General features: G+C 33.3%; 6 protein-coding genes and 1 long non-coding RNA gene across 9 annotated transcripts in view; 2 read left to right on the top strand and 5 right to left on the bottom strand.

Moving 5' to 3' along the window:
* LOC122605681 (enoyl-CoA hydratase 2, peroxisomal) overlaps window positions 1-4,608 on the top strand; it is an 8,835-nt gene extending 4,227 nt beyond the window's left edge. For both annotated transcript variants that reach the window (XM_043778634.1, XM_043778635.1), the window contains 3 exons: window positions 502-572; window positions 2,365-2,538; window positions 4,324-4,608. In XM_043778634.1, coding sequence (XP_043634569.1) covers window positions 502-572; window positions 2,365-2,538; window positions 4,324-4,414 — 336 coding nt within the window. In that variant the 3' untranslated portion in view covers window positions 4,415-4,608. The remainder of the gene's footprint in view (window positions 1-501; window positions 573-2,364; window positions 2,539-4,323) is intronic.
* Window positions 4,609-6,596: 1,988 nt separating this feature from the next.
* On the bottom strand, window positions 6,597-9,760 carry LOC122602874 (golgin subfamily A member 6-like protein 22). Its single transcript, XM_043775482.1, has 2 exons — window positions 9,480-9,760; window positions 6,597-8,869 (listed from the first exon to the last, which is right to left on the bottom strand). The coding sequence occupies exons 1-2, from the start codon at window positions 9,582-9,584 to the stop codon at window positions 6,833-6,835; spliced, it is 2,142 nt and encodes a 713-aa protein (XP_043631417.1). The 5' UTR covers window positions 9,585-9,760; the 3' UTR covers window positions 6,597-6,832.
* A 19,694-nt stretch (window positions 9,761-29,454) lies between these two features.
* On the bottom strand, window positions 29,455-30,273 carry LOC122603085 (ATP-dependent DNA helicase PIF2-like). Its single transcript, XM_043775699.1, has one exon. The coding sequence runs from the start codon at window positions 30,271-30,273 to the stop codon at window positions 29,455-29,457; it is 819 nt and encodes a 272-aa protein (XP_043631634.1).
* Window positions 30,274-34,635: 4,362 nt separating this feature from the next.
* LOC122603879 (serine/threonine-protein kinase BSK1-like) lies at window positions 34,636-42,699 on the top strand. The gene is made up of 9 exons (XM_043776720.1): window positions 34,636-34,995; window positions 36,150-36,285; window positions 37,378-37,511; window positions 37,655-37,760; window positions 38,155-38,240; window positions 38,748-38,936; window positions 40,124-40,288; window positions 40,373-40,486; window positions 42,235-42,699. The coding sequence occupies exons 1-9, from the start codon at window positions 34,651-34,653 to the stop codon at window positions 42,475-42,477; spliced, it is 1,518 nt and encodes a 505-aa protein (XP_043632655.1). The 5' UTR covers window positions 34,636-34,650; the 3' UTR covers window positions 42,478-42,699.
* Window positions 42,700-44,436: 1,737 nt separating this feature from the next.
* LOC122603084 (F-box protein At5g07610-like) lies at window positions 44,437-45,672 on the bottom strand. The gene has a single exon (XM_043775697.1). The coding sequence runs from the start codon at window positions 45,670-45,672 to the stop codon at window positions 44,437-44,439; it is 1,236 nt and encodes a 411-aa protein (XP_043631632.1).
* A 1,273-nt stretch (window positions 45,673-46,945) lies between these two features.
* Window positions 46,946-48,329, bottom strand: LOC122605736 (F-box protein At5g07610-like). Its single transcript, XM_043778693.1, has one exon. The coding sequence runs from the start codon at window positions 48,316-48,318 to the stop codon at window positions 47,095-47,097; it is 1,224 nt and encodes a 407-aa protein (XP_043634628.1). The 5' UTR covers window positions 48,319-48,329; the 3' UTR covers window positions 46,946-47,094.
* A 9,839-nt stretch (window positions 48,330-58,168) lies between these two features.
* On the bottom strand, window positions 58,169-60,312 carry LOC122606321. Of its 2 annotated transcripts, XR_006324857.1 has the most exons (6): window positions 60,144-60,312; window positions 59,907-59,962; window positions 59,633-59,795; window positions 58,873-58,935; window positions 58,379-58,478; window positions 58,169-58,247 (listed from the first exon to the last, which is right to left on the bottom strand). It is a non-coding gene; the product is annotated as an uncharacterized LOC122606321 (long non-coding RNA). The 2 variants fall into 2 exon arrangements; XR_006324856.1 differs by lacking the exon at window positions 58,169-58,247 and having other exon boundaries at window positions 58,282-58,478.
* Between the last annotated feature and the right edge of the window lie 11,777 nt (window positions 60,313-72,089).

The raw sequence follows: 72,089 nt of genomic DNA, 5'->3' as shown, positions 1-72,089 counted from the left end.
AATTTTTGAAGATAGAAGTCTAAAACGTTGTTTAAGGTTTAGAAATGAAGAACACTAGTTTGATTCATTTCAGTTCTCTTTTTGAATCAGACACTCAATATAGTTACATAGCATATCAGCATGTACCCCAAAGATAATTAGTTTGGCGCTGTCTCAATTTGACTATCGTGTTTGTCCGTCCAGACCAAGTTTTGCACAACTTTAAACTTCCCTGTTTCTCCAAATCTGACTTATATGGTCATAACTAATATAAAATAAGAATAAGAATCAGGTCTTGCCAAACACTCTTGATTTTGCAACTTCAAACAACCAAAAGCACTTCATACACACATCGAAGCGTCCCTCTGAATTATCTGTCGAGCAAAGTGTCTTTTCTTTCTATATGAGTACTGGCACATGTATTTAGGGATTGGCTAACAATCCTTATCTGCTTATCATGGTTGATGCCAAGTCTTTTATTGGGTGTAAGTTTCATGACACCTAAGTTCTTTTGTTATGCAGGCACTGCTATACAGGCTTTCTGGTGATTACAACCCTTTGCATTCAGATCCTAAGATTGCAGAAGTTGCAGGGTATGTGCTTAGCTTCATAGATGTTGCCAGTTGCATTATTTTGTTTATTTTAGAGGTGAAAAGAATGGGCGGGTTGGATAAGGCAAGGGGTTGAAATGGGTCATATGAAAAGTGGCCAGGTTACCGCTTACTTTCCGATCCTATCTGTAGATTACTCTAAATAGTTAATGTGTTAAATGTTGTTGAAAGTATTAGGATCAATAATATCACATTTTCAAGTAAAACATTTTTAGGTGGGGGTTTTTGTAAGTATTCAAATTCACTTTGCATGACTTTAGACTCATTTAAATTCTGATAGCCGTTACTATTTTAGCTAATTTTATTTACTCATTTGGCCACATAGATGGATTCTAGAACCTCAAACTTTCCGTAAATGTGTCAATACTGTGATATGAACAAACAAGCTAAACAGCAAAACACGATTGAATAACACAAACAAAGCCAACGGAAGTCGGCTGTAACAATCAAATGATAGTCTGGATAGGCTCCAGTAGCCTGCTGTCTGGATTAATGTCCCAGCGGCCCTAAGTTCCTAAGAACAATTAATTAAAAGACTCCACGACCTAAACAATTGGCTATCAACCTTATTTAAAGAACCACCAGACAAAGCCCTAACTTGTCCACCAAGACATTACTATAATTAATTAACTAATTATAAAACTGACACTTAACCCCTGACTTTCTTTCTATTGTAACTTCAGATCTATATCATACCGCTGGCTGTATTTTTATATTACTATAACTTTTTGTTAGTGAACTCATGTGTTTATTATCCTTAAGGTCTTTGTGCTATAAACTTGAACTCTTTGGGGTATAAAAGAATACCCATATAGATGATCAGTTTCTTAGCATGTTTTTTATTCCAAGCAGGGGTAAAATGGTCAACAATAGTCGTAGGAACATATAGTTGAACATCTTTTTTCATCAAAAGGTGGATGAAAGATATATCCATTTACTAATCTTCATACCTTAAAAAGTCCAGACTTCATTCTAATTAAGTGACCTCTTCGGCTCTTCACCAATTGACCACTTAAATAAAATATCGATAGCCTTAATTGGCAGGCTGTTTAGCATGTCAAATCGAGTTCGTGTTAAGGCAATCTCTTTAGTAGGGCAAAACAGGACTGGTCGGGTTGACATGCCTACAATTTTTATTTTTATTTTGAACAGCAGAGACATGCCTACAATTTTATATCCAGTTATTTGGAATTTGTGGATAGTTGGTCTCTTAGTTATGATTACACGAAGGTACTATTTAAAAAGTACTATACTGTTTTAGATAAAGAAATTTAGGAGGTTGTAAGCATTTGAGTACACTTTTGGTGACTTTTGACTTGTTAGATTTCTTTGACTTTCTCATTTTCAGCTAGGTATCTTAATTTTATGCATTTAATGTACTGAATTTAAAGTTAACCCATTTTTAGGTAAATGGATCAAAATTGTCTCGTTTAGTTATCACTCATAAGATACTTGTTTTGTTGAGGATATTATATATATGAATAGTATGCAAACAATTCTTCTGAACTATATGTTTAGTCAAATGTTCCATTTGTATGGGATGGGGGGAGTGCTAATTTTTCAACTTCGATGACTGCACATTATACGGAGCCAGCACATTCTTGAAGTGGGTTCATAATTTACAAATCGATTGTTATTTACAGTTACAATTGTTTCGTTAGAATCCATCATCACTTATGGTTTTTCATCTTGTTATACTTATTGAGCATCTGTTGTAACTTATGCAAGTTTATGCTATTTCTTGCACCTATTATTTACTTGACTACTCGTGAAGGTTTTCACGTCCGATACTTCACGGGCTGTGCACCCTAGGCTTTGCTGTTAGGGCTATCGTCAAAACTATCTGCAATGGAGATGCAAATCTTGTTAAAGCCATTTCGGGCAGATTTCTGTTGCATGTTTATCCTGGTGAAACATTAGTCACTGAAATGTGGCTTGAAGGCTCCAGGTATTGTATTCTTTAATTTATTAGAGCGGCAAAATGGGTATGTGGGGCTGGTTGGGTAATGGTCAATCCTTTCACATTTTTGTCCATTTTATGTTCTTGGTAAATGGAAACTGTATTATTAAAATAACTAGATTATTTTCATCTCTAGAAGTATTTAGACGAAAACCTGAGTTTCAATTCTGTGGCTATTATATCTCGTAGTCTCATCATCTTTTATCCACTGGCTATGTTAAACTTTGAGTAAAATAAGTACATAGTTTTTTCAGACGAAATGACTATTTCTGAAAATAGAAGAAATTGCAAAGTTCGGTGGTTTTAGTGCATATTTCTAAGTATAGTTGTTTTGCATCACAAATACAATGATTGAAAACATACATACTTAATGCGATAAGCTTGACGTAGATAGGAAAAATTAGGTGTCAAGAGAGGTGGGTTTGATAACGGCTTAAAACAGGTTTGGGAAATAATAAGAAACTTTGTATGTCAACTTCCATTGACCCACTAACACCATTTTGTATAAATTTCGGAGGTTGTAAGCATTTACATATGTTAGATTATAAGCATATAATCATACATATAATCACGAGTAAGCGCAACGGAAGAATCGAAACATATATGCAATCAAATTAATTAACAAAGAATAGAATTGAGATGTGTACCTTATGCAAAGCTCCAATAAATATTATTATTATTATTATTATTATTATTATTATTATTATTATTATGATTTAGGGTTTAAAGCAAAACCCCTTTACGATCGCACATTAGACACCTCTCATACCGTATGCTAATACCCCGATCACAAACCGAACAACCCTTTGTTACTATCCCTATAAGTCGAACCGAAGCAAAACACGAATTGAGATGCGTACCTTATGCAAAGCTCCAATAAATATTATTATTATTATTATTATTATTATTATTATTATTATTATTATTATTATTATTATTATTATTATTATTATTATGATTTAGGGTTTAAAGCAAAACCCCTTTACGATCGCACATTAGACACCTCTCATACCGTATGCTAATACCCCGATCACAAACCGAACAACCCTTTGTTACTATCCCTATAAGTCGAACCGAAGCAAAACACGAAACCCTTTTCTTTGCTACCTACGGCCGAACCAAGAAGAGAGGGAGAAAGAGGAGAGAATTAATGTGTGAATGAATGAGAAAAACCCTTGAATTAAGCCCTCTATATATAGGGAATAATTAGGGTTTAATGACTTGGTGACCAAGTTAATCAAGGCCCCAAAAAAGCCCCTCAAAACCGCCCCCCCCCCCCCCCCCCCCCATTAGGTAATTAGGGTCCAACACTAATTTCCTAATTTCACATTTAATCCTCCTCTTTAATTAATTAAATACAATTAACCCTTTAATTTAGTTTAATTAATCATTTCGTGATCAAACTAATTAATGTATTACTTTAATATACTAATTAATAATATAGAGTTACCGTGTCATTTCGTGTGACCCCGTAGGCTTAAATTATTTCCGGACATGCGATAATAATATGATCACACTCCAACAACATGTACTCCAGAAACTATACTATCAAGAGAGAAACTCTTTCTCCAGTAATGTGATTCAGGGGGTTGTAACTTTTAAGCATTTACATGTACTTAACACAAATGTCTATCTCTTTGATCTCTTTTTGAGATTGCTAATCTTTTTAATTTTACTGATTTGACCCATTAGAGATAAGTATAACCTAAATTGACCCATTTTTAGGTATATGGGTAGAAATATTTCTGTCTAACTGAGAATCGAATTTTGCAGAGTTTTATTTCAGACAAAGGTTAAAGAAAGAAATAGAGCAGTGCTTGCTGGATTTGTGGACCTCAATCGTTCAAGATTATCATCTCTGTGAGTTCTTGCGAAGAAAGTACTTCCATTAGCTGCTTTTAAAACATACAAAGTATAGATGTTTGACAATCTTGTATTATGCGGTGCATGTGTTGTTATTATGTAGACAATTGGTTGTGTACAAACATAATAATGAATCTTTAGTGATCTGTGATCATTGAGGATGTAAAAGTTATATAAGATATGATTCTGTGGACACTTGTTAGTGGCATTATGCTTTATCGTTATTACAAGGAGGGTTGATCAGTTGGAAAACCCTTGTCTTTGGAAACGGAGGTCAAGGGTTCGATCCTCACTCCCTGCAAAATGGCCCTAGGTCTTTTGGAACAGTCTCTTTACCTTTGGATATGGGTAAGACTGTTTATATCTCACCTTCTCATACCTCGTGAAGACGGAATTCGGTAACCACTGATTTGTTTTAATATGTGTATTGGCTCAAAACAGGACTGAGAAGTAACAGCAAGTACTTTAGGATTCACTTTTGGATTCAGGAGTCAAGAAGCATCTACATCTTTGGAAACTTGACATATATACATATCTGATTAGCTGATATATGATTTAAGTTAGTTTAGGAGACGAGGGACTTCTTTAGGTGATGATTAGTGAGATACCTGTTAAGAGTGTTGGGGGCTAAAGCTTATGACATTCCAGGTGTTGTATGCTATCTGACTGACTTGGCCATACGACAAATATGTTTTTTTGTTATTTTCACGGCGAAGGATATTTGCCCGATATGTTTTGGTATTTTTTTCTTCGGTATCTAATGATCAAGCCGTGTCAAATGACTATCTGATGATGAAATTAAACCCCGTCATGTACACACTTCTTTCAACCTTATATCAGAAAATCTACTCCAATTTTGCATGTCTCGTTTTTTCTTCCAGCCATATGAACTTTCCCCCTACATTTATCCATTCCTTATGCACGATTAGAGGTGAACAAAAACCGGTTTCTACCCAACCCGACTTGAAACCGAACCCGAACCGTTTTTTCGGTCAATGGAACCAAAACTGGGTTTGACCCAACCCGATCCGGTTTGAAACCGGTTTGGGGTCAAACTTTGACCAGTTATTGATCGGGTTTGACTCGGTTTTTTTGACCAAAAACCGAACCTGATCCGAACTCAACCCGGTTTCTAACCGAAAATAAAACCCGAAAACCCAAACCGGTTTGTAACCGCCGGGTTGGGTCAAACCCGAACCGGTTTGGGTCAAACCCGGTTGTTGACCAGTTTCGGGTTCGGTTTCGTTTTCGGGTTCGGGTTCCAACCCAGTTTTTTTGTACACCGCTATGCATGATGCTTGCCTCAAAGGCTCAAACTTGAACGTTATGGTAATTTAATCATGGTACCTTAAAAACAAACAACCGAGGCACAACATTTTCGTTACTCCTGTATAAGAAATTTCTGAGAAGATATTTGAAAATTTCATGCGAGTTAAATATGTTAGAGCTATACTACTGGCGAACAATTAATGATAATGTCATTGCTAAATTAAAAGGTAAATTTTTTTTTTCTTTTTAATTTTGATGGACATTTTTTTGATGGATCGTTCTATTCAAGCCCTTTACTAATGTGTATGTTAGATTTTATAGAAAATAATGAAAGATTCCTCATCATTGTTTTGTAAAGTTTATTATATTAAACAAATAAAAGATATGGTTTTTTATTATATAAATATATGTTTAAAGGACAAAAATACATTAGAAAAACATGTTACAAGAAGAAGGAATCATATGGAGGGCACCAAAATTGAGAAACATAATGATGGATCGAATAGCAAACTAGAGATCAATTGTATCTTTTCTGCAATTAATAAATTACTTTTTAAAGTTTTTTTTATATATATTTTACAATCAAGTGGTCAGTAGGCAATAATATCAAGTACCTGCGGAGTGACTTTATACCCATATGATTCAATGAATAGATTTGGAATCAATCAATTATTTTCTTTTAATACAATTATAAGGGTGACAATTATATATATCACAAATTTGCTATTAGTATGTAGTAATTTATAAGTAGTTATTTTTAAAAGCTATCAAGAACTTTAGCCTTGTATCAATGCATACGTTCCTTTCAACCGGATGTTTTTTGAAGTTCTTTTAGAATTAAGTGTGTATTTGTAAGTCAAAACCAACAATAAATGAATTTGAAATGAAACTCTAAACTAATGCAAATTTAGAGATAAAAAAAAAGAGCAAAATTTATTCAGTGTACAAACTTAACAGACTTTACACAATAATACAATTATGCGAACTTGACATAAAACACAAACAATACTCTTCATGAATCATGCACAAATATTATATCTAAGTACATAAAAATTTACTAGAATCAAAATGCAAAATAACAAACACAATAAAATTGAAAAATAATCATCAACACCAAACCAAACAAATAAATTAGGAAATTTTTATTCTTTCAGTAATGCGCCTTTTCTTTCTTTTCTTCACTCTTTGAATGATGATGTCCATGTAGCTTATCCTTAATCTTTTCAAAGATACCCTTCTTCTCCTTATGTTCGACTTCGACGGTGGCATATTCTTTATGTGACACTACCGGATGTGGTGGTGGTGCGACAACACAATCCTCATCGACGACCTCTTCGATGTATACCTTCTTCTCTTGTTCACAAGTTTCTTTCTCATGCTTTTTTATCTTCTCGAACTCTTTCTCTTCTTTCTCCTCTGCTTTTTTCTCTTTGTGCTCCTCAACTTTCTTTTCAATCTTCACCTTGTCTTCAGCAATTTTGCCCTTAAGTTCTTCTGTTTTATATTCAACATGTTCCTTCAAATCTTCTATCTTTTCTTTGATTTTCTCTTTATCTTCTTCCACTTTACAATCAATTGTTTCTTTGAGTTCTTCTATTTTGTACTTGGCCTCCTCTATATCATCCTTAAGTTTTTCCTTAAGTTCCTCCTTTTTGTATTCCTCTTTATATTCTCTTTCTTTGATTTTCTCCTTGACCTCTTCTTCTTTACACTCTACTTCTTTTTTGAGTTCTTCTACTTTCTCCTCAACTTTCTCCTTAATCTCGTCCACTTTACATTCGACTTTCTCTTTAAGTTCTTCTACTTCGTACTTAGCCTCCTCAATTTTTTCATGAAGTTTTTCCTTGTGCTCTTCATGTTTATATTTGGCTTCGTATTCTTTTTCTTTTATATCTTCTTTAGCTTCTTCCAACTCACACTCGATCTTTTCCTTAAGTTCTTCATTTTTGTACTTTCGCTCCTCTACTTTATACTCCATTTTTTCTTCCAATTCTTCTATTTTCTCATCAACTTTCTCTTTCTCGACTTCTACTTTACACTCGACCTTCTCCTTGAGTTCTTCTAGTTTGAGTTTAGCCTCATCCACTTCATCCTTGATATTTTCTTTGTGCTCTTCAATTTTGTGCTTAACCTCATACTCAAAATCCTTGATTTTTTCTTTCACTTCTTCTACTTCACATTCAACTTTTTCTTTCAACTCCTCTTCTTTGTACTTACCCTCATCCACTTTTTCTTCAAATTTTTCTTTGATTTCTTCGATTTTTTCCACTAGCTTCTCTTTATCTTCTTCCACTTTACACTCGACATTTTCTTTGAAGTCCTCTAATTTGTACTTGATCTCTTCTACTTCTTCCTTGATTTTTTCCTTATGCTCTTCGTTTTTGTATTTGACCTCGTATTCCTTTTCCTTGATTTCTTCTTTGGCTTCTTCTACTTCACACTCAATCTTTTCCTTGAGTTCTTCTATTTTCTCATCGACTTTTTCTTTAACCTGTTCAGTTTTACACTCAACGTTCTCCTTGAACTCTTCTATATTGTACTTCACTTCCTCTGCTTCTTCTTTAAGTTTTTCTTTGTGCTCTTCGTGTTTGTATTTGTTCTCATATTCCTTTTCTTTGATTTCCTCCTTGGCCTCTTCCACTTCACACTCAATCTTTTCCTCGAGTTTCTCCTTTTTGTACTTGACCTCATCTACTTTATACTCTATTTTTTCTTCAAGCTCTTCGATTTTCTCTTTTATCTTTTCTTTATCCTCCTCTACTTCACATTCGACCTCCTTTTTAAGTTCTTCAATTTTGTGTTTGGCCTCGTGTAGTTCTTCCTTGAGTTTTTCCTTGTGCTCTTCATGTTTGTAGTTGGCCTCATATTCTTTTTCTTTGATTTCCTCTTTTGCCTCTTCTACTTCACACTCAATCTCTTTCTTGAGTTCTTCTTTCTTGTACTTGGCCTCTTCCATCTTTTCTTCAATTTTCTCTTTAAGTTCTTCTATCTTTTCCTCGATTTTCACTTTATCCTCTTCCACCTTGCGTTCGACATGCTCCTCAAGCTTGTCTATTTTGTGCTTAGCCTCATGTACCTTTTCTGCAACTTTCTCCTTCTCCTCTTCGATCTTATCATCTAACTTTTCCTTCTCCTCTTCAATCTTTTCCTTCAACTCATGTTTCTTCTCTTCATGAGCATACTCTGACTGCAAAATATATCCCAAAAAAGTATGGTTTGTTTTAGATTAAAACTTGAGATGAAAGAATAAGACAAATTAACATATATACGACATAATATAAATCATATAATGTTAAAATAAATCATATATAAGCAAATTCATATAAACTAGCTAGTTTAGTTATATATAAGCAAATTCATAAAAAAAAAAAAATAGATTCTACCGTTTAAGCTAGCCAGCAAGCATGGATTGGCTTATAATTAGCTAAATTTAAAAGATTGATTTAATTATATATGTAGTGTATCTATTTTTATAAGTATATATTAAATTGTATTATGTATTTATATTAACTTGCAGTTTGTATAATTACATAATCCTAGAAGAAACTAGCTAGCTAGAGTATAATGAATAATTAACATGGAGTAATAACCAATAATGCAACTTATTTACGGATGCATATATGAGATCATGGTAATTACTAATTAAACTTGTGTCATTATAGTACTATGCATACGTACTTACATGCATATATGCACATATATATATATACACATAGACACATATATACGTACTTGCATAGTTGCATGCATATGTGTGTTCTTAGCTAGCTATATATTTGCTCGAAATGAAAACTTACGTTTTTGCAATCGTTTTCGGGCAAGATCACCACCTCGACGACTTTGACGGTTTCACAGTACTCTTCGGTCTTAGGTGCTTGATGGTAAACTGAACTGTCAGCCATGAGATCTCACAAGAACTAAACACACCAAATATATATGGGAGAAATTAAGAACAATAGCAAATTAACCACACAGTAACTATATGTCGTACGTACGTACGTGACAAATTCGTTTTTTTTTTTTTTTTTTGTAATGAATAAAATGAGAGAGCTAAGACTTAATTTGAAATTATGAATATGAATTAATTAATGGTTGTGTAAATTGAGGGAAGAAGCAATGAGTGTTTATATAGGAGAATTTCACGCGTAAATGATGCGACTAGGATTGAAAGTAGTATATAAAATACATTGTAAATAAAATAAAGAAATGAAGGGTGGGGTTGGCATGTATTGGTGGAAAAAAGCCAAACTGTAAAGTTGTAAAGCAATTGGCGGTGTTTTCTTTTGAAATTCCTTAATTTAAACTTAACTTGCAGCTCAATCCACGCGCCTAGTATTATGTTTAATTACTACGTGAGTATATAAATGTACAATCTTATCCACCATTCCATCCTGATTACATTACATATATGATTATGTAGAACGTACTTTGGCTTATTTATGCATTAATTAATCGATCCTTGTGGATAATCGATCCAGGAGTTTTTTACTCATTGAAGAGGACTATATTTAAATAAATTATAAAAAGATGAAGATTCTCTAAAGTTACTCCTAACTTTATAGATAAAAATTCTCTAAATTGCTTTCATTGAGAGTAATATATTACTCTATATAAAACTCAAAAAATCTTCGAACAGACTATAAAAAATTCCTCACGTTTAATTTGCATCTATCGGGATGCTTGGCACCCCTAGCCCCCCTTATCTCTCCTCCGAATCGATCCACTATCGGATCCGTAGTAATCGATCCACAATATGAGAGTGAAATTAAATCAGCATGCATGATTAAAAGAGAAATGAATGTGTTATAAATTACAATCACTGACTTTCGTTTTTATATATATTGTATGTTCCCCACAACTTTGGGTTATAAATTTATAATATCTAATTACCATAACAAACAAGAAATTACTAATGACACCAAAATAGATTCTCTTCTTTTAGATCTTTCTCATTAAAATGTATTATTATTATTTTTTTCTGAAAAGGTAAATCCGTAAATAAATTTTGCTAAAAAACTCATGTCGCGATTCGACAGCCATAGGTCTGGCATACGTTATCTTAACCGGGTCGACGTTAAAAAGTTCTCTCGAAACAAAAAGACCTATTTCAAATACTCGATGGCCTCCTTACTAATCTGTGCGCTCGAAGGCAGAACGATTAATAGAGGTAAACCATTTGCCTTCTCCATGATTCAAACGTAACGTTACTAGGGCCAAACACTTCATTAGGGGCCACTGAAATTTCTATTATTTCATTTCATTTTAAATGTCTATCTTAAAATACTTAAGTAATCTATAAATTAACGGATTAGCTAGTTAGTAGTTTTATTATTCTCTTCTGCATGTATCCTTTTCAAATTTATATATGGAAATTATAAGTATCATTATCTATTCAATTTTTAATAAATAATGATCCATAACTTATATTTTTCAAGCATATACCATAAGATCGATGCATTAGATGTATTTTAAGATATCGGACTATACAATATCAAGAACCATATTTGGCCGTTGCTAATATTATATGTGGTGGACAAATTAAATCATCACCTATTTTTCTTTATATATATTGCAAGTACAAACAAATGCGTTCAATGTATTAGGTTTTGCATTGTCAATCCTAGCTTGCTAGTGGGAGAAAACAAATACAAATCATGATGCAGGAATAGGAATTGTAACATGTAGGGTTGAGTAGTATATTTGTTTTTCTTTTAAAACTATTATATTAACGATCAATTAGTTTAAAGACTAGACGACTTCTAACAACTTTGTATAATAATTATACTTTGTTTAACTACCGATACATTTGAATATTTATCATATCGTATATATATAGTGACGTAACCGGGAATTTATGTGTAAGTCACGGGCCGTTTATGTTGTCGTTGGATCAATTAACATTGAACTAAATTAATAAATAAAAGTAGTATGTCAAAATTATAGAGTTTTATAGGCATCGTAAAAGGCTACGTTTCCATAATAATTTATCACTGGTAATCACTTGTTTTGAAAGACATGATGATTTTTTTTTAATATAATTAATTAATTATATGGATAACCGTTATAAATATATTTTAGTGGCTAGACATAAGAATACTGTCATATTCTTAAAAAAAATACTAGCATGTTACCCGCGCAATGCGGCAGTAATGACAGTGATAAAGGTCTGATGGTGGCGACGATGGAGGCGGCGTCGAATGGCTTAGGTTGATTTACACGTAAATTATGTAAACTTAGTGAAAAATATTTTAAAAGATAATAGTTTATTGTGTAAATTAGTTCATTAAAAGCAATTAGGTAATTTCTTAGTATTTCATTTAGTAAAGGAATAAAGATTCATTAAGGGTAAATTACTCATTTTCAAACTCTCCTTTTTTCTAACTTTTTCAACCACATGGTATAATTTTTATAATGTGGTAAAGATGGTTGTATTGGCTAGTGAAAAAGGTCGTAATCTGTCATTGTAAAATTATCATTTGATCTAAATGAAATATTTTATTTTTATCGGCCATGTATAGTATGGGAAATACATCTCTTTATAGGTAATTATTATACTAATTTATCAAGTATACAGACACTAATAATTTGTCTAAGTATATAGCCAGATTGAAAATTTTGATGTTTACACTTATATGATCGATAGTTAAAGTTCAAAGAAAAGAAAAACAATAATCTTATGAAAATTCTATATTTGAATCTTAGCCATCATTTCATATGTCAACACCAAATTTTAAAAATATTAATGGATTTATCATTTAATCATATGTATCATTATTCTCGGCTAATCGGTACATCCGTACATAAAATAGATGTATAAACATTGGGCTTACTATCATCAATCCATATAAATTAAAATGGAAAATCTTTTTCTGAGTTTCGAGGTCTTCTAAGTATTATTGTTAAATGGGAGATGAATGGAGCCAAGTTTGAATACTTTAGAATTTTGATATCAAGATAGATAACTAATAATTGTTGACCTATAAAATAACGTATGATTAAAGTTATCCATTAAACATGTATGGATTCTAATTAACATTATAATCATTTCACTTGTAATACTTTTATATTTTTAAGGTAATCTTTAAACTCGTGAGTTAGATATATTAACTATTTTAATTTCCATTATTCTTTGTAAAAATAATTAATTAAATGTCTTATTATTCATAAAAGGTCTCAAATTCAAAATATTATAAGTTTGTTGGTCTGATCAAAATTATATGACTGAAATTGTTAAAAATAACTTGAATAACAAACCTCATCTGTTTATAGAAGCTTTTTAAGACATTACAAATGAGACGGGATACTATTATAAATGTTTTTGAAACCGGATTTAACAATGAACCGACTACAGTATATTTTATCGGTAGTCAGATCGGTTAAATGGAGTTGAATTTGGAACCAAAAAATTTTTACATTTTTAAGCTTATACACAACATAAGTTTAATAATATTAGATTTTAATAACAAACAATTAAAGATAACCAAGCTCTAAAACAATAATCTATAGCTAAACTAGCAAGTTTTAATTTCTAAACCAATAATTTAAAAGCAAACCGCATAAAGAGAAAGAAAAAATTAACAAAAGAAACGAATAGATCGATCTCGATTCAATTTAGTTCACCCGATTTTGGTCGGTTTGATACAACTCATTGTCAACATAAAAATAGTCTTCTTTAAACCGATAATATGAAATTTTTAAACAATGAGGCGGCGGGTTTTATATGCTTGAGAAGAAAAAAGTATGAGGAGACGCTGTCACGCATTATCACATATGTCATTGCCACGTTGGACGCCACGTGAAGTCCACATAAACCAGGGACCCACACACCGAATTGCATCTCCAAATTTGCATAATGGAGCAGGTAGAATGATACGTCCTTGCTCGCGTGTCTGGCGGCTTGATGTACATATACATCTTATTATATCACCAACTCCTCTAAAATGTATGCGTAGCCAATTGTCGTTTTTTGTTCTTTTGGGCTGGGACCCCAATTGAACTATCCTTTTTCAATATTGAATGATGTAGGTCGGTTTGACCAATATTTTAGCTTTCCCGTTTCCTTAACAATAACAGTTCATAAAGCTGAGTGGATGGGTTTTTTCCCCCTATGATTCTATGGATACAATGGTGAACATCCCGGTTTTATTTTTGAAATCGAGAGTTTAAATTCTAGATCCAAGTTATATCTGGAATATATCTATTACTATTATTCTAATAAAAAAGTAGTCTTCCAAACATTATAAGTCATTACTTTTAACTTAAAGCTCTTTTTAAAAATTGACACATAAGATTTATTCTATGTGTAATTTTGATATTTTTTTATAATTATATATATAAACCCAATAAAAATAAAAACGTATACAAAATTAATAAGAGAAATCAAGTACTAAAAATAAAAAAATAAATCCCTTTCATAAAAGTGTGACTACCTTATTTTCAAGGTTTATTTATTGTTATTTTTCTTTTTAATTTTTTGGTAACTTGATACATGGAAAGAATATCAAGGTTTATTTATTGTTATTTTCCTTTTTATTTTTTTATTTTATTGATTCATTTTGTAGATTTTATATGGATTTACATAGATACAAATAGATTATTTTTTATGAAGAATATAGTAAGGGTGTCAAGACATAATGTTCTCATTGCTTTCGGCCATTATCTAATTATATGTTCTATTTAGTTTAGAATTATCATGCAATACATAAGATGTTTAAGCCTTGACAATTGAGGATATGATCAACTTTGGAATGTATCAAAGCAAGGCATCATTTGTGTTTCTATGGAAGAAAACCGGGTAGTAAGAATTTCTAATGAATTAGTTTTCCGTTGAACAACAATAATTAATAACCGCATGTAAAAGACCTATATGTATAAACATTAATCGGAAAGATGGATAGATATATTTGTAAAATAACATAGATTAAAAGGAATCTTAATAGGATTAGGAAATTAATAAGTATTACAAAATGTAATCAAATGAGAATAGTCGCCCAATATATTTCTTTTTTCTTAAATCTCTGTATATCATTTAATGATTCACAAAATAAACTAATTATATATCACTCACAAATAAATATGTCAATTGATAGATTATGTATCTAAATCTAAATCTACATTTATATAATATCTATATTCATATTTATAATAACTAACCTATTAAGTCTTTCCAAACCTCACTTTAAATGCAATAATTATTTAAATTATATTTATCAAAAATTTAAAATTTAAATATACTTTATTTAATCGGTCAAATATAACCTTAAATATATTTTAAATTTGCCAAAATATTTCTCAACAAACATGATGGAGTACAATGTGAAATGATATATGCAAATAAGTTTCTACAATGGACACCAAGATTTAATGAAAATGAAAGCGAATTAAGAGGTTAATTAATAATAAGAGTTGTTATTAACAATACCTTATAAATAATTATGTAAACTTATAAAAACTCGCGCATCGCGCGGGTCAAGTACCTAGTTTATATATATATATATATATATATATATATAGGGGATGAGAATATAAGGTTGTCGGGTATCTAAGTTTAGGTGTGGAACATTTACATATTGTTTTTTTAATCCATAAAAATCATGTAGGTCCATGCATTTATTCATTAAAAAAGAAATAATAAAATATTAGTATGTGAATAGGGATGACAACGGGCCGGGTATGAGCCGAGTTTAGGTAATCATGGACCCGTACCCGATTAAAAAACCTAGACCCGGACCCGACGGGTCCCTGTTTACTAACTAACCATCGGGTAATGGGTTTCCCCACGAGTAATCGAGTATCCATTAACTAATTTATTTATTTTGAATAATAGTGATTTTTATTAAATGCTTTTTAGTTTATTATATTATCTTTAATAAAATATTTTTTTTCACCAGGTGATTCCAATAAACATATAGAATAAACATATAGAATCTGATATAATATAGAAACTCGATGATATAGATATATTATACTTAATATACGTGGAGCTAACTTTCACAGTCATTTTAGTAGCATTGTGCTTAGTTTGTGCATAGTTATGACATAATGAGACTGTGGGTACATTAGAAGTAAGAACAAATATCTTGTTTACAAGACTAAAAGGTACTCGTATTACATAATATCAATGTATCATTATCTAATGCATTACGGGTCGGGTAAATGGGTACGGGTATCGGGTCGGGTATGCGGGTTTTCATTTAATACCATCCTCGGACCCGTTAAAAAAACTAAAACCATCCCCATACCCGCCCCTAAACCCGTAGACTCGGCCCCGAACCCAGCCCATAAATATTGGGGTTCGGGTTTCCCCATCGGGGATGGGTTTTTTTGTCATCCCTATATGTGAGGGGTTCCACACTTAAGCTTAGGTGTCGGACAACCTTATATTACCTTTTCCCATATATATATATATATATATGGGAAAGATAATTATAGTACAAGCATTAAAAGAAGTATAAAAAGTAAAAGGTTTTTCCTCCTCTTTCTTCTTCCTTCCATCTCCGACCACCACCACCACCATCATGATCATATCTGATCACTACCATGATCATCTGGCAACGACGACCATCACCGGTGAGACTTACACATGTGTAAGTACAACTTTTTTAGCATTTTAAGGTTTAAAAATTCTAGGTTTTTTCCTTCGCGAGACAACCACCACCAGTCACCATCATCTCCGACCACCCCAACCACGGCGTCGGCGCCGGCAGCAAGGGTTTCGCGCCGTACTGTAGCAAATTGTCATCATCTTTTGGATCACCGCCCATCAAATCCATACGATTCTCATATGCGTCCCTTGACGGCCAGCTTAGAAAGGATGAGCGCCTCTGGCCCGTACCGTATCCACCCGAAAATGAACCTGATTCTCACCGGAAAGTTAACTTAACATGTGTAAGTCTCGCCGGAGATGGTCGTCATCGCCGGAGGATCATGGTGGCGGTGGTCGGAAATGGAAAGAAGAAGGAAGAAGAAGGAGGAAAAACCTTGTATTTTTTTAAATGTTTGTACTATAAATAACGCACCTATATATATATATATAGACAATCAAATAAGAACAGTCTTAAAATAAGAACACGGTGTAACACTTAAAAACTACATGTTAATGCATTAAAAGTCCATAAAACGATTCTAGTGATAACTAATTATCATTATTTAAGTATTTAACAACACATTGGTCTGTCGAAATCTAGAAAATCCTGTTTTTAGCTTGGTGTATAACTATACAATGGGTTTGAGTTACCTAACGTTATCTGCGATCGTTAATGTATGCAGGAATATAGATAGCTTGGAGGCAATGTGGGCAGCTGCTCTCATCTCTATTTTGATATGATGTAATTTTTTCTATTCTAATGATATACTAGCTAATCAACCCGCATATTATGCGGGTAGCTGAAACGATTTGATTTTTTTAATATATAACATAATGAATGTATTTACTGTGAACATTTTTTTTTTGAACAACAGTGGTGATTGGACTCAACAGCATGCTTCTTCATCGTCTAGTATAGATCGACCACGTCACCAACACAGTCAATCCGAGGGCATGACCGACGATGGAAGTCTCACTACCGTTCTAAGGGAAACCAGCTAAATGCTAGAGAAAACCTTCATGCCCCACCTCATTGGCAAGGACTTGAACACTTTTATATTGTATATTTTAAGTAAACGATGTTAAGATTACAATTTGTTTTAAAATAATAACATATATATCACATTAGTTATATTAAATCTAATGATTATTCAAATTGCATATCTTTGACTCTAAAGTAGTATTACAATAGTCTATTTTGATCTACATATTTGTTTGTATTTCGATAAAAATCTTTCATGATTATCTATAAAAATTATTCTAAAATCATAATATCATAAAATAAGTTTTTATTTTTCTTTATTTTGTCCACTTTTGATATTTTTTTAATGATGTCATTAAAAAATCAAAATTATATATTAACATGTCATGAAAGTCTCTTTTAAAATAAGATGATGTCATTACAATTTTGTTTTATTAATGGAAAATGATTAATCAACCTAACTCATATGCCTAAAAATTAACTTAAAACCTTAAGAATTTGATATGTGGATTCCACTAATTTTTTTTCCTAATCTTGCCCCTTGATTTTTTCACATGTCATCATCTTACTATTAGGCATATCTTTATACACACCAATTAGGTTGATTTATCATTATTCTTAATTAATACTCGTATAAGAGATTTGAAATTTTATCCATACAAAAAAGAAAAATAAAATTGATATAGTAGATACATATGAAACATAAGACTAACATTCTAAATTTATCCCTTAAATTAATTTTTTGGCTTAGTCTCTTCTCTCTTGATGTGTGGGTCATCCTTTTGCTGTCGTTACAGAAAATAGAAGGGTTTTTTCGATTTAGGCTTTTCAATACGAGGTTTTATGTCTCACATGTATAGCTAAACTAAGTTATTTCATGACAGTGTCCAAAAACAAAATAAAAGAATTTTTATAAATTTATGATACTTATTGTTTATATTTTTTTTTTAAGTAATGTAACTACTAATTAAGTAGCGTGTGATGAGTAATATATCGCTTTTAATATGTAATTTATTATGCATGTAATATAAATATAAGTACAGCATCGACTCCGATGATTATGTGATTTATTCCTTTTTTCATAATCAATCCCTCATTGAATAGTTTAAAATATTGAAAGATGTAATTTAGTCTAAGATGAAAGACGAGTTATATCATGATTTATCCTTGTATGATGTTTTATGCAAGCATTTCAATAAGAAATGAATAATGAGAATATAAATTATCTTTTTTAATAAAGAAAATGAATGTAAATAGTAACTATTTTATCTTTATCTGTGTTAAAACATATGTCCAATATAACTTAAAACTTGAGTTTAGTTGGATGGGAAAACCCTTAGGTCGCATTTGGTTCACGAATTTTGATGAAATTTGATGGAATTGGAATAAGATTCCATTCCTTAGTGTGTTTGGTTGTTTAAAAATGAAAGAATATGATTCCATTGGAATGTAAACATTCCTTTATTTGATGGAATCTCCATTCCTTGAGGGTGGGGGAAGGAATCTCATTCCATTCGTCACTTGAATTTTTAAAAATTTAAAAACATTTCGTCAAATTCCATTCCTTCAAATTCCAATTCCATTGAAAGATTCCATTCTTTCCAAAAACATTCCGTGAACCAAACACGCCCTTACTTTTTATGGGGAGGTTTTTTGTTTCAAATTTTTCCCCCATTTTTGAATTTTTTTTAAAGAATCAAAATTTACATTTTGCACCCATAAAATTTTCACATATAACATTACAGTTTTATATTGAATAGATTGGTATATATTTTTGTCCTTTTTTTTAACATATATAACATTAATTTAAATAACATGTTTATATTTAAAGAAGTAAACGACATAAATCGTCCATGTGGTTTAGCGAAATAGTCACGTTTCATCCATGTGGTTCAATAACCTCATGGATCGTCCTTTATAGGAAGAAAAGTTTCACGTTTCGTTCTTTGACTATTTGACCGTCAACTCACCACCGTCAACCCCCCACGTGCCTCTCACGTGAGGGGCATTTTCATACTTTCCAGACTTTAAAGGACCAAACTTGATCGTTTTATGTATTTATATTAATCCAAAAAACTAACCACCGCCACTCATCTTCTTCAATCCAAAAAATCCTAAAACCAAATTTGCATCAACTCATCACCTAATTTCTATATCTTCTTATCCTTTTGTATATATACGAGTATATATGTTTAAATATACGAGATCCTATATCAATAATTTCTATATCCTTTTGTAATTTGATCTCTATATCTTTTTATCTTCAACCCAAATAACCCTAAAAGAAAGAAGTATAGATACCGTAGTATTTGACTGTGTGATGGTGATGGAGGTCGGCAGTGACCTGATGAGGAGCGGCGATAGGGGATTGTAACGGTGGATTACTTTCTTGTGGACGGCGGTGGCCTGAAGAGCAGCGGCGGCAGGTTATTTTTCACATGGTCGGCGGCGGCGGATTGTAGCGGTGGATTATTTTCCGGTGGATGACAGTGGAATATTTTTCGGTGGACGGCGATGGTCTGAAGAGCAGCGGCTGGGGTTATCCTTCCCATTGTAGGCGGCGCCCGATTGTAACGTCTGAAATCTTACACATCGCACATATCTATATATTAGCCACATATCACATCTTTCACGTGATGACATCTTGGAAATGACATCCTAACCAAATATATTTCCATGTCTTCATCTCCTTTTAATATTGATGGAAATTTATTTCAAATTATTGATGGGATTTATCACGTGATATACTGATATACATGAATTGGTGGTCATGTATATATCTATGTTTATATATACATTTTAGTGGTTGAATTTAGATATAGATTTGTATATGTTTGGATTTGTGTGTATATTGTTTACTCAAATAGTTCGCTTTCATGTTTTTTTTTTGGCAAATGGGTTTTTATTGTGAAGAAGATGATGATTAATATAAATATATAAAATGATCAAGTTTGGTCCTTTATAGTCTGGAAAGTATGAAAATGCCCCTCACGTGAGATGCACGTGGGGGGTTAACGGTGGTGAATTGACGGTCAAATAGTCAAAAGATGAAACGTAAAGCTTTTCTTCCTATAAGGGACGATCCATGATGTTATTGAACCACAGGGATGAAACGTGACTATTTCGTTAAACCACAGGGACGATTTATGTCGTTTACTCTATTTAAATCAAACAATTTTTAAAAAAGATATTCTTTAAGTTTTTGTTTTTAGATGTTATTTTTGGAGCCTTTTTCAACATTTGTTTTTTTTTATATATTTCTTTTGTAATATTATGATTTTTCAACATTTTGTTTTCTATAAATGATTTTTTTACATTTTGTTCTATTTTTTAGCAAACTTTTGGTAATATCTTGAATTACATATATTCTTTTTGGTTTTTTTTTCCTCAATTTTTTCCCCCAATTTTTAACAAACATGATAGATCATATTTGTTTAACATACTAAACATTAAACAAACTTGGTTTTAGATGGAGTGACAATTTTTGAATATGGTTGTGACATTGCTTTTAAATAAAATATAGGGTAAATTACATTTTTCGTCCTTGAAGTTGACACGTTTTTCACTTTTGATCTTTAAACTTTAAACATTACAATTTCGACTTTAAAGTTGGCCAATTTTTTCAATAATCATCTTTTGGCCTTATGACGTTAAAAAATGGCCGTTAACGTACGCACGTGCTAGAAATGTAAGGACAATAATGTCATTTCACCTTACACCGAGGGACGAAAAGTGAAAAAATAGCTACCTGAGGGACGAAAAGTGAAAAAAATAGCTACTTGAGGGACGAAAAATGAAAATCATACAAATAAATTTATTCTTCCATTCTTTCTTTTCCGATCATCTTTTCCGAAAGAATTTTCCGACTAGACATTTATTTCCCCTACCCCCAAGCCTTTCCAATCACCACCACCTAATAACCATCAACAACAGCCGCCGCCGTCTGTAACCAACACCAGCCACCATCGTTTATAACCACCACAAGCCACTGCCACCCACCGCCACCTCCGGCCACCGCCGCCTAAAATTACCACCAGCCACTGCTACTACAATCAACACCAGCCACCACCGCCTACAATCACCACCAGCCACCGCTGCCTATAATTACCACCAAAGTTCGTTGTCTACAGTCACCTCCAACCACCGCCGTCTACATTCACCACCAACCAACCGCCGCTGACTAGAATCACCACCAACCAACTGCCGCCACCTAGTATCACCAACATCCACCGTCCTTCTTTCAATTAAAATCAAAATTTAGAAAAGAAAAAAAAAATGAGTGGCATGTTTGAACTATAATTTGTTTGATTGGTTGTGTTTTGAATGTCATAAATTTAAGTAAATGATTTTGTTTGTGGTTTAGATTTGGATTTAAAGTCGAGTTTTTATTAGGTATCATCGGAAAATAAATGTCTAGTCGGAAAATTCCATCAGTAAAAATGATCGGAGAAGATGATCGGGAAAGAAAGAATGGAAGAATAAATTTATTTGTATAATTTTCATTTTTTCATCCCTCAAGTAGCTATTTTTTCACTTTTCGTACCTCGGTGTAAGGTGAAATGACATTAGTGCCCTCACGTGTCTAGCAAGTGCGTACGTTAACGGCCATTTTCTAATGCCCTAAGGCCAAAGGACGATTATTGAAAATATTGGTCGACTTTAGGGTCAAAATTGTAACTTTTAAAGTTTAGGAATCAAAAGTAAAAAACGTGTCAACTTTAAGGACGAAAAGTGTAATTTACTCTAAAATATATCTGCGTTTTTATCTGTTATTCATCGGGAGTTTATTTTATATATTTTGCGAAATTATTAATATGGGAGTAAACACACTTATATGATGTTGTTTTTGTGGTATTGTATTTAAAGAACAAAACACACGAAAAAAAAGAATAAAACAAAAAAAAGATAATTGCAATGCGGGGTTCTTGAACCACCTAGTAAACAATATAATTTGCTCTTGAACCACCTAGTAAACAATATAATTTACTTTCATAATTCTTTTTCTAGTCAAAACTTAAATATATGTGATAGTCTCGTAAAACAATTTGAATTACTCATAAATTGGATTGTGTGAATTTGAGAATAGCACTATATAATTGAATTCTATCTTTTAGGCTGATTGTAAGGCGGCTATTATATGCTTAGAGGTTCAATCAACAAAATAGGCTTTGTACACCAATTATTTAGAGTTTCTGTGTAATATGTAAATCAATTAATAGGTTTTAGATTTTAGTTTCATGATGATGGATGTTAGGAACATGCTATGTTAGCACGTCATTAAGGTGAAATCTCAGTGGCAAAGTTAGTTCCCGAATAAAAGGGTTTGGGCCTAGTAACCAAGGGGTTTTTGTTTTATTGAGTATTTAAAATAGGCAATTGTGCTTTGATTGAGCTCTCTAGCGCAGACCCGGTTAAAACAACGTATGCTAAACTTTCCATTATTGAATCGCGACACAAAATTTCTAGCGAAATTCACCTTTTAAAAAAAGAAGGATGTTTGCATGGTATAACGGAATAGATATATTACTCTTTGAATTTCAATGATATATAATAGTTTGTTTAACATCTCATTATTACAATTATTATTGAGATGATAAAGTAGAATAAAGTGAATATGACCTATAAAATTCAATAAAAAAACATCATATTTTTCTATATAGCAATTATTAATAAATTAATATACATAAGATTATAGGAAAACTCTAGTTATAAATAATTAATTTAAAATATTTTATATTTTCTAAGTTACTACTTACTAATAATTTAGGTTATGATATATGCCATTTAAATCACCGTTGTGATATTTGGGGCGTAACTATGAAACAAAATGGTTTTGATTTTTGAAATACCTTAACGTATATCCTTCATCTCTTAACATACATACAATTCTCTTTCAGTAATATTTGCAATCCCCTAAGGGGATGTTTGGTATGATAGAATGGAAAGGTGAGAAAGAAAATGGGAAGGACTTCTCTTGTTCGTTTGCAACGAAGAAATGGAATGAGAAAGGAGAAAGGAGAATCAATTCCATTCTCTCCATTCTCTACAAATTGTACAGAATTGGTGAGAATGGAAAAAAAATGTTTTTTTTAAAGATGTTATATGTAATAAATGTATTATTATTTAAAATGTTAATTTTTTTTTATATATTCATTCTCTATTGGTACCAAACAACGGAATCCATTCTCTTTCCAAATATTCATTCTCTTTCTTGCTATTTTCATTCTCTATTACATTTCCATTCTTTATGGTTCCGTCCTACCAAACATCCCCTAAGATCTAAGATACCCCTTTTATCTCCACCTCCATTACCACCACCACAACACCACAACCAATCGCCACACGTCTCTCACATCTTGTCAGCGCCACTGTCGCCTCAACATATTGTGTGGGTAACCTACTAGTTAGTAAGAATTAAAATGTTAAATTGAAAGTTATGTCAATGAATAAATCTAAAATTCAATCGATTTATATAACATTTATCAAGTATTATGTAACATAAATAATTATGGTCAAAGTTATAAAATAAATATTTTGAATATTCAATACAGTGAGATGGAGAAAGTAATATTATATAGATAGAAATCATCTCCTGAATTTTTGTTTAACATTATACAAATTTTAATGTATTAAAGTAATGAGACAAAAGAATATGTATAATTCTCTATACTAAATAAAATAGGATTCTGATCACATAAACATTTTATATAATTTGCTTACATGGCACCTTCAAATCTTTTCTCAAAAAGACAAAAAGTATTTCTTTTTCATCTATTTGATTATGATGTCGTAACAACTTTCTTTTCTTAAAATTAATTTTATTTTTATTTTATAAATTATGATGTCATAATTCTTAAAAAATTATATTATTTTTTTAAAACTCTAATAATTTATAGATGGTGTTTTACATGTTCAACATCTATAAAAGTTTATCATCACATATTTTTTAAATTATGATGACATTATTATTATTGAAAAAACTTACTTGGTATTGTTAGACATTTTTTTTTCTTAATTTTGTTTTACTTAATTTATGAGATCATATATAATTAAACTTTGTTTTCTTATTACTCCATTAAGAAGTATCTGCACTTTTAAAGATTTTAAATGTTAATAGTTATATATGGCGGCTGGTATCCCGACCAGACTTTTGGTAATTAAACCAGACTATTTGCAGCAATTATCGCTGCAAATAGTGGTGTTTTTGTCCATATCCAACTATTTGCAGCGATTACTAACAGGGGACCCGCTTTTTTTTGCCAGATTTGTCATTACAGACAGGGGGCCCCGCACTATTTGCAGTAGGTGTGGTCGAGATACCAAAAAAGCTTGGTTGGGATACGGTGGGCGATATATATTTCTTTTTACCATCGGATTACATGATTAAGAAGTATCTGCACTTTTAAAGATTTTAAATGTTAATAGTTATATATTTGTTTTTACTATCGGATTACATAATATATAAAAATATTTTTTGGTACATTAAATTTAAGTTTTCATTACCAAAACAATATGTATAAATTAAGGAAAATGATAAATTAAACCAAAACAAAAGAATGTCTAAATATTGCCGGCTTCAAGCCTTCAAACACGCAAGACGGCATCCACATTCTTTGACATTCCCAAATACCAACATTATAATTGGGCTTAACTAACTTTGGGCTTTAAAATCTATGGACTATAAGTATACATGCAGATCATATAGATTGATGCCTCATATCTAGGCCCTGCTCAGTTGGGCTTCCTGCACATTTTAATCACCGGGGCGTGGCTGTTGATCACTCCAAGATGTTTATTTAGAGTTTAGAAAGCTTTTGTATCGGTATTTCTTGCGAGAGAACATAACACCTATTTCATTATGTGGGTGATCTATTTTCCTTTGAAAGTTGAATTTCGCTAGTCGATGGATGTACCCCATATTGAATAACTCGCAAATATTATTGATTACTCTTACAACTCGCACAATTCGCCTGTGGTCATGGCGACGACGATGTGACGGTAGGGCCGACTGTTGGTGGTGGAAATGATGTCAAGTGGTGTAAATAATTGATGTAAAAGGTCAACGAAGATATTTTAAAAGATAAATGATTGACAGTGTAATTTAATCATTAATGTAAAAGAGTAATCTATGTGACAATATTTTAAAGGATACTATGTGAAAATATTGCATATTTTTCAATACTTTCAAAAATAAATTGTTTTTTTGATAATATAATATAGATAGATGATCATTTTCTTCATCTATGTACATTACTTGTAGATGTCTTTGAGTGTGATATATCTTATCATTTAAATTTCATTTTCTTTTACTCTAAGAGTGTATTTTTGAGTTTAGAATAGAAGAAAAGAAAAGAAAAGAGAAAAATATAGATTCATATATGGCATTCTTGAGTTAAAAAAAAGACCTAAGAAAAGAAAGGATTAAAGAAAAACTTTATAGTTATATCCCTATACAAAATGACACAAAAAGGGAGGAAAGAGAACCTGATCGATTGACTCACAATTTTTATTTATTCATTGAACTCAAAGAGACCTCACCATCTTCTGCTTCTCTCTATTGATTATTTGATTCATTCATCTTCTTCAATGACAACAACCACCATCTCCTTATTATTCAACTTCACAAAAACCCAACATATCATCTTGCAATTTTATATGCCTTCTGGTTACAAAAGTTTATCATTTGTTTCCTTTTTTCTATCACTTTTTGTTGCTGCCTAATTGGCTGATTACAAACACAAGCTGTATGCCAGAAACAACCATCGTCCTTTTTCATACCTATGTATCACTTGCAGCCGCAATAAAGTTAAAGGGTATATTGGTACTTTTATATCTATATATAAGTTTTCCATCCAAATCCGGCCACTTTTGGCTGGAAAAGTTTGGACAAAAAACCCATAAGTTTTCCAATCATATTTTTTCTTTTCTTATCTAAAAAAACTCAAGAATGTGAAAATTAGTTTTTTCTCCCATCCTTTCTTTTCTTATACCTCAACCAAAAAACTCAAGAATACAGCCTAAAGAAATAATATATATATATAAACATAGGAGAAAGATAATTTGAAAACACTCCTTTCCAAAAGAACAATCAGATAAAGCTCATCCACTTTTACCCCTCCTTCCCATTTCTTCCCCCCCCCCTCGTTTTTTTTTCTTTATCTTATTTTTATATTTTTCTTCTAAATTTCAAAGGGCGGAGCCTATTAGGTTGATCTCTATCACCGATCACCTATTATGACCAATCACCTTTATGACCTATCACCCACCGGTTACCCCTTACTAATAGTTGTATGAACGAAGCTTGTACCGTATAAATTCGAGAAAAAAAACTTTGAAATGAGTTTTTATTTTTAAAAAATAAGAAAATGAAAAAAATATAAAGTTATATTAAAGGGGGAAAAAGGGAAGGGAGATAGTGATTGAGATTTATTCCTTTTATTTTTTAAAAAGTGTCTTCAAATTAACTCACATCTATAGACATACATGTGTATATTTGTATAAGTGTATAACACACACACAAACAAAACAAGAACATAATTCAACCCCATAATATCAAAGCCCTTACACTAATTAGCTAGCTATAACATGCATGTCATTTAAGAACTAGTCTAAATTTATAGAAAATTAAGTTAGGTATATAAACTTAATAGCTTATCTCTTTATATAACTAAAAAGGATAGTTCAGGGCTAACGTGGCATAACTCTTTATTTGATAACTAATATTTTTGCATACTTGCCACTTCTACATATTATTTTTATTTAATTACTAGCTAATTAAAACCCGAGTTTAACCCGGTTCATCTAATTAAAAATTTTACAAATAGAAATACATAATTATCTATATTATTTGTTCATACACCCTTTGTTTAAATAACTCCAACGATAACACTTTGTTTAGATATTGAAAATATGATGTTAAAAGAGTAACATGTAAAAACATGAATTTAGTTAAACCGTATTAATAAGGAGATGACATCACATTAACAAAATAAGTATATATCAAGGATTCATGTAATAAAATATTGAGAAGCCATGTAAGAAAAAGATGATGTCATAACAATTTTACTTTATTAATATAAGAGATTGTCAAGTAGATATTGATGTAAATTTAATTGCTAAAGAAAATCAATGTATCTATATCTATATTGTCTTTATAATTACTTTTTATTTTTTTTTTCAAACTTATCACTTTTATATTCAACTTTCTTGAACCAATACATTTGCTATTTTTCAAGAAAGAAAAAATAAAATTAAACCAAAAGATACTTTTATACATAATTAATTAATAAATAATACTTTGTTACATTAAAAATCAAATAATTAAAGGAAAACATTAAATGAAGCTTTTAAGGCCGCATTTAACATGAACCCATACATTGCTATTTTTCAAGAAAGAAAAAATAAAATTAAACCAAAAGATACTTTTATACATAATTAATTAATAGATAATAAAGCTTGTATAACAAGGTTAAAAATCAAATAACTAAAGGAAAACGTTAAATGAAGCTTTAATATTTTTATGCACAATTAATTAAATTAAGATAATACAGTAAAATTTATGAAGTGTACAACGATTTAATGCATCTTAAGAAAAAAATTTTTAAGGCTTTGTTTAACAAAATTCATAACTATAAATGATAAATAATAGAGTTCGTGTATGTTAAGTATTAACTTAATCCTAATCAATGACAAGTTTAAATAGTTAAATAATATAGTTGTCATGTCATATTATTTTATTTTATAATTATTTTTATGATAATATTTATTATTATTTATTGTTATTATTATTATTATTATTCATAAATCATAATCTTATTTTTTGCATTAGTGGTAATGTGATAGTTTTTTTATAATATCATAAACTATAAATAATACTGTAACTGTCTATATATTTTATTATTTATGTTTTCGGTCATGTCCTGACAACGTCCGGGTTTAATCTATTAACATAATATCAAGTTAAGTTAATAAATTTATAAAAATTTCACATGGGAAATGATATTAATTTATACTAGTCTTGTACCCGCGTGATGCGGCGGGGCATAGGAAGAAAACGCCAGTCAAGTAGCGGGTACCGTGTTATTGCATGAATGTATGATTCAACTCAAGTATTTCTTATTTCGACTAAAAGTGCAAACCGCGGTTGTTGTTTTAGAGTGAGCGTTTTTTATTTTGAGTGATTTATTAAATTCAGTAACGCAAAATTTTCTGAGTAATAATCTTTATTAGGTAGCAATCATCATAACGATTGTTTATCTAAAAGTAAGGAAAACGTGGACAAAAGTTTAAACAATGAATTAGTATGAAAAGCCAAAATGCAAAAACAACCTTCAAAATTGAAAAGGAAGTAAAATACGTCACCAAGTGTAGAAATGTACATCAATGTACTTAGTTGATGCAATTTCAGTATGATATACAGTATTAAATAAATTAGTTGGTACCTAAAACCACGCACCTTGTATGACCTATGCATCATGTAAAACTTCTCTGTACACCACGTTTGAGGTGTATACTCCTGGTTGATTGAACTCTTTAGCAGGTATGACCAACACGTTCGTCTTGTCGCGTGAAATCCCTCTAGATAGTCCCACATAAAGTTTTCCATGGGAGAATACCGATTCAGGTAGATACATGCCAACGTTTGGAATAGTTTGGCCTTGAGCTTTGTTTATTGTCATCGCAAAGCTAAGCCGAACTGGAAATTGTTTTCTCTTCAACTTGAAGGGGAACATATCATTTTCAGATGGACAAAGAGGGATTCTAGGTAAAAAAACTCTTTTCCCGGCATGCTACCAATTGCTATTTCTGCATCGATAACATTCCGTTGAAAACCTTTGCATATCAAACTTGTGCCGTTACACAACCCATTTGATGGATCGATGTTTCGTAATAGTATAATCGGGCAACCAACTTTTAGTCGTAGATGATGAGGAGGCAAACCACTTATTTTGAGGGAGTTTAAGAATTCGATCGGATAGTAGTTGCTAACATCGTCTTTCGCCTCATCAAAGCTATAATAGATATTTCTCCTCACCAGGGAATCTATTAATCAACTCATCGTTTATCTCATCAACATTTGAATTTTTAGTTGACTGTATTGCTCTGGAAATTATAAACTCTGGTGAATAACCGTTGACTTCCATAGACGGGTATATGGCATTAATTAAATCCTCTCGTGATTTGGCCTCGGTCGTGTATGGGATGGTCATATCAGTATTCGAATAAAGATTCCATCGATCACCTCTTCTTCTCCATCACCAATTCTTAATAGGTAATCTAAAAACCATGGATCAGTTCGTGCTCTCATATTTATAGTTAAACACATTTTTTTGATCCCAGGCCAAAGAGGCAACATCCGCAGGCTCGAGTCTACAATCTGTGCGCGAGTTCCTTTTTTCACAACATGCAACACTTGTCTAAAATCACCTCCTAAAACCATTATTTTTCTTCCAAATGGTTGTCTTACTCCTATTATGTCCTGCATTGTTCGATCAAATGCCTCCACCGCTTGGCGTTTAGCCATCGAGGCTTCATCCCATATGATTAGTTTTGCCCTACGAAGCAGCTGAGCAGTGCCACTTTGTTTACTAATGTTGCAAAGGGAGTTATTATTGAGGAAGAGAGGAATCTTGAATCTCGAGTGAGTTGTTCGCCCTGCAAGCATGTTATTAGCAGTTGTACCGGATGAAGCTGTGGCAAGGGAAATATGACCACGGGAACGAACCTCGGCAAACAAAGCATTATACAAAAATGTTTTCCCCGTACCGCCAGGACCGTCTATGAAAAACACTCTAGGACAATTACCATCAATGTGCCTCATGATTGAGTCATACGCAAATTTCTGATCAGGGTTTAGAGAATCTATGGCACGGAGATGATCATCTTGAACAACTATAGATGTTTCTTCTTGTAGCTCACGACAACTTCTAGTATCGAGATGATCTGTGCTTGTATGAGGAAGATCAATATCTTGCAGCCTCTTACCCATAGATCGAAGAAATATGGAAACATCATTAAGAACCATATTTTGAACTTGATCACTGTTTCGGTTATGTAACCATATCGGTTATGTAACCATATTGAAGAAATCACTATAACGTCATTAAGAACCACATCTTGCAGCGTTTTTTTTTCTCTTCACATTTTCCATAGACATAATTTTTTCATCGGAGTCATAAACGTTGTTGACTTTGTGAGATTTCATTTTTAACAAATTATCCTCCCTTATACGTTTTTTTGAGTTATCATCAATCTGAAAAGTCCAAAAGTAATGAAAGGAATATTAGAGTCTCGTTGATATATTTTATGAATATTAATGTTGTGCTTAATATAATTATGAATGATGTATGAAATCAATGAGAATGGATATGTATAACGTTGGTAAATATGAATAAAAGTTTCTATGGGTTGTATTTAAGAACCACCAAAATATGACAAAAGGCAACAAATGTAAGGAAGTGGGTATAAGAAGTTGTACCTCATTGATAGCTGCTGGAGGAGTTTGATGACCACCAGCATCATGAGCGAGAGTCAGGAGAAGGAGCAGGAGCGGGTTGACCAGGGGCAGGGGTATAGTAAATCGTAGTAGGAGAATGTGTGACAGAAAGCGGTGGAGGAGAAGGAGTGATCCAAACCGGAGCAGGAGAAGGATTAACCCATAACGGAGCAGGAGCAGGAGCATGATAAACCCAAACAAGAGCAGAAGCATTAGGAGTCTACAGCGGTGCAACAGCAAACGGATAAGACTGAATAGTAGTAGTTGGTGGAGACGTGTCGTTCATGTTATCAACAGAAGCTTCGAATATGGTTTGATGATGAACCCATTGTTATTTGTTATTATGTTGTTGATATGGTGGAGACTTGCAATTGTGTTTTGCTTTCACGTCAATGTGTTTTCAACTATTTATATAGTTGTGTATGCATTAGTGTGTTTAATGCAATGGCAAATAATAGGAAATTATTTTCTCAATTAAAACGTGTTAGCTGTAAATAAGATGGGTAGAGAATTAGGTAGAGGATGGAGGAACAAATTAGTCAAATCTACTTATTTTGATATATTTGAAGCTATCAAATTAGTCAAAGTTACCTTAATTTAGTTGAATTAGGTATGAATTTTGTGTATATATAGATATCATATATCATGAACAAATTAGTGGCAAATTTACTACATTAGTTGTAACTTTTGAGTTATTTGAAGTTGTCAAAGTAGTCAAATTAGTCAAAGTTACCATAATTTAGTTGACTTAGGTATGAATTTTGTGTATATATAGATATCATATATCATACGAAGGAACAAATTAGTTGGAATTTTACCATATTAGCTCTAAAGAAAGGAACAAATTAGTTGAATTTTTAGCTTGATATATTGGCTATATAGCGTAAGGATACACAGTTGAGTACATGATTGTCTTTTTAATGTAAATTTGTCCAACATACTTGTTATGTTTCAATCTATATCTACTAGATTTCTAAATATATTACCTGTATAAGCTAGGTAATTATATTGATATATTCCAACCAAGTTAAAGGGATTTAAGAAAATACAATGTTGTACAACATAGTATAATTAGTTGTGAATTAACCTAGTAGCAAATATTTGGATGAGCATTTTTTTTGTATGTAATTGAAGCATATAATATGCTATTTGGTCATTCTATACATAGACTGATGCACAGAATATCATCCAAGAACTGTATGAGTTAATACAGCCATGTAGTGCGAAGAGATTATAATCTGTTGTGCAGAATATCTATACTACACGTGTAGAATATTAGCCAATAAGTTTATACATCAATGTAGTGAGAAGACATAAGCACGTCAAGTGACACGAAGACGATAATTGCATAACAAACATGAGTTTATTTATTAGAATAATCTGGAAAAACACATAGTAAATTTAAAATCCGATAGGGTATAATCACCGAACATAAGAACATGAAAGAAGTATATGAATAATAATATCAATAATATAAGGTGACATATTATGACTATCGATGATATGAGATGCCTTATGAGTTGAGATAGACATGGTCAAGGTGCTCTTTCTAACGAAGAATCCGTAGAAAAATCGAGTTCAGCTCATTCAAACGTTCTTTCATCAAATAGATATCATCATTGATTTGAAAGTAGAGCTCGTAAAAAACCTTTGCTCGATTTGCCTGGCGGTTGTACTCCTGTAAGAATAAGTAATATATAGACATTTGAGATAGCATAAATAATATGAGGTATGTGTAATTACGGACCCACCCGCCTTCATGGTCACACAAATGGTACCAATTCATGCTCTTTAATTAGAGATGTCATTCGATATACTTTCGACAAATTTTTAAATCCGAAGGCGGAGCCCGTATGGCTAAGGCATTTGGCTATGACATATAACTCCTATGACATATCACCCTCACCATCTCACTGCCGCAACGCGTGGTTATCTGCTCTCGTATATATTTAACCATATTATCAAACTACAACAATTATAAGTTTTGCGACTCGCATTAACTCGTTCCAAATTCATCCGCGACTCGTAGGAGTCAGGAGAAAAAAGAGTCACCAGCGAGTCGCCTCATTTTTATATGTAAATCGACTCGACTCGTAAAATTTTAACAACTATGATCGTTCCCAATACGACCCACAACATCAAATGATCAAAGTTACCCATAGCATCAAATGATCAAAGTTTCATAATCACTCGATTAATTTGCATTGAACAACAAGAAATACGAGTTCAGACTTTGGGAAGCACGTAGCATTGAACAACAAGAAATATGAGTTCAGACTTTGGGAAGCACGTGCCTATGCTTGGGATACTCAACTTAAGTAGCCAAATCGTTTTTCGAGCTATTCGTGTGTTGGGCTATCTGGTTCATGCATTTGCCGATTTGCATTAATATGATCATACATTTAGTAATGATATAAATTGCTCTACGAGTCACCCCTTATGTTCAAGTGTCTTTAGCCATAAACTTAACGGTGTTATATCACATTCAAAATGTTCGATCAACAGAGGTGAGCAAAAACTGAAAAAACCGAACCTAAAAAACCGAAAACTTAATCAAATCCATTGGTTTGGTATTCTAAAAACCGAACGAATCTATTCGGGTTTCGGTTTTATGTGCAAAAATCGAACGTTAAAACCGAACCGAACCGAAACCATATATAAATTAATTTAATATACATTTTCATATTTATGGTTAAGAATAAATCAAATAATTACAGTTTATTTTGAAAATCCAAAATGTAATCATTCTTTTCACACAAGAGCATTTTTTATGCTCTTGTAATTTATATATGAAGGTTAAACTTAAGACTTCTAAATCTTGGTGTTAACATGAAACTTGTAAAAAGAAAAAGGTTAGATACGTAAAGCAAAACTAAATACAAGGATTAAAACTATATAAATTTAAAAAGACTTTAGATATGATATTTTGGTACTCTTCTTCGTCCACACACATGCAATTTCATTTTTTCGGTCATAAATGAGCTTTACTACTTAATGTTTCTTTGTTAAGTACGATAGTTCGTAAATGTATACATAGAGTTTTATCTATCAAGAAGCCAAATCAAAACCAACTCAAACCGAAAAAAAACTGAAAAATCAAACCGTTAAAAAACCGAACCAATCGATTCTACAAAAAAAAATCCGACTCAATAAGTTGGGTTTCGGTTTTTGGTCAAAACCGACCCATGCTTAAACCTAAACTATCTAGTACCACAAGTTTAGTGAAAATTTGAAAAATAAGGTTTAAAGGTTCTTAATAATTAATTATTCAAGAAATCGAGTTAAGATTGTCTAATCAGTATAATAGTATTATTTTTTTCAATACATCACAATCTTTGTTGTTAGACACGTACAAGACTATAATTTCAAAAGACAAAAATGGAAAAACCAAACAAAAACAAAAACCATGTACATAGTCAACTACTAATAAAAACTTCTTTTCTTCTTTTCTTAAACGAAAGTATTACATATTACATATGGTGAGATAGATACACTTAAAAAGTTTTTAAAAAAAAAACAAAAAAAAGTACTCCTACCACTTCCTATATTTATTCTCGCAATTTGTCGGAAATCATTAACAAAACCTCACTAAACAAGGTTTATTAAGACTTTAATTAATCATCTAATTACCGCCTTTCTCTCAGATCTCTCTCTGTACATCCACACGAGTGTGTACACTCAGATATAGATAGATATAGAAATAGATACACACACACATATATATATATATATCTTCATAAATCTTTCAACCCCTTTTTCTTCATTTCTCATTATTTTATTAAATCAAACACCTTTTTTTATTTTTACAAATTTTTTTTTTCCCTGAACATGGTTCTTCACTAAACAAAAAACAACTTCAAGATTCATTACAAAAAGTTTTTTTTTTTTTTTTGGAATTTTAGTAACATGGGTTGTTGTAATTCATGTTTTTCAAGACAACCCACATCAGGAAAAACAAATAATAATAATAATATTATAAATAATCAGCGCCACTCGCCGTCTAACGGAAAATCATCAGCAGCAGCAGCTGCAGCTGGTTTTGCCGGAGACAGCGGTGGGGTGCCGGTTTTTTCGGAGTATTCATTGTTAGATTTAAAGGGTGCAACAAATAACTTTAGTTCAGAATTTATTGTATCCGAAAGTGGTGAAAAAGCTCCAAATGTTGTTTATAAAGGCCGTCTTCAGAATAGAAGATGGATTGCTGTTAAAAAGTTTTCTAAAATGGCTTGGCCTGATCCCAAACAGTTTGCGGTATCTCTCGTTTTCCTTTGTTTTTTTTTTCGTTTATCGTATTTCGGTTGATATGATTTTGAATTGATTTGAATGGCATTGATTTGGGTACTAGGGTTTACTGTTTGTTTTGATGTTTTTTTGTATAGGGTTTACTGTTTATATGTATTGGTGGTTTTAATTCGAATGGCATTATGTTTGTGTTTTTAAGTTTACTTGTGCGAATGTGATGCGATGATTGATTGTGCATTTTGGGTGATTCGGGGTTTTTCGTTACTTGAACTTTTTAGGGGTTTTAGAGTAGTGTGTTTGCTTATATATGTTAGTGAAATGTTGATAACCGGTGCATTTGGGTGATTCGGGGTTTTTCGTTACTTGGACTTTTTAGTGGTTTTAGAGTAGTGTTTGTACTTATATGTTAGTGAAAAATGTTGATAACTGATGCATTTGGGTGATTTGAGGTTTTTCGTTACTTGAACTTTTTAGGGGTTTTAGAGTAGTGTGTTTACTTATATATGTTAGTGAAATGTTGATAACCGGCTATGCTAACTGGTGTAAATGTGATGGCTCAATAAAATACATGGAAGCCATTGTTCATACCTGTTCAACTCTCTTACTCTAAGAAGAGTGCGGTGACCATATTTCTAAAATCCTCTCTTGATGAACTAAACTGAACTACATGTCTAAAGGCTAGCCCCAAGATTGTAGCCTTATGAGTGTACCCTGGGTTAACCACTAGGCTTGCAAGATATGTTTTTTGAAAGTGAATTATGGAATTGACTAATCAAAGTTAGATAATGGGTTCATGATGTCTTTGCATTTGTGGCTCAGACCTGATATTCAGCTTTGATGGTGATGATTGTAAAAGTTCGATTATATATAAGAGATAGTAGGTGAAATAAATTAGTTTCTCTGCAACCAGGTTATCCAATTTGAGAAGTTGTTAATCAGTGCTTTATGTGAGCTTAATAATTGTTGATAAATAGTTGTGGGTTATAAGGTAGTAAAGTGACTGTATTTTTTTTCTTCTTAAATGGATTAGCCTGATTAATGGTATACGGTTAGGAATCAAGCCATTTCTTATGCAAAAAGGCTAGCCATTTCTTATGCAAAATAGGCTAAAAGAACACTTGGGATAGTATTAGATGATATCTGATTTTATTTTTTTCCTGAAGGATGAAGCATGGGGAGTTGGAAAGTTGAGGCATAAAAGGGTGGCAAATTTGATTGGATATTGCTGTGATGGGGACGAGAGGCTACTTGTTGCAGAGTATATGCCTAATGATACTCTAGCCAAACACTTATTTCACTGTATGTCTTCAAAACTATACTTCTATATTTGTGATCCTGCTTCCAATTTTTAAAATTATACCAGGTATCGACCTCTTTATGTATAAATGCCTAAATGGTGTGATGTGGGGTTATGGTTTATCTCTCCTGAGTCACATAAACGAATGACTTAATTGGCTCAAACGGGTCAAGCAGGTTGAAAATCATCCAAAGTTTATTATTTACACCTTCCTAGATTTATGATTGATGTATATCGAAAAGCTCGATTGTTATGGTAATTCTAATAAAAATATATATATATGCAATTATATTTTATGCATCAACTATTTATGAAAAATGAACCTGATCAGAAAATATGTTTTGACTCATTACCGGAGCTGCCCATTTTACCACCTCTAAAGTTTGCTATAGTTATTTGGCCTTTTTGAGTTATATATAAATACTTATGGTGGTAGCTAATAGTTTATTGAATAGTCGTGCCTAACAGAGAAGTCTCTAGATTCTGGAAAGCGTTTGATTAGAGTTGGCAATTCTTATCCGTGTAGCCATGGATGAGTTGATTTTAATTGTGATCACCTCCAACATGTCATATGAGACAAATGAAAATATCTGCTAAAGTTTTTGGGATTCAGCTCAACTGGACATTTAATGCCCCTTATGTCTTTCAGCCAAATGTTGGTCATGGGTTCGACAACTTTGAAATGCTAATTGGGAATTCCTTGCCAATGAGTTGGGGCACGGGGGTTTTCTCTAGCATTTAGCTGTTCCCCTCCGGAACGGTAGTGGGACTTCCACTGCCTGTCATGCCTTCGGATTGACTGTGCTGTTGATGTGGCCGATCTTTACCAGATAATGAAGAGGCAATGCCGCTGAGTTCATTCACCATTGCTGTTCAAAAAGAAAATACATATCTTCTAAAAGATGAAGGGTGAAATGGGTCGAATGGCTCAAACATGGATTTCGTTCAAATATTTTTTACAGAATCAGTTTATTCATATATGAGATCACTATTGTAAATTTGTGATACTATTGTTTGTAAGTTGATGATAACACAAATTATTTGAAAATATTGGAACTCAAGAACTCAAATTCTCTCTGTGATGTCTTTCACAGGGGAGAATCAAACAATTGAATGGGCAATGCGTTTACGGGTTGCTCTGTGTATTGCTGAAGCTTTGGATTATTGTAGCACTGAAGGTCGTCCATTGTATCATGATTTGAATGCATACAGAGTTCTCTTTGATGAGGTGATGCAGTCTTTTACTTTTCCTTATACTGATAATATGTTCTTTCATCCAAATAGAATGTCTTTGAGAATCTAACATGAAGTACCATTTTGGAGACGATTTTAAAATACTAACATTTATATATTGACTAAAAAATATGGCAGAATGGGGATCCAAGGCTTTCATGTTTTGGCCTGATGAAAAATAGTAGGGATGGAAAAAGTTACAGCACCAATCTCGCATATACGCCTCCCGAGTATTTAAGAAATGGTACAATCCCTTGACTTTGCTTTTTAATTTAGTTCACAATAAAAACCCTGTGTACGTTTTTGTCAAGCTACTTTTCTTCTACTCCATATTGTTTTTAAGCCTCTTTTAATTTGCTAGTGTTGATGTCCAACATGATGCTGCATTGTGGTTTTGCTTTACTTTCCACAATATGTTAGAAAATTGTTACCATAGGGTTATGGTGTGATATAGGAGGTGAACTATGCAGCCAGATCTAGAAGTTTAAAACGGGTCGGATGAGTGGTAATATTTTAGGGCGGATCAGGATGTGTCATGATACTCTATATAACCTTTATTTTTTGGCTTGAATTGGTGGAATTTGTCACCTCTATATTAGATGGAATAGGTTGCCTGATAATTGTTGTTTCCCATACAGGGAGAGTTACTCCTGAAAGTGTTAGTTTTAGCTTTGGGACTGTTCTTTTGGATCTTCTGAGTGGAAAGCATATTCCCCCGAGTCATGTAAGTAGTCTTGGAGTTGTTATTTAATGATTATACAATACATATAACTGGTAATTATCGATACATGTTATTCTAATGCTACACGACTGAATTACTTCCTGTTGTATCCTGTAATCAACTCTAATGTTGATACTGTAACTAGCAAAATGGTGGGTCAGGTAAGGTAAAAATGGGTTGCCACAACATGCTTTGTTTGTTTAATACTTGTCAGCTTTTATATAAAGAATTAGTGTCAATTAAGATTGTGAAAACTGAAAAGTGTTAGTTTAGTAATAATATATAATTTCTGTAGAAAATGGTTTGAGGTTTTACGTAATAAAATCATACCTTGGGGAACTTTTGACCTATTTGATCCATTTATTTTTTAGATTTACTCATTTGAGATAAAACATGACCTGGGAGCATTTGGATACGGATCCAAACCATTAAAAGTTAACTTGTCAAGATTCCAGTTATAGTTGATGACCTATATATTTAATGTTTGTAAATATACTCGCCTTGCTGCAGGCACTTGAAATGATTAGAGGAAAAAACATTCTGCTATTGATGGATTCACATTTGGAGGGTAATTTTTCAACAGAGGAAGCAACTGTTGTTTTTGATCTTGCTTCAAAATGCTTGCAATATGAACCAAGGGAACGACCAAATACCAAAGATTTGGTCACTACACTATCTCCATTGCAGAACAAACCAGATGTCAGTCCCTACGTCCCTTGTGTTCTACTAAATTGATGTATCTTAATTTCTTTAATATTATATGTTATGTGTGTATGTAGATGTGGAGATTTGGATCCGTTAACCTAAAAATGGTTCATTATGGCTGTATTTATCTAAGGTTAGGTAGGGAAAATCTAGAAAAAGTAGGTGAATAAAAGAACATATTTTTATTTGAAAGGCAAATAAATGGTTTAAATGGATGAGGTTTTCCAAATTCATGTTAGCCAGCAAGGATTCGATCAGAACATTTCCCTTTCCATCTTCAAGACTGTACCTAGCAGGATTCAATCCTGAGACCTCTTGTATAGAGGTACAAAATGTTAACTTCTTGGCCACCTTGGAGGTGGTTTAGAAGGCAAATAAACTACACATATCTACAAATAGTCCACCGTGCAACTATAACCTACAACCTATTGGTTGATGAGACATACCACTAGGACCAAGGACAATGGGTTAGAAGTTCCAAACCGGGAAATGATTAATCCTCCTAACCAAATAGCCTAATTATCCTCTTAACTATTGGATGATGACATGTGGAAAAATCATGGGGCAAGATTAGGAAAGAGAATTAGTGGATACCACATGTCACCTCCTTAATGTATTAGGAGGATTATTAGGCTATTTGGTTAGGAGGATTTATCATTTTTCGTTCCGAATATATACAACTTCCAGATTGTTTTTACCCAAGGTAGATAGATTATTATTTGTGGTAGTTTATTTTTTATAGTCATATTCTTGTTGTTTATAAAATTTAAATAAAAGTAGGAGAAAAAGTGATGGCTGGTTAACCCAACTAGACCCATTTTGACCCGTATCCAAGAACAACTTTTTAGACTTTTTATCCAAGCTACCAAGCTTTATCTTGAACTGTTTAAACTGGAAGAATATGAAGAACTCCCTCTAAAACTGAAACGGCTCAAATTGGTTGATCGGGGAAAAAGCTTGTATTCAAATAGTTTTTTCTTTGTTTATTTTTATTAAAAAAAGAAAATATTTGCTCATACAGTATAGTTTTTATAATCATATTACATCAACCCTATCTGACTATGCTAACAAATAGCTACACATTCCAAATTGGTATCCAACCCACCCTCTGCAAGTTATTTGTGGCCGCAACAGTTCTAACTTTTCAACTAAATTATAAACTAAAGGCCATATATTTGCAGGTTCCATCTTATCAGATGCTTGGGATCCCAAAACATGAAGAAGCACCAGCTACACCACCGCACCCTCTCTCTCCAATGGGTGATGCGTGTTCAAGGATGGATCTCACAGCCATCCACCAGATATTAGTGATGACACATTATAAAGATGATGAAGGGACCAATGAAGTAACCAAATCTAAACCTCTGATTCTGCTACAAATTCTTAGTTTTCTGCTTCTGATGTTTGTATTTGGATGAAAATTGTTTCAGCTTTCTTTTCAAGAGTGGACCCAACAAATGAGGGATATGTTGGAGGCAAGGAAGCGTGGGGATCTAGCTTTTCGTGATAAAGATTTCAGAACAGCAATCGATTGTTATTCTCAGGTACAATGTTGGCCCGATATAGTTTTATTAATTAGTACTTCATCTCTGGTAGACGGTTTGGGTAGTGAGCCAGCTCCAAGTTTTCTTTCCTTTTTTTTGAACTGCAAAATAAAGCCGCTTAAGAGTCACCGTTAGTTTGCCGTTCAAATTTCAAAGGAACGCCTAAAGTATGATTACAAAAGCTAAGTTGTTGAAGTAATAATCTGGTGGATTAAATATATTGATTTAGGTAGTTGTATGCTAAAAAAATTCTTCAGGCAGGTTGTTTACGAACGTCTATAGTGAGCTGAAGGCTTGAGAGCATTAAGAGTCACTAGTTATGTAGTTAAGGACCGAATTTTGAGTGTTTCGTTCAAGGTCCGGGATATGAAATATCGGTTTTTTCGGTGGGATTTTGGTAAATTTAATATTCAGAAAATAAAAATTTTACTTGGTAGAAATATCAAAAATCAAGCTTGAAAGTGTCAATATTTGATAGATTAGCGATAATACTTGTTAAAGTTAGTGTTTCTTATCTTATGCTGTGTTTATGTTTCGACAATAATAAAAAAATTTAAAAAAACTGGGAAAACCGAAATCCAACTGAAATTTTGGACTGAAATCAGCGGGATTTCAGAATTTGGACCGTAAGTCCGTAATATCACCGAAAATCTCGGAAACGAAAATAGGGAACGAAACTTGGACTAGGATCCCCGTCAATGACCGAAAACTGAGATCCCATAGGGATCTCACTGAAATTGACTACTTAGGTCACTAGCCTTATACCTGTGCAATGCGCCAGAGATGGTGTAGTAGTTTTTTTTTTTTTTTTTTAAGAACGGAAAGTGTTAGATGTTAATGATTTGAACCCCAACAGTGACATCTAAGGTGAAGAAGTGATGGTTTGTTGGAGGCTGTGTGTGGGTTTGTTAGGCAAAAGAGAAGAGGGAAAGAAAAAGAAGGATGGATTGAGGAATTTTAGTTGGTTTTGAGTGCTTGTAGGAAATCAAGAATCCAACTTTCATCTGTTGTAATCTCAATAGGTGGGTAAATGCAGTAAGTCAATAGCCAATGATTAAAAGCCTCAGCCCACTACGTTTAATCAAGCCTCAATCAGAAGATCCATTTTGTGTAACTTCACTAAATAGTAATTACCAAAGTTTAGTGAGCCCATTCAAGTCCATTGAGTTGACAGATACCATCTGTAATGCAAGTCCTGATTGGCCTTTTTAAGTCACATCTTTAGACTATGATAGAGCTATAGTAACGTGCAACACTAGACTTTGTGCTCATCATATTCATAGTTCTAGCTTTGACCTGTAGAGAGTCTTCGTAACGTTCTTCTATAGAGTATATAGACAATGATGAAATAATGTTTCTATGTCAACATTGTTATTGCATATAAAATTTTGAAAATGGCAAAAATATTGTTTGGCGTTCTAGTTTATGTATATCAACTGATTTCCTGTGACTAGCTTCGCTGAAAGATTATTTAGAATATTATTTAATTAGTTTGACGGAGTTCGTTATATAATCATTTTTCTATACTAGTTAGATTGCTTTTTATCATGAGTTATTATAAATTTATTACTACATAATTTTGATATTGCTGGCCAATAAACCATGGTTGACTTGGTAACACGTCCATCTTTAAACTATTCCATGGCCTTCATGTAGGTCTAAATTATAAATTATTTATGAAAAGGTTTTTGTCTGTATGTTATACAATACAGATACCTTTTTTATTTTATTTTTTCCGTTTACTGCAGTTCATTGATGTGGGCACTATGATATCACCTACGGTATATGCAAGGCGTAGTCTTTGCCATCTCATGTGTGATCAACCCGATGCTGCTCTGCGAGACGCAATGCAAGCACAATGTGTCTACCCTGAATGGTCAACCGCCTTTTACATGCAAGCGGTTGCTCTTGCTAAACTAGATATGCACAAAGATGCAGTTGATATGCTAAATGAAGCTGCAACCCTGGAAGACAAAAAACGAGCAAAATGATTCTATTGTTGTTTTGTAAGAGCAATTGTCGATTGTTGTTGTCGATAAATAGTTGTGTTATAATGAGAGGGAACATCTTAGTTCATGCGGGAATCAACCGTCTTTTCTTCTATTAATTTTCATTTTGTCAATCCTGAATTGTGAAGCAAACATGTACATTAATATCTATGTTAGCGGGTGTTGGATGTGCAATTTGAAAATGATTTATGTGATTTTGAATAACCGGATTAAGGTAAATTAGTTGCAAAACAACCGGTGGTATGGCATTTTGTTGTAATTTACCATTTTCAGTTTGTAATTATAATAATCAACAATTGACTTGGTGTTTGACAGATAATAACTTTGAACAGGTAGATAGGAAATCAGCTTGAAAGACCAAAGTTTATAAAAATAATGTAATTTTCTTTGGTCATGCTTATTACCAAACAAACTTTGCAATATATTTAGCTATTAAACGTTTGTCTGAAGTCAATATTATCTTATAAAAAGACTATGTGACTCTAATTGACTAATTGAAAATGCCCAAGTCAAACACAAATTGAAAACTCAATCCTAACATGTGATTTAACAACTTGAACCCAAACCGCCAACCTAGTTAAAAATAGGTGTAACACCTTTCAGGTTAAAAATGTCAAACATGTTGATTTTCAGATCAAATGGGTCGATGTGTTGGTGGTTTTTAAGGTTGTTTCCAGTCAAATAAATTGGTTTCAAGTCATACAGGTCAAATGAGTTGACATTTTTTAAGTTAAGTTGATTTCCAGTTAAAGAGGTTGGTGGATCAACCTATAATTGAAATAAATATTACTTCAAATATATTCTCGAGTTGGTGGATTGTTAATTCAAATAGCCAACCTAAACCCGGTTAGGAAAAAAGGCTGGCGGGTTAACTGATTGTAAATTATATAACCCTAACCTTATATCTTTCGGGTCGAGTCAAACATAGTCAACCCTACTTTTCTTTTTTCTTCCTTTGTAGACATTATTACTGTCCAAACGAAGAGTCACATCCCTTCAGACTCTGAAGGTCAGAGACATTATGGTGGAGAAAACTCTTAGCAAGATTTTACATTCAGAACATGAATTGCAGAATACAAATTACATATTGCATCTATAATACTTAAAATAGTGAAATATCAACGAAGATGTTCTTGTATTGTTCATACGAGCCGATAATCTAGCTGTCAGATTTAAACTTTCATAAATAAAAAGTGTGAAATTTAGGCAAGATGGAGTTCAGTTTTGGTGTTTTGCCATCAATCAAAAGACTTATGCATTCTTCTCAATCATCCATCTACTGTACTATCTCTCTAAGGAGTACATTGAGGCGTGTAGATGCATGGTTTTAATGTGGGTTGTAACTATAGTTGCCGCTTTTTTCAGAAGTGTCTTGAGGGTAAATCATTGAAGGTACGACTCTAGCTCCAAACGAATTGCAAGCCATGGCCACAGAGTTTTGTTTGTGACTTGTGAGACTACTATCTTTCAGTTTTGAAATCCATATTAGGCATTGAAAACTAGCAACAGCAAGTGTTTCTACGTTTTTCTAGGTTCTAACTTGAATGTCAGTCCAGTTATTGAGCATATGCAATAGCTTATTAGACAAGCTTGTTAATTTGGGATCTTCGGCTTAAAATATGATGGCAATAGGGCAATGGCATCTCTATCCATGTTAATTAGTAATTAAGGAAGCCTAATAACTTTTGGGCTTGATTTTAAGTTAAACTGACCCATTGTCCTTGGGTGCCAGAGATCTCAATACACTACAATTAACACATAGCTGATGTGAATCCTTTTTCAATAATGCAAACGAACATTGTGGCAAACTAGATATATATAGCTTCAACATAATAAGTAACTAACATTAGTTTTATCAAAAACACAAGTAAAGCACCTAATTGATGTGATGACAGCACAAAATTAGATATGAAAAATCATACCCGAAACTATAAAGCTGAATTACACACCTGCAAAAGATGCAATGAATGGAAAGGTGTGGAATTTAGTCAAATGTGTATCCATATTGCAGAGGATGTGGAGAGTCTTCAACAAAAGATTGTACTTTACAACCTTCCCACATGGCTTCATCACAATGAACGATTCGTCTTCCCTTTCGCCCAGCACTATTGACAGGACATCGAAACGAAACTTTACAGTAGACTTCTTCCAGGTTTCAAAGAATGTCGATATACTGTCTTCATATTTAACAATGTATTTCAATGACCACCCAGAATACCCATTCCCCATCTCATAAATATTCAAGTGTTTGTTAAGAGGATCACCCGCACAAGCAAATAACAAACAACCACAAGACTCAAACAACTCTTTATAGCTGTACCTATCCAACGTTTTTGGGGGTTCTGTGGTTGTATCGTGTGGATGCTCTACATCTAACTTGAAATGCCTAACTTGATTCTTAAAATCTAGCCAGTGAATTGCATCATCCCAATATACTCCCCTGTGAAACAGCCCGCAATACCATTGCAGAGGCAATGAATTACCAATTATCCAACAACCTCTTTCTGAAAAGTAAATCCATGTTAAAATAGAACTTTCTTTGGGTATCTCTCGAATATGCAGTACTTTGTAGTGAGGTGATTTTGCAGGATCAAAACCCAATCTCATATTGTCCATGAATCTAGAGATTTTCAAACCATGTACTTGTGGGAGCATCTTAAACATATTTATAGACGGATTGTATACACAAATCTTGCCGGGATCATTCCTGATAACACACAAAACCAAACCATTGCAGGACTGCAAAACTTCCACATTACTGGCATCCATGCCAAAACACCCAAAAGTGAATGCTGATGATTTTTTCTTGCCCGCAGGGATTCTGCTATCCAACGAGATGAAATCGTGTTGAAAGTGGTTATGTTCAGAATTTATTTGCTGCAGAAAGAGACCAGATGGGGGATGGATATATGGAAAGCGGGTGAGGCGTAGATTGAAGAATGCAGGGGAGGTGATGAGAGATAACCAGCGTTTGGATACGGATTTGAAGAAAAAGCGGGAGATAACAGGCAATTGGAGTAAGATTTCGATCAGAAGGTCGTCGTTGAACACGACTTCTCGTATAGATGATGAAGGGACTGATCCATCATGATCTCTCATCATCGTCCTTTTGGATGAGGATACTCTGTTATCACTGTCGTCCATGGGATGAGAACACAAATCACACCCAACTCGCATTTAGTCTGTGCAATCGGATTACATATGATTTGTCAAAAGCAGCATGGTTGGATCAGTGGTAAACACCCTTGCCTCTGGAGATAGAGGTCATGGGTTCGATCCTCATCCCATGCAAAGGTTGGAGGATCTTTTCTACCATTTAGGTAGAAACTGGAAGCAGCCTCTCTTCTTAGGTAGAGGTAAGGTCTGCCTACATCTTAACCTCCTCCATACACCGTCGAGGTATTGGGGATCAAAACCCGCGGAAGGCGGCACTGAGCAGTTACTTAACCGAAGATAATGTCGGCACAATATAATTATTTTTGTAAAAACAACCAAACTATTAAACTTACCTTATCAAATATAAATTATTTAACATTCAATTTTTTTCTTATTATTTTTGTCACAACTAACCAAAAATATAATGTTTGGGTTATCTAATATCCAAACATAAAATAAATTCATCATTTTGGTAAAAACTCAAATTAGATGATGGTGTTTTGCGGCCCATTAAACAACCCCGTTCAATTATTTAATCGACTAATTAAAAAAAAATTACGGTGATGAAGTGTTTCACATATACCTCACTTTGAATCGAGTACGAATTTTGTTGGGTTCTTATCCGTTGTAATCACTTAGACCCAAAAGCCAATCAGTGACATAATTATAAATAGAAAATCACATCAGAGAGTTAATCATACGCTTTTGCAAAATTGATTTTAAATAAGAGCAATTTCTTTTTTTTTTTTTGTACCACACAACCACCTCCTTAAGAAATAACGGCCAGTCTAACATTTTACATTCTGATCATATATTATAGAATACAGATTACATCTAATTCATCAATCAAGAGGCTTATGCATTCTTCTCAATCATCCATCTACTATCCCACCTCTGAAAGGAGTATGTTCAACAGGCATTTAGATAAATGGTATTAAGGAACGATAGTTGTCGCCTTTTTCAGAGGTGTCTCAAAAGTATTTCATTTAAGTTAGGCTATTTAGGATCCTGAAGGAAAACGCTAGGCATGGCCACGTACAAAGTTTTGTTTCTGACTTGTGAGACTACTATCTTTCGTTCCTGAAATCCAAATTAGGCATTGAAACTAGCAACTGCAAGTGTTTCTAGTTGTTCAGCTTGTTAATTTCGGATTTAAGGCTCACAATATGGCAACCAAGTAATAGCATCTCCATCCATGACTAATTTACTAGTAATTACAAGATCCTAATAACTTTTGGGCTTTACATGAAGTACAATTAACATAGTGTTGCGAATCCTTTTGTCAAAAGTGCAAACGAACATTGTGACAAATTTTGGGCAACAGCTTCAACATAATGAGTTATTAACAATAGTGTTACCGAAAACATAAGTAAAACAGCTAATTAATATAGTGACAGAACAATATCAGATATGAAAAATCATACCCGAAACCAGAAAGCTGAATTACACACCAGCAAAAGATGCAATGAACGGAAAGGCGCTGATAGGAGTCAAATTTGTGTGAATACCATAGAGCACGTGGAGAGTCTTTGACAACAGATTGTATTTTACAACCATTCCAAGTAGGTCCATCACAACGAAAGATTCCTCTTCTCTTTCTCCCACCACCATAAACAGGACATTGAAATGAAACCCCACTGTAGACATCTTCCAGGTTTTAAGGGATGCCTCTATACAGTCTTCATACTTAATAATGTATCTCACTGACCAAGAATACTCATTCATCCTCTCATAAATTTTCAAGCGTTTGGGATGAGGATAGGCATCGCTTGCAGCAAGTAACAAACAACCGCGAGACTCAAACAACTTTGGATGAATTTTCCGATGCAAAGTTTCTGGGAGTTGTGTTCTTGTAATAATGACTCGATGCTCTACATCTAATTTGAAATGCATAACCCGATTCCTATCATTAATCCAATTAATTGCATCATTCCAATATACTCCGTTGTCAAAATGCCCGCGAAACCTACTAGAATGAAATGTATTACCAATTCTCCAGCAACCTGTTTCTGAAGAGTAAATCCATGTTGGAAAGAGATTTTGTGGTCGCGTGACTTTCACTCGAATACGCAGTACTTTGTAGTGAGGCGATTTTGTGGGATCAAAAGCCAATCTGTATTTGTCCAAAAAACCCTCTAATGTCAAACGCTGTACTTGTGGGAGCATCTTAAACACATTAATGGATGGATTGTATACGTAAATCTTGTCAGTTGCACTAGACCTCATAAGACACAGAACCAAACCATTGCAGGACTGCAAAACTTCCACATTACTTGCATTTGAGCCAAAACACACAAAAGGGGATGCTGATGTTTTTTTCAGCTTACCCCGGGGGATTCCGCTAACCAAGGACACAAAATCGTGTTCAAAGTGGTCATAGTCAGAATTTGTTTGCTGCAGAAAGAGACCAGACGGGGGAGGGATATTTGGAAAGCGGGTGAGGTGTAGATTGAAGAAAGCAGTGGAGGTGATGAGAGATAACCAGCGTTTCGATACGGATTTGAAGAATATGAGTGTGAGAACAGGCAAGCGGAGTAAGATCTCGATCACGAGGTCGTCGTTGACCATCACTTGGTCTACGGATGATGGAGTGACTGATCCATGTCCATCGTCATCTCTCATCGTCGGTCTTTTGGATGATGATACTCTGTTACCACTATCGTCCATGGGATGAGAACTCAAATCAACACCCACTCGCATTTTCCAAATTTAATGGCACAAATATAAGGATATTATTATTTTGGGATAAGTATCCTGAAATATAACAAACTTTAGACGAACGTTTATAGTAGAAAATAACTAAAGTTTTGTGTATTGTATGTAAACAACTTTAAAAAATGTTTATTGTATGTAAGAAAACATACGTGACAACTATATAAAGGTGCCACTTGTCTGATTTTAATTGGTTGAATACATTTTCTTACATACAATAAACATTATTTTCGAGTTCACACAACTTTAGTTACTTCCTAGACATTCGTTCAAAGTTTGTTATATTATAAAATACTTATCCCTATTATTTTTGTAAAAAGAACCAAACTATCAAACTTATCTTATTAAATAGAAATTACTGTATTTAACATTCAATTTTTTTTCTTTTAGGATTTTTGTCCAGCCAAAAGTATAATAATGTTGTTACGTATAACTAAACACAAATTAAATTCATCATTTTTGGAAAAACCCAAATTAGATTATGGTATTTTGCGGCCCATCAAACAACCCCATTTAATTATTTAATCGACAAAATTCAATTAAAATATATAATAAATAAAATATGGTAATGAAGGGTTTAACACATACCTCACTTTGAATCGACTATCAAATGCAGAAGCCTACTTCTCCTACAAAAAGATGCAAACCCAATAATTCTTATTAACCTTGTAGCTATTTTTCACAATCTCAGTTGCCAAATTTACCCGAAGTTGATGATCATTAATAGTGCAATTAATTTTATTTTCAGCCAAAATAGAGATTTGAAATGGTCTTCACAAATTCTTTAAAATGTATGTAAACATATAGTAACTTGGGTGTTGTTTAAAGAATTTTTAATGGTTTTCACAAATTTTTTAAATGTTTAATAAACATCTTCTGTAGTGAAGAACCCATATATTGGCCGGTTCCAATGCCATGTCATGAATATGAGAAGAGACAGTGTGGATGGCGTGGTTGGATTATGTACGACTACACATTTTTTCCCTATAAAAAATAATAAAAATTATTTTAGTTCATTCAAAAATTTTTATCTTAAAGATCGTACATCATTAAACGAAAAAAATATGAGCAGGAACAGTCTTACATAATAGAAAATAGAAAATCACATCAGAGAATGAATCAATTTTTAAATAAGAGCAATTCCTTTTCTTTTTACACAACCACCTCATTAAGAAATAACGGCCCGTCTAATTCCTTTTTCGCAAGCTGATTGCTCCATGCTGATCACATCTTCTAAACAATTGGCCATTTAGCAATAAATTTATAGGGATTAGTTTCCTCGAATGTCAGAAACTTTGAACGAATGTCTATAGTAGGAAATAACTAAAGTTGTGTGTATTATAAGTAAACAACTTTGAAATAATGTTTATTGTATGTAAGAATTTCGTTTCAACCAATTAAAATCTAACAAGTCGCACCTGTATATGGTTGCCACCTATGTTTTCTTACATACAATAAACATTTTTTCAAGTTGCTTACATACAATACACATAACTTTAGTTTTTTCCTACTATAGACATTCGGTCAAAGATAGTTACATTTTTTCAAGTTGCTTACATACAATACACATAACTTTAATTTTTTCCTACTATAAAAATGGGTCGAAACAGGGTTGGTTCAAAACAGGTAACTTTTATAACTGCACAAGTTAGGTCAGCCAGCCTTTTGTGTCATTCTTTCTTAAAAACGTGCAGAGTTAATGTATCAAAATATGATTCAGAAATCATGTTATTAGGAAAAACACATCAGACTATCAACCCATTTCTTTTTGAACCCGTACTTTGTAATTTACCCGTTTGGCCCATTGAATATACACATAACCAAATCAAAAATTTTTCTGGATTAATGGTCAAATGTCATATCTGTTATTTCTAAACTGATTGGATAATGAGCATACTGCTTTAGACGTTTTTTGACTTTTTTTTTTATACAAATGTTTTGATAAGTTTAGTTCAGTAGGCTCGTCCATAATTGGGCTTCAATAAAGCAAAAAAATGAAGACAATTTCGATAAGTTTAGTTCTCTGCATCCCTTACAAACACTTGAGTTCAAGTATTAATTTGGGAAAAGAATGCAAATAAAGAGAATGATTCTTTACTTGCACAAAAAAATGGCTAAACGGGGAAATGGTTTGGGGTTTTATGACTGTTCTGTTTTTCCTTGCAATCCATAGTTCCTACATTTCAGTATTCAAAAACTTAAGAAACAAAGCTTCTATATAAACAAAGAAGAAAACAAATTCTTAAGGATGCTATTACGACCTATCGTCACTAAACCTCCTCCATGAAGTGAAGTCAGGTTTTATGATAGAATCTAAGTAAACCAAATGATATATTAATGACCATTGCTTCCTTTGTTTGATTTCAATTTGTTTCAGGCTGGAAGATATGACTTGGATGGCTTGTTAGCTTTCAAGAATTGCAAATTATGAACCTTACACAACTTGTTAAGATTTTTATGGGTTATAGATTCTTATGTATTGAATGGCTTGTTAATTAGTTTTTATGGGTTATTGATTTTTATTTCCTGAATGCATGGTTTTTGTCTAAAATAAGTAAGCACACATTAATTTTTTGGGGTCATAAAGTTTTCCAATTATTATTTTCATTTTGTACAGGTGGTTATAATATGCTTTAGTAATTGCCATTATGTAATTATATATATATATATATATATTGTATTTATATAGACATAATCTTAACATTTAGAAATGTGAATAATTATCTATAAAACCTTGCATTTACAAGTGTGAAAAATCATTAAAAAATCCTCATATTTGGAGGTGTGAAGAATTAATTCAAAATCCCAACACTTTGAGGTGTGAGGAATCATACAAAAAAGGAATTACTTCAAAATCCTACATTTTAAGGTGTGAGGAATAACACAAAATTATCACACTTAGAAGTGTGAGAAATTACTTCAAAATCATGACATTTAAAAGTGTGAGGATTATTTCAAGTTAATCACATTTTAAATTGTGTGACACCTATTTTCTTCGCATATCAATCAAATGCGAACTTTATAATTCTTCACATTTAAAAGTGTTTATATATGCTTTAGAAATTGTTAACATATGAAGAATTTGTTGTAGTGGTTTTTTGTTTCTTTTTTGTTTTAGTAACTATGGGTATGGAAATATTTCCTGTTCTCATCACCTTTATCCCCCATCTCTTAAAACTAGTCATTTCCCGATAGATAATTTTAGGGCGTCATTATTAGTTGAAATAAATCTTCTTAAGTGAAATACTGGTATGTTTCGCGTAAATCCATTTCACTAAAAAGTAAACAGATAATATCGTTTGCCTCTAGGTATTACGAAATCTTTACAGGGGTCACGAAATCTTTACAGGGATCAAAAAAGAAAGAACTAGGAGTTCAAGTCTGAACAAAAATAATATGTGAATCAATCAAAAGGCTTATGCATTCATCTCAAATCAATCAATCTATTTAAGCGAATTACATGATCACCTCTTTAATACTTAACAAGATTTTACCTTCTGATTCTGATCATCATGTATTAGAGAATACTATTTACATATATTGCATCAATCATAAGGCTTTTATGCATTCTTCTCAATCATCCATCTACTGTCCCATCTCCGTAAGGAGCATTTAGATAAACGGTAGTATTAAGGAAGCCTTTTTCAGAGAATCAGAGGTGTCTCAAAAGTATTACATTTAAGTTAGACTTTTTAGGATCCTGAAGGAAAACGCTAGGCATGGCCACGTACAGAGTTTTGTTTCCGACTTGTGAGCCTACTATCTGTCGTTCCTAAAATCCAACTTAGGCATTGAAATCTAGCAACTGCAAGTGTTTCTAGTTTTTCAGCTAGTTAATTGGGATTTAAGGCTTACAATATGGCGACAGAGTAATAACTTTTGGGCTTTACATGAAGTACAATTAACTTATAGCTAGTGTTGCGAATCCTTTTGTCAAAGGTGCATACGAACATTGTGACAAATTTTAATTAAACTGGTGAATTGTATTGATATATCAAAGCATTTACAAAAAAATCAAAGAACATGGCCATAGTCAGGCCTTATACTACTACCACCTACAAGCATTCTACCAACTATATCAATATACTAAACTATACATACCTCAGCCTTATCAAATGACATTGAAAACAAACCAGATACAACCCCTCAAAACAGAACCAAAATACTCAAAGTATGCTAGAAAGGGACCAAGTAGCTTCATCTTGCACAACTCATTATTCCAATTCGCACACATACTTGAGTCACAAAAATCCAATATCACCTGCCAATCAGACATTATACAACTTTCATATGCTAACCAAACAATTATTCATCCATTGCAGATTCCATTTTCTTGCCATGAGAACCACATTTCCAGTTTTCCTAACTTTCAAAGAAAACAACTTATTTCTAATACAATCCTTTGTACTTTTACTTAAAACTTCCTTATTCCTTCCCTTCTTTTTAAACAATCTCCAATTTCTTTACTGCCATAGAAAGTAAACAGTTGCAGCCACAACAAGCTTATTAATGATCATTCCAATATTATTCTTTGCCTTATTTGCAGCTAGCTCATGCACCACATTTTGAAGATTGTTGCCTTATTTAAACATTGTGAAAATTTTTTAGTAACAGCTTCAACATAATGAGTATAATTAAAAATAGCGTTACCTAAAACATAAGTAAACCACCTAATTAATGTGGTGACAGCACAACGTCAGATATGAAAAATCATACCCGAAACCAGAAAGCTGAATTACACACCAGCAAAAGATGCAATGAACGGAAAGGTGCGGAATTCAGTCAAAGGTGTGTTGATATTACAGAGCATGTGGAGAGTCTTTGACAAAATATTGTATTTTACAGCCTTTCCACGTAGGTTCATCACAACAAACGACTCCTCTTCTCTTCCGCCCACCACAATTAACAGCACAATGAAACGAAACCCCAGGGTAGACATCTTCCAGGTTTTAAAGAATACCGCCATGCTGTCTTCATGCTTAACAACGTATTTTGCTGACCATCGAGAATAGTCATTCCTCATCTCATAAATTTCCATGTGTTCGGGATGAGGATCGCCCGAATAAGCAAGTAACAAACAACCACGAGATTCAAACAACCCTCTATAGTTGTGGTTATCAAAGGTTTCCGGGGTTTTTGCTGTAAGGTATGTGTTAAATTATACATCTTGATCACTCATTAACTTGGAAAGTTTTATTGTTGGTATATTTTGTCTGATTTAGTGCGCCGGAATGAAACAAACTATGCCCAAAAAGTTATAGTGTGCATGAATTAACGTTTTTGTTTATTGTATACATAAACTTAGTAAAAATGTTTAAATCATGCAATGTGTATACGTGGCAGCCCATATGAGCTGCCACGTGTAAATTTTTTTTTTTTTAACAGGCCACGTGTAAGGTTTTGATTGGTCGGTCACAAAAAGTTACATGATATAAACATTTTTACTAAGTTTATGCATACAATAAACAAAAACGTTAGTTGGTGCACACTATAACTTTTTGGGCATAGTTAATTGCATTCCGTCGCACTAAACCCTATTTTGTCAGGTTAAAAAAAAGAAGGACCATCTTTGATTTATGCTGGAAGATAAGAGTTGGAGGACTAAAGATGTAAGAAGAAAGAAGAAGAGGGTGAAGATACAAACATGTCTGCCTATATATTCATAGCTACGGTAGTTGTTAGGGTTGCACAACACATCACACTTTAGGCGATTATTAACGTTATCAAAACCCTAATCCTTTATATCATCACCATGTTTGTTCTGATCGTGATTCTGATTATGTAGCTATGTTGTTGTCCCTTCTCCTTCCCTATCAGTGTTGGTTATTGTAATCTTTTATTGTTGAATGTTCTTGTTTATGTCTGAAACCTCTTTATTCTTTTTAATAAACTAAATCTTTCGACTATATTTCTCGTTAATCTTGTTATTTCATCATGGTATCAGAGCCATAGGCTCGAGATTGTTGAATCGGTTGGATTCTTCATCTTCTCTTATTACCAGATCCATCAAAACTTTTTTTTATTATTATATCCAAAAAAAATAATCTATTTGTTCTTTTTATTTATTGTCCTTCAAAAATATTTTTCAATCTTCTTGTAAAATATTTACATATATTTACTATTTTCTCTCTATAGTTGTTAATATGATGCTTCTGCTTTCTCATTCTCTACTTCTTCCTAATCTTTTATAAGATCTAGGAATTAGAGGCCGAGTATCTTGTTGCCTTTTAAAAAGGGTTCTTATCTTTTTTTACTTTATCCTCTGTTTTTTATTGTTGTGAATCTAACCTTTTCTTGGTAGAAGAGATGGTCCTTGAGTATACCTCTCAAGGCACTATAGTGCTCCTTGAATCTGGCCACTGCTCTTGCACCCTTTAGGTGTTACTTTGCTTCTTGTTTTCCTCTGTACGTCTATGGTTTACTTACTAGTTTAAGGTCTCTAGCATTGCTGTTTTTGTGTTGTTTGTCTATTTGCTTGTGTGACTACTCTTGTTTTGTGTTGTTTGACCATTATCTGCTTATCACTATGGCTGATGTTTTAGATGAAAACTTAAGACCTGATATGGAGGATTTTTAACATGATGTTAATGTTTTTGGCACCCTTATAAGCAAACTTGACTTTGGTGACCCTTTGTACCTACATGCCAGTGACACTACTGGCACACCCTTAATTAACCTAAAATTAAAAGGAACTGAAAATTATAAAGTTTGGTCATGTGCCATGGAACTTGCCCTTGAAACAAAAAATAAAATTGGCTTTATTAATGGAACTTGTGAGAGACCTGATGATAATGAAATTCTGGCAAAACAATGGGATAGATGTAATTATGTGGTTTTATCTTGGATATTGGGTTCTGTTTCTGAAGAGGTCTATCTGGGTCAAATCTTTTGAAAAGAAGCTACTACTGTATGACAGGAACTAAAAGAAACTTATGATAATGTAACAATCGTCGTTTAAAAATATGGATTTTCAAAAAACTTTTAAATAAATAACTTAAAATGCGGAAACGTCCCAATAAAAACTTAATCATTTCCTAACAAAATGGTCAATAAAACATTTGGTGTTACTTTATTGCATCACAACAATAATTTAGGAAAACCCATAATCATAAATTTGATAATAAAAGATATAATAAATGTCGACTAAATAAATGAGAGTAAGACTAATAATGTCATCATCTATAGCAAGATCTACCCAGCCTCACTCTAAGCAAACTTCAATGTCCAACCTAAGGAAACACAACATTTTGAACAAACAAGTGTCAACTTTAAAAGCTGAGTAAGATAACCACGAGTTATAAAACAGTTGCTAGTTAAAACATCTTTTTAAACATTCATACGTATGTCAAGCAATCAACAACATCAACATAAACATCATCAAGCAATAGGAGTGTCATATTCTTACACCAACGTGACTTAGTCGAGAGAGAAATATCTAGATTATTCCCAAACGACAACAACATCTACACACTAGCCTAGCCAAGGCTAGCATGGGTTAAGCTTAACACTTCCAACATCAATTATACTCAAGTACCAACATCTACATTTATTTCAATATTAGGGCCCTTAACGTGTAACGTGACATAACAACCTACTAGAGTCTAGTGTACTACATGTACATGCCATTCAACAATCAAACATCAATCAGCATCATATATATCAATCATTATAATCAACAATAAAAACATACATAAACATGTCACAATTAACCCCTCCCATTGTCCCCATAGCCCAACATACGTACGGGATATAGTTACCAAGGTTTATTACGAAAACGACATTTTGTTGTGTCCCTCATATGACAAAAGTAGTTATCTTACCTCAAATCTCTAACAATATCGTCTGCGAAACAACGCCTACAAATACATTCCACCTCGATAAAAATTTGTAAAAAAAAAACACACAATGGTTCTTTAAATAACGTCTTAGTTATGCTTTTCTCATAACGATCATTAAGTAGTATTTTACTCGTAATATATTAAGATCAAGATAAATTTGTCATGTCACATAGACTATGAGACTTCCCTTTTTAATATAGACAACCATATACATACTCTGTCATGTCTATGCCATGATTTAAGATCAAAGTACATATACACTACAGTATATAATTACATAAAAGGTGGCATATGGGTTTGATTATAATTAAAAGACCATAAGTAGATGTACTGTTGTTTTTATTTTCACACATAAATATCATAGCCATCTCTTTCACACGTAAACAATACAACTCGCACCTAATAGTTAAGCTGCACCAGTTTCGATTTTATTTTGACAAATCTTTGTTTTACAACATGATGTAACTATAAATTCTTTGAATCCCAACTCACGAAAACAACACTTGAAGGTTCAAAAATACGTTTTGTTTTTATAATAATCGATTGATTTGAGCGAGATGAGAAAAGTAGTAGTAAATCGAGCTCTTCTAAAACATGTCTAATTGGTTGAAACTCGACTCAATGGATGTGTATTACATACGTAATGAACGAAAAGTTTGCCTAGCTTATACTCGTGGAACAGAAAAACCAAATACAAAACCAGAATAGAACCCTACTAATAATCAATCTTTTCCATAATACATGAACTCTAAAATATAACTCGTTTATCGTTAAGCGCCATAACTCGATTCGAGAATAGATTACTAAACTCACATACATATTATCAAATAACAATGATCATGCTATACCGTCTTAATCAATCAACTCCTATATATAACATGCGACGACTCCAAGAATTAATACGTTAAAAGACTGGAACGAGGTTTACCTTCAAGATATGGAATTCGAACGAGAATGTAATGTCTTATGATCTAAATCTTGCATCGTTCTTCCTGTTAATTTTTTCCACGTCTCCTAACTTGTAGTTTTAGTTATTGGTCTTCTTACGATAACCCTTCGCAGATTTTTATATATACGAATAAAATAGAATAAAGCTTAAACCCTTTTTATTTATGGTCAAAGTCAAGTGCCACGTCAGCAAAAGTGATGACATGGCACTTGACGGGCTCCGTCTGTTAAAATCTAACGATATACCCTTTATTAGGAATTTTATGAGAATATGATCCTTTAAATAGACGAAAACAAAATAGGTTACCTTTAATAGGAATTTCATATAAATAGGTTACCTTTTTATGGATTTTTCCCTTTTATTTATGGGCCGAGAGATATGACCGGGGGAATTTCTTTTCTATTTGGGCCGATAGATATATGGCCACATAACTATTAGCTTAACTCTCTACTCTCGGTTACTTGCTACTTGTATACATTACATTACAACTAGATGGGTGCCCGCACGATGCGGCGGGAAGAATTTAACGCACGACGGGACGGCAAAAATATTGTATGTTTCACTTCTCTTATAAAAGTAGTGGTCTTATTACATGTGTAACATGTTAAAGCTAAATCGCAAGAGAATACACCCATCATATCAAGATAAATTTGGTATTCATTACCAATTCATCAATATATCTAAATCCAATGTCTAACGCCAAGAGCAAAACTAAGCTATAATTATGTGATAAATTGCAACCCATGTGTGATCTATTTCTAACTTTCACTTGATCTTGAAAGTCTTTGATTCATATTTAAGGATCAAATACCTAGGATCAAATGTAGAAGCCTTATACGAAGATCATGATGATGCAAGTAGCAAATCAATTGAGTCAGCCGTCTTACTTAAACTCAGCGCAATGAACCCTTGTGCGCCCTAATGGGAATCATTATAAGTGAGCTCCCATCTTGAGGCATGCCATTATATGAAATCATAGTTCCCATAGGAAAAGAAGTATTTCCTTAGTTGCTTATATTGTTGATTTTGATTACTCAAGTGGACGCTTTTGATCAAAAGATGTAAATACGTTTCTAGCTTGTACAAATTCACGTATTCTTCATAAAATGAAAGACAATTATATTCTTTTTCAGAAAAAAAAAATAATTCCAATTAAAGAAAATTGAGTATTGGAGTATAAACATGCCTAAACAAAATTAGACAATTAATGGGTGAATTAGAGTAAAACCTTGATGGTTGCAGTTTTAAACATGTCTTCTCTAACAATGTCCATCATCTTCTGTGGAGCTACCATCAAAGTATTTTGTCGTCTCCTTAAAAAGTCATAGCTGCAAAAGCATATAAAAAAGTTGTAAGGGTTTAAACATCAAAAAAATAAAATATAAAGGGATAATATATCTTGAGTAAGAGTTATTTAAGAACGCTTTAAAAAAAAAAACACGATTGCTTCTGTAAAAATCTAAAAAGCCAAAGAAACATTAATGAATATATATATGGTAATATCAAACGCCTAGTTAGCTCCATCAACATTTTGAAAGCATAAAATCACCTAAAGTTGAAGTTAGTCTAACCTTGTATTCATTCTCGATCCAATATATTATATAACGTAACTATTGTCTATCTACAATCAATAATCATTTATATATCAACACAAACTCAATATTTATTCATTTAAAATTACCTCCAAATACACAAACTCAATATTTATTCATTTAAAATTACCTCCAAAAACACAAAACAGTGCATTCATGAAGCAGAGCTCTTCATGTGACCAAAGTATGCAACCTGGAACACAAAGATAATAACAGGAAACTTATATTATATTTGAGGAACAAAAATTTCGGGTAGCAAAGAAATACCACTAAGTTGATTTTGATAAATATAACACTTGAAAACATGATTGGCATTACCATTCCTACAAACCTTTCATCAAGTAATATATTGCTGGACATGATGTCTCGATGGCACAAAAGAGGATCACAGTAGAAACGGAGGTATTCCTTAATGCGTAATGATAAAATGAGGAAAAAAAAGAATGTTCTATAAGTTTAAAAATGCATATCCACATAAATGACAAAATTCTTTTAGATTGTATATTATTATTACCAAACCATTTGTCACCTCAATTGCAACTTGAATTCTTGTCTGCCAATCCATTATTTAGGGAATGGGCGGCTAAAGGTATAAACCTAAGTCGATCTGATTATAATATGATCTTTTAAACTGTTTACCCAAGTCATGCCACTCATAAAGTTTGCTTAAAAAAGTATGCAGGCCACAGAATCATGCCTTTTGACGCAATAATCATATAATTTTGAAACTGCAATTTAGCGGTATGAACATTTGAAGTATGGGATGAATGAGAGTTTTCTTTCTTTTAGATGCAGATAACAATTAAAAATAAAAGTCTTTGGTTACCATTAGAACATTGGAGCTATCAACACAATTTTGAACAAATTTGAATGATATACTTTAGATATACCTGACTTTTAGCGTCAGGACGATAAGTAAAACATATTCGGCTTTTATTCTGGACAGCCAATATCTTTGAGGTAACTTGAAGTAAGCCCAAGAGCCTCAGAAATCAACTCGAACAAAGAACACCCCATTTTGATCAATCGTTTCGAGTACTCATCAAGATATCTCTGAAATAAAATGATCAAACAAAAAGGTTGGATCAACTATAAGGTCTCGTAAAAACTTTCCATAAGAACATTTAACTTCAAAAGGTGTTGATCATATTCAAAAATCACAACCGCTATTTGTCTGAAACAGCAGTCTAAAACTTCAATTATCCCATTTGGAGGATGTACTACAACAAATATAGTAAGAACTAAAGTTAGATTATTGATACGCACTATCACACATGATGCAATAAATAATAAAAAAAATTCTCAAAGTCACTAATAAAGAATGACAAATTTGAACTTTTATTATACGCACAGTCATCTCGAATCGATATCAACCAAAAAATACAAATATTTAAACATTACCAAATAAAGAAACTGCTGTCTAGATGGCGCGATTGATGTTTGATGGTGATGGCATGGGTGGCGGCGACTGAGACGACATCTTTTGGGTTTTTATATTTTGATGAGGATATACAATAAGGAATGAAATCGGAAGAGGATACCATGACACACCGATTGAAATAACTCAGGAGAAAATACATGTTAAAATTAATGTATTTCTAGAATAATCTAGAGTTAATTAGTGATGTAATTAGTATAAACTAGAAATTACTAGAGTTGCTTAGAAAGTAATAATGATTAGTATATATATATATATGTTACTAGAAAATACTAGAGGTTTTAAATGGACTATAAGTCCACCGACTTATGAAGCCTATAAATAGGCAAATTGTATCCTAAAATTGTAGTACACAAAAAAAAAAAAAAAAAAAATTTGTATCATTAAAGTGAAGTTCCAAAATCCCTGCCTACATTCTCTATAGTTCACAAACATCTCCTCAACTTTACAACATTTCACTACAAACAATTCCACTACATTTTTAGTCAAACTAATAAACAACTAATCATCATTTTAAATAACTAAAAACTCATCATCAATTCTAACAAGTGGTATCAGAGCCAGGTTGGGCGTTTATTAAAATACACCATGACTACCGTTGGTGCATACAATATTTCCGTTCCCATCTTTGATGGTGACAACTATGATTTTTGGAGTATCCGAATGAAGACATATTTCCAAGCACAAAGCTTGTGGGATATTGTCGAAGTCGGGTTAACAACTCCAAAAGATATCGAAACTCTGCCCGCGGATCAACAGGAAAGACACAACAAAAATATTGTCAGGAATGCCGCTGCTCTAGGTTACATTCAACAAGCCTTGACGCCATCTATTTTTCCACGTATCATGGGAGCTACAACAGCCAAAGAGGCGTGGAAAACTCTTCAAGAAGAATTTCAAGGAAGTGTCAAGGTGAGATCCGTCAAACTACTAACCCTAAGGCGAGATTTTGAAAATCTAAAAATGAAAGATTTTGAGACCGTCAAAGATTACTACTCTAGAATCAAAGAAGTAGTAAATCAAATGAGAGCTTATGGAGACTATATAACTGACAAAAGGATCGTTGAAAAAATACTTATCAGCATGCCTGGAAAATACGATCATGTCGTCACTGCTATTGAAGAGTCAAAAGACATTGAGACTCTTTCCGTAACAGAACTAATGGGCTCTCTAGAAGCATATGAGGCTAGACTGAGTCGGCGAAGTGATGACTCACTTGAAAGTGCCTTTCAGTCTAAACTCAGAATGAGGTCTCAAAAATCTAACAATGAGGGGAAAAGAAATTTTGAAGAAAAATCTAGAAATAGATTTGACCAGAGAAGAAAAAGCTATCCTCCATGTGGTATTTGTAAAAAGATAAACCACTTGGAAAAAGATTGTTTTCATAAAGGAAAGCCACAATGCAATAACTGCAAAAGATTTGGACATCTAGAAAAAGATTGTCGTCTAAAACAAAATCATCGAGCTAACTACACGGAAGAAGACGAAGATACACTGGAGAACAATAATCAACTATTCTACGCGTGTCATGCTGTAAATGAGCAAAAGGAAGATATTTGGTTCATTGACAGTGGTTGTAGCAACCACATGACTGGAGATGAGAAATTATTCAGCAGCATCAACACGTCAGTAAAGTCCCGTGTCAAACTAGGGAATGGAGCACTCGTTGACACTAAAGGAAAAGGTAAGATAGATGTCCAAACTAGTAACTGCACGAGATCCGTCAAGGATGTTCTTTTAGTTCCAAGCTTAGCGAGTAACTTGCTAAGTGTTGGCCAAATGATGGAGCATGGCTACTCTCTACACTTTGAAAACGAATCATGCGTTATTCGTGACAAGAAAAATAATAACAAATTAATTGCCGAAGTCAAAATGGAAAATAGAAATTTTCCACTTCGTTGGCATTACATCAGAGACACAGCCATGAAAGCACAAGTTGAAGAATCATGGCTATGGCATCGAAGATTTGGCCACTTCAACTTTCACGCATTAAAGATTCTCCAACAGAAAAATATGATGAGGGACTTGCCTATCATAGAGGAGATCACTGACGCATGCGAAAGTTGTATGATGGGCAAGCAACATCGAAAACCTTTCCCTCGTGATAAAGTTTGGAGAGCAAGGAGTATTCTAGAATTGGTACACACTGACGTATGTGGGCCAATGAGAACCCCATCTCATAACCAATCCAGGTACTTCATCCTCTTTATAGATGATTATTCTAGAATGACCTGGGTATACTTCATGCGTGAAAAATCAGAAGTTTTCACGATATTCAAGAAATTCAAAGTTTTCGTTGAAAAGAAAAGTGGCCATTACATAAAAACACTAAGAAGCGATAGAGGAAAGGAATACACCTCTAGAGAATTCAATAAATTCTGTGAAGATGAAGGAGTTAACCGCCAACTCACAGTTGGTTACGCTCCTGAACAAAACGGTGTCTCTGAACGTAAAAACAGAACAGTCATGGAGATGGCCAAAACTATGATACATGAAAAAGGCCTTCCAAACAGTTTCTGGGCAGAAGCTGTATACACGGCTGTATACTTGCTAAATCGATGTCCCACTAAGGCTGTGGAAAATAAAACTCCAATTGAAGCATGGAGTGGAAAGAAGCCGTCAGCAAAACATCTACGAGTTTTTGGATGTATTTGCTACATCCACGTCCCAAAAGAGAAACGTCACAAGCTCCAAGAAAAATCATATAAAGGAATATTCTTGGGCTATAGCACACAATCAAAAGGCTACCGAGTTTATAACCTAAAGACCAATAAGCTCGTGATCAGCCGAGATGTGGAGTTTGATGAAGACGCTTCTTGGAATTGGGAGAAAGAAAAAATTGATAAACAAACATATCTTCCAAGGATATCTATGGAGACTTCTGCTCAACAACCACTACAAATAGAACATTCTGGAGGAAATGAAAGTACAGGCGAAACGAGTCCAACTACACCAAGTTCTTCGCCGTCAACATTACCTTTGGCACAAGAAGAATCAAGTTCGGAGTCAACACCCGGAAGAGTCAAAACATTAACTGAAGTCTACGAGACTTGTAACTTCACATCCTTAGAACCTGAAAGCTATGAAGCTGCTGCCAAAGACGAGAAATGGGTAACAGCTATGAATGAAGAAATCAAGATGATCGAGAAGAACAACACATGGGAGTTAGTTGATCTTCCCAAAGATAAAGAAATCATTGGAGTTAAATGGGTCTATAAGACAAAACTTAACCCTGATGGTTCTATTCAAAAACATAAAGCAAGACTAGTAGCTAAAGGTTACTCACAACAACCTGGAGTCGACTACAACGAAACTTTCGCACCTGTAGATCGACTTGATACTATAAGATCACTTGTGGCGTTAGCAGCTCAAAGAAGATGGAAGATACATCAACTAGACGTTAAATCAGCCTTTCTAAACGGGTTTCTTGAAGAAGAAATATACGTAGAGCAGCCCCAAGGATTCGTCAAAAAAGGAAAAAAAGATCAAGTCCTTAAGCTAAAGAAAGCTTTATATGGACTAAAACAGGCTCCACGAGCTTGGTATAGTCGTATTGACAGCTACTTCACAAGTTCTGGATTCAGGAGGAGTGAAAGTGAGCCTACGCTCTACATCAAAACCCAAGGTAACTCTGACACTCTCATTCTTTCCTTATATGTCGATGATCTTATATATACGGGAAATAATGAGAGAATGATACAAGAGTTTAAACAAGACATGATGAAAACGTTTGAGATGAGCGACCTTGGATTGATGCACTATTTTCTTGGCATCGAAATTAGTCAAGAAAATGAAGGTATCTTTATATGCCAGAAGAAATATACTGAAAATCTCCTCAAAAAATTCAAACTATACGGTTGTAAAACCGTAGCCACACCGCTAGTTGCCAATGAGAAGATGAGAAAAGAAGATGGATCTGAGAAAGCGGACGCTTCAAGATTCAGAAGTCTCATTGGAAGTCTACTCTATCTAACAGCTACAAGACCAGACATTATGTACGCAACAAGTCTGCTATCCAGGTTCATGCAAAACCCTACTCAGATACATTATGGAGCTGGAAAAAGAATATTAAGATACCTGCAAGGTACCATAGATTATGGAATATGGTACAAGCTCACTATTGACTCAAAGCTACAAGGATATACAGATAGCGATTGGGCCGGATCGGTGGATGACATGAAAAGTACTTCTGGATATGCATTCACACTTGGATCTGGAGTAACATCATGGGCATCTAAAAAGCAAGATACGGTGGCACAATCATCAGCAGAAGCCGAGTACGTTGCAGCAGCAAATTCAGCTAATCAAGCAATATGGCTAAGGAGAATTCTAGAAGACATGGGGGAGACACAAAATGGAGCTACACAAATATTCTGCGACAACAAGTCTGCAATAGCAATGGCAAAGAACCCCGTGTTTCATGGAAGAACAAAACATATCGCCATCAAGTATCATTTCCTACGAGAAGTCTCAGCGAAAAAGGAGATTGAACTACAATACTGCAAGACGGAAGAGCAAATCGCAGATATATTCACAAAAGCATTGCCGAGATCAAAGTTCGAATTCCTACGCAACATGCTAGGAGTAACATCGAAATACATTAAGGAGGAGTGTTAAAATTAATGTATTTCTAGAATAATCTAGAGTTAATTAGTGATGTAATTAGTATAAACTAGAAATTACTAGAGTTGCTTAGAAAGTAATAGTGATTAGTATATATATATATATATGTTACTAGAAAATACTAGAGGTTTTAAATGGACTATAAGTCCACCGACTTATGAAGCCTATAAATAGGCAAATTGTATCCTAAAATTGTAGTACACAAAAAAAAAAAAAAGAAAATTTGTATCATTAAAGTGAAGTTCCAAAATCCCTGCCTACATTCTCTATAGTTCACAAACATCTCCTCAACTTTACAACATTTCACTACAAACAATTCCACTACATTTTTAGTCAAACTAATAAACAACTAATCATCATTTTAAATAACTAAAAACTCATCATCAATTCTAACAATACATTTGCACAAATTATTTTACCTTGGAATAACAAATCTATTTTTTGATTGAATAATCGGATCTTGCAAAAAACATCGATCGAACGATCTCCTTTTGCCCATAAATTGATGATCGTCGTCGTGACTAACAGAGAGATAGAGATGGGGGAGGTGGCCGATGGCGGTGGCGAGAGATATTTAGAGGGAGGCGAAAGAGCTTTTCATGGTGTTGTGTGTTTTTCTCAAAGCATGAGACAGGGTTTAAAGTTTGAGGGTTATTTTCGGTAGATGAGGGTGTAAGTATTTAGAGGGGTGAGAGCAATTATGGTATATCAGGGTCTCAATTCAGTGAGGACAATTCCCTTTATAAGGGGAGTATAGATATAGATAGTATATATTTAAGCTGTACATGTTTTCTACGTAATTACCAGGAGAGCTTGGAATGAATATTATGTACCACTAATATAACTATATCATATATGCCTTTCTATTATATTGTTCATATATAATTTTCACATCAACTGCTTAGACTTCAGATGCTATATAATCTATTTTATTAATTTATTAGAATAGTTATTTCATAAATTATAACATAATAATTGTCAAAGTTTAATAAGTCATTATTAACTACGCACATAGCACATAGAGAGACAATGGTAACTAGTTACTAACTAACAACAACGTTAATAAATTAAAAAGATTTAGGATGTTACAGATAAGGTTGATGGGTCAATCACTTTTAACTTGCATCACAGAATTAACTCTTTAACTCAAAATGGTAGTCCAATTTCTGACTATTATCACAAACTCAACTCCTTATGGAGACAATATGATGCTTTGACTAAACTGCCTACTTGTGTTTGTAATGCTTTTGCTGAGTTCAAAACCTACAATCAAAACATGAAGTTAATGCAATTTTTAATGTGTCTAGATGAGGTGTATAAACCTGTCAAAAGCCAGCTTCTGATAAGGGATCCCTTTCCTAGTGTCAAAACTACTTTTAATATCATTTCAAGGGAAGAATCTCATAGAGGCATACCCTCTAGTGATTCAAATCTAAAAACTCAAAACAGTGCTTTTGTATCAAAAACCTTTGGAAATAGGAAAAGTCTGGGCAGAGGTCAGTCATCTCAAAACTGGAACCAATCTCAAAACCGGAACCAGAATTTTCAAAAGAAGGGTCCTAATTTGAATCTAAAGTGTGATCACTGTCATAAGTTTGGACATACTAAAGAGAGATGACCTGTTTATCAGAATTTTGTCAGGAACTCATCTAGCAATTAGTCTAGAATCATTGAAAATCAAAGTCCTAAGTCTACCATACCTTCAAGTTTGTAACACCTGACAAATTTCAGGTCAAATAGTTTCTTACAAATCTTATTTAAATATATAGTTACATATACTACAAACACACAAATGAGCAAACACCGAACATATATTCATGGAGTAAATAAACATGACCTAAAACAACTTTTACGTACACATAAAAATTTAAATTTTATTGGTTATTATTAGTGATATATTTTTTTAAATTAATGTTGTTGTAATGTTTTGACCATAACTTCTTCATACGATATCCGTTTTTTTAACAAATAAACTGTCTACGGAAAGAGGAGAGAAATATCTACAATTATGTATATGAATTTAAGCCTCTATTCTACTGATAGTAATCAGGTAAGCCACGAAATTTAATAGGGGACAAGTACCTAACACACTAACTTAATTAAAATAACTCACAAATTGTCTTTTTGGTACCAAATTCTCCCACCCAACTTTCCTACCATTAAATTATTATTAATAAAAAGGATAAAGCATACAAAATATTTCATTCTTCATCATCAAAACCGGATTGAAGTTCCAAGAATAACACTAGTTTCATAATAATAAACTTCAAGATGTCTTTACACCACCTCCACTCAAATTAGTCTTTCCAACCCCACCTTAAATCATCACACTAATTTGTCCCCCACCATCCACTATCACTTACCCTCACATTGGCCTATAAATACCACCCATGACTAGTTATTTTTCTCACACCAACACATTTTTTTTCTCTCATACAACATTCTAAATCAACCTCCAATCTTACTAAACCATCCTTTGCTAACTAATTGGTTCAATTAAGTATTTACCCCTTGGTTTAGATACTTAAACTGTGGCAAGAAAAGAATACAAAAGTATTCTTACGTTTTCTTCCTTCCGCTACATCATTAATGTGAGTTTCCATATTCCCCTTTTTAGTTATTTATACACTTATTTGGGGACTGGGATACATGCATAAAAACTACTTGTTATACTTATATGTATATTTGCAAAGTCATATTATATGTAATATATTTATATGTATATTTACAAAATTATATATTATATTATATATTTTGTAACTGCACTTTGTTTTACCGTTGGGGTAAAATACAAACTCTTTACTGTTACGATGAACACAAGAACACTAGAAATGTATACATGGTTGATTCTAAGTTGCTCTATTCACCCAAAGTCCTCTCTATCATGAACGATTAATTATGGAAACATAAACATGGGTATATTGAGTAGTACTATTGGGGTAGGCACCCCCATCCGGGTTGGTCATGCCAACTGGATAAACGGATGCATATATATCTGGAAAACTTAGAGTACCCTGAACAAGGTACCTACTTAGAGGCAAAGAAACACACACTTGTCTAGTTTCGGTTCATGAGCTTAGAACTTGATGTATACAGGATCTACTCTTACATTATATTTGATCCATTGTGTTTGAGCAAATGGCTATACGACATTGTGGAAAGACAATGGTCGCACTTGGAAATCTTGTGGTTCATACTCTATATTTTTATATACAAAAACATATGATACTCTTTGCTTTATATTGTATCATAACCACCTGACATTGCAGTAAGGCAATGGTCACTCTGAACTCCGATATTTTGAGAATCTATATTTTCCATATAAAAACTTATGAAACTCACCAACTTTATGTTGACATATTTTAGCATGTATTCTGAGGTAATTAAAAGAAACTCTATGTGCATGGGACCTCTTGCTGTTGCATATTACATGATGGATTATGGCCTACCCACAGACTTTAGTAAAGATTCGTCAGTTTGCTAAAGTCTTTTTCTATTACTTAATATTGTTTAATATTGAATAAATGTTTTCAATAACAAAAACGTTTTCGTATGTTGTGATTAAATTTGTGAACAATGTTTTGATATAAATGTATTTTAAAAACGACAACGTTTTCGTGTCGTTTAGTATATCTTGTGTTGTGAATCCATGTACGTCGCAAAGCGTCTAGGGCGGGTGTGACACATTGGTATCAGAGAACAAGTTATAGTGAACTAGGTTGCAAATTGACGGACTTAGAGTATAACCCTACTTAGAGCAGAGCCTACAACGGTTACCTGATTATATATGCTTGAAATATACATCGTTTACGTACTCGTGTTTTACTATATGATGCTTTATAGTAGCATATGGGGATATTTAACGAATTTGACTCAAGGTGTTGTAATATATAATCATAATACTGACTGCAGCATTATTATGATCGTATATTAAAATAGCTTAAGTTAAGTGCGTTAAATAAGGATGTATGCTAGTATAAGGCCTTAGAATTTAAATTTTTGATTATACATGCTAATAATACACACACACGCACACACACACACACACACACATATATATATTGCTTGCATACCTGGGTTTAATTGATATTATATTGTTCATATATTCTCATATATGGCTATAGAATATGTCTGGATTTAAAGGTTTTATACTTTGATGGTAAATTGAATATACTGCGAAGTTCTATTTGTTAGATAACGTAAGCAAAAAAAAAAAAACTTTGATATCACATCTATTCAAAAACTTGATTGATAATATATGCTTGCACTCATATAACCGTGAATCTAGTAACCCATTTCATTGCTCAAAGCCTGTGATCTAGTAGACATAACTATGTCTACTGTTTAAAGATGTTCTTGGAAATCACGACATGTGAACCAATATGATTATATAAATAGAGAGTCATATCTCTTAATTGAATATAACAAGAATATAGTAACACATAGTTACACACACGATTGAAAGAAAACAAGAATAGTCTTGTAAGGCTAGTTCGAAGCAAACCTATTTTTAGACTGTGAAACTCAAAAGCTTTTCTTTAATGATCGCTTTCTCAGTCACTGATTTAAAGTCACATTGATATTTTGCTTCCGTTACCAGTATTTGTGTACTCTATAAGAATAATGACTAGATTCAGTGAGGAAGAGATTATTTCATCTCCAATTGTTCCCGTATTCTCCGACTCTCCTCAACATGTACAAGAGCTACCAGTCGAGAAGATCCAACACTCTAAAGAAGAATTTGATAACGCATTCGTTCCTGTACCAAACATCATATACACTACATCAACCACCAATGTCCTTACGGTCTCTACGCCTAACTTTATTTTTTCAGATCCATCAGGGGAAGGTCCCTCAAGACCATCTCGATTGCCCCAAGGATTCCAAGAATCTACCTATTCGACGTTTAACCGGCCTCAACCACGGCATTCCCGACCTACCAATCCCGAACCACTGGCACAACGACCCCGGTTGTCCAGCAACGTAAACAGAATGCCAAGAGTCCTAGCTGAATGGAGACATGAGGAAGGACTTCTTAATTCCAATCAATTTGGAGAAGCAGACGGTCCAGTTAATATTCCTGCACTAACCATGGAACCCTTACATAACACTGTTCCCACCTTAGTCTTGCGTATGATTTGCGCGGAAAAGCGTGTTGCAGAATTAAGAGCTAGGACCAACATATTGCGGATAAAGGTGGAGGACCAGGATAGTCTAATAGTCAAAATAGAAAACTAAATGGATGAAGCTCAATTCAAGATTCATAGTCTTGAAGAAGCAGTGTTAGAACTGCAGGAGAAGATAGCGCAGTTTGAGGCTACGTTCGAGGCTATAGCTAGGGCCGCCAATATAAACCCATCTAGTCCACCCCAATAAATGTTATCTGTACATTTTGGTTATCTACTATTTACGGCAAATATGTCGGGGAATGTAAAATTTGATAAAATAATAGATTATTGAGATATTCATATCTCAATATCTATTATGAAATAAAGCTACTTTCTTTATCTTGATTTACGTTCCTATTAGTTATAACTATTATGTCATAACAATTGTGAGGTAATTATATAACGATATTTAGTGGTATCTTATGATTTTCCCTATTTTCTGAAGAACCATGCCACCAAGAAGAGAACCAAAATTGTCTGCGGTTGATATCGCAACAATAGTATCTCAGAGTGTAGCTGCAGCTTTTGTAGCTCAAGCAACAAATGGGAATAATGGACAAAACGGTATGCATAACGGGTGTACCTATAGGGCATTTGAACAATGTAAACAACTTCCTTTTAAGGATACTGAAGGAGCCATCGGGTTAACCCGATGGATTGAAAAGATAGAATCTGTATTCCGAATCAGTAATTGTGCGGAAGATTGTAAGGTCAAGTATGCTACTTGAACATTGCAAGATAATGCACTTACCTGGTGGGATGAACTTGCTACAACGGTGGGGATAGATGCCGCTTATGCAATAACATGGGAAAATTTGGTGGGACGAATGAGAAATAAGTACTGCCCAAGAAGTGAGATTCAGAAACTGGAGACGGAGTTTCGGGATTTAAGGACAAAGGGCTATGATGTATCCAAGTATACAAATCGTTTCAATGAATTTGCAACTCTTTGCCTAAATATGGTTACGCCAGAGTACAGGAAGATTGAGCAGTATATCTCTGGACTTCCATCAAAGTTCCAGGATTTGGTAATTTCTTCTGAACCTGCGAATATTGAGACTGCTATTCGTTCGGCAAATAGTTTGGCCGATCAAGCAAAGATTCGAGCTAAAGCAGAAGAAAAGACTGGAGACCAAAAAGGGTTCAACAACAAGAGAAAGTGGGAAGATGATTCTAGAAGGAACCAAGGGAACCAACAAGCAAAAAGGCTTGTTCACACAACCGGACAATCTTCAAATAATGGTTATAGGGGACCTAATCCATATTGTAACAGATGTACCTTACATCATAATGGTCCTTGCACTATAAAATGTGGCAAGTTCCAAAAGGTGGGACACCTGACCAAAAACTGTAGAAGCTTCAACCCAACTCCCAACAATGGAGCACGAGGAAGATGCTACGAATGTGGTGAAGAAGGACATTTCAAGCACAATTGCCCTAAATTAAAGAATAACAACAATAACAACAACAAGAACAACAATAGCAACAGCAACAGCAACAGCAACAGCAACAACAACAGCAACAGCAACAACAACAACAACAACAACAACAACAACGCTCGAGGAAGGGCATTCATGATAAATGCGGGAGAAGCCCGCCAAGACCCAAACATTGTCACGGGTACGTTTCACCTGAACAACCATTACGTCTCTATTTCATTTGATACTGGTGCTGATAAAAGTTTTGTGTCAAATAAAGTTAGCTCTCTACTCCCACTTACTCCTACCCCTCTCAAGGATAAATATTCCATAGAATTAGCCAATGGTAAATTAATTGAAGCCAATAGCTTAATTCAAGGTTGTGCCTTAGAATTTGCAAAACAACTATTTCCTATAGACTTGATACCAATTGAAACCGGAAGTTTTGATGTTATCATTGGTATGGACCGGTTGTCTAAAAACCAAGCCGAAATAGTCTGTCATGAAAAAGTTGTTCGAATTCCAATTGCAAATGGTGAGAAGTTGATTGTCCAAGGCGATAAGAATGGGGTACGGTGTAACATTATATCTTGCATAAAGACCCAGAAATATCTGAGAAAAGGATACCAGGCAATCCTGGCCCACGTATCGGAGAAAAAGCTTCAAGAAAAGCAGCTTGAAGACATACCCATTGTACGTG

This window comes from Erigeron canadensis, chromosome 6 (assembly GCF_010389155.1).
Source record: "Erigeron canadensis isolate Cc75 chromosome 6, C_canadensis_v1, whole genome shotgun sequence".
NCBI classification, from domain to species: Eukaryota; Viridiplantae; Streptophyta; class Magnoliopsida; order Asterales; family Asteraceae; genus Erigeron; species Erigeron canadensis.
Note: the sequence above shows the minus strand (reverse complement) of the source record. Positions and strands in the feature narration are given on the sequence as shown.

Excerpts from the sequence above, each read along its gene's own strand:
- LOC122603084 (XM_043775697.1), bottom strand. The coding sequence starts at position 45,672 with ATGCGAGTTGGGTGTGATTTGTGTTCTCATCCCATGGACGACAGTGAT.
- LOC122603879 (XM_043776720.1), top strand. The coding sequence starts at position 34,651 with ATGGGTTGTTGTAATTCATGTTTTTCAAGACAACCCACATCAGGAAAA. Across the intron at positions 38,241-38,747 it reads AGCATATTCCCCCGAGTCAT|GCACTTGAAATGATTAGAGG; the intron begins GTAAGTAGTCTT and ends GCCTTGCTGCAG. Across the intron at positions 40,289-40,372 it reads ATGATGAAGGGACCAATGAA|CTTTCTTTTCAAGAGTGGAC; the intron begins GTAACCAAATCT and ends AAATTGTTTCAG.
- LOC122605736 (XM_043778693.1), bottom strand. The coding sequence starts at position 48,318 with ATGGACGATAGTGGTAACAGAGTATCATCATCCAAAAGACCGACGATG.
- LOC122603085 (XM_043775699.1), bottom strand. The coding sequence starts at position 30,273 with ATGGTTCTTAATGATGTTTCCATATTTCTTCGATCTATGGGTAAGAGG.
- LOC122602874 (XM_043775482.1), bottom strand. The coding sequence starts at position 9,584 with ATGGCTGACAGTTCAGTTTACCATCAAGCACCTAAGACCGAAGAGTAC. Across the intron at positions 8,870-9,479 it reads CCGAAAACGATTGCAAAAAC|TCAGAGTATGCTCATGAAGA; the intron begins GTAAGTTTTCAT and ends TATATTTTGCAG.